Genomic DNA, 72,089 nt, shown 5'->3' on the forward strand with positions numbered 1-72,089 from the left:
TGACTAGAAATTATTTTTAGTTAAAAGAAATAATAAAAGCAGATAATACTTTTTCTAAAAAGCACTTATTAATTTTTTAATCACTTTGGTTTCATAGAAGTATCAATACTTGAAGGAATGATTGGAAGCATTAATTTTCATTAGCATGTGAATGCAGTATTTACCTTGAGTGCATATGTGCTCATGTATTCTCATGTTTGCTTTTCCAAGCATGAGAACAATTCATGTGAGACTATGGAAACACACCTAGTAGATCTGAAATGAAAACTTAAAGAAATAAAAAGAAAAGTCCTGAAGGGTGATTTGAAACCTACTTTTTCTCCTTTTATCTTTTTCTCTCTTTCCCTTTCTCTCATCATCAATTCTTTTATTTCCCTACTCATTTCCTTCACTTGCTAGAACACAACCTTTAGCTATAGTTGCCTCAATTCTCTCTTATTCCAAATAAATAAACCCAAAATTATCAAGGCAGATATCTACAAAAATATCAGATTCAAGAAAATGTTCCTGAATATGTAAAAATAACATAGCAACTTCTATTCTGAGATAAGAATGTCCCAAGTACTATGGTAAAGTGTTTTACACATCTGTTGATTCATTCCTACAACAGGTTCAACTTCTAGCTTTACTTTTTATTTATTTTTATTGAAATATAATTGCTTTACAATGTTGTGTTAGCCTCTGCTGTACAATGAAATGAATCAGCCATATGTATACATACATCACTTCCCTCTAGGGCCTCCCTCCCTGCCCTCCCCCACATCCCACCCATCTAGGTCACCACAAAGCACCCAGTTGAGTTCCCTGCACTCTACAGCAAGTTTTCACTAGTTATCTATTTCACATGTATCCAGTGTATTTTAACATATTTACTGTAAATATGTTCTTGCCAGGAAAATCCCATGGACAGAGGAGCCTGGCAGGCTACAGTCCATGGGGTCATAAAGAGTCAGAAAAAATCACACACATACACAGCAACACGCCAACCAAGTGTATATATGTCAACCACAACTAGCTTCATTTTAGAGAGAAGGAAACTGAGACACAGAAACAAATTACTTGTATGACATCACACTGCTGGCAATTAGCCAACACGAAACTTCCAGCTCAGGTCTGACTCCCAACTACCCTACTTTCCCACAAAAAATCCACAGAGGTGTTTACTTCTCCAAAAAGGCTGGCTGCATCTGGCCCACACCGAGTAGCAGTGATGACCTGGGGAGGGAATTTCTATGGATTGTACATTTGATAGAAAGTCATTTTGAGGACAGACTGTCTGACCCAGGATATTAGCTCCCAGAAGGTATTTACTCAATTATTTTTTTAATTAAAAAGATATAAGGTGATGAATTAATTCATTTTACCTGTCAGGAAATCAACCCATTGCCATTTATGCAACTACTAGTCCAAGCCAAGCATGCAGCTAGATGCTATGAGAAAATTAAGAGACAAGTCAAAGAAAATGGCCTTCTGTGAAGAAACATATAAGCTTATGCAGAAAGAAGACTAAACACATACAATTCAGTGAATCAACAGAGTAATGTAGTCCCCTCATGTGGGGAACAGGCTATTTCTTACAGGAGTCAAAAGAAAAGCCCTCCTGAGAGTCAAGCCTCCGTAAAGTCAAGTGGTCATGATGCCTCTATGGCCAATCTCTGGCCCTTACTCTCACTGCTACCTCTCTCTGGAGGGCACTTCCTCCACTCCTCTGCCCACTGGAATTCTTTTCATCATTCAAAGCCTGGAGCAAACAGTACACTTCTGTCTTGCTTTCCCAACTCCCCAAAGTCAATATTAACACCTCTTTCATCATGCTCTTGTTGCAAAGCACACATGAAACATATCTCTGTGTTAGCACTTGACACAGATTGTGGTATTTATTTTCAAATCTTACTTTCCCACTGAATGATAGCTAAAGAAGGCATTATGCCTTATTGATTCTTTTGTACCCCTGAATACCTTGCCTAGGGCTTAGCAGCATAGAAGCCCCTCATTGAGTGTTTGAAGGGTAATTAATCAGAAGATGAATCATAAAATCTGGCTTGAGAAGACCCTATAGGGCATTAGATGCCACCCTCCACATTACCTACAAATTTCCTACTTACAAAATCTCCCCCAAAAACCATCATACAGACTGTCTGAACAAAATAAATAACAGAGCTTGAAATGTTGGAAAGTGCTTATATTGACCTAAAATTTGCCTCCCTATAACATCTTCGAATCCATAATTGGCCATAATTCTTATCCGTCCATGATGATTCTTCAAATGTTTAAAGGCAGATGTTTAAAGTACTGTGTCAGGCCCTTGGAATAAGAGTCAGTACAGATACTCTCTTTTATAAAGTGAGCTCAAGGCAATTCCATCAGCAGCTAGAGCATGACTTCCCCCAAAGGGAACCCACTAACTTTCCCCAGTAAATCAAATCCAGTTGGAGCAAATTGGCTCTATAACACTTGCACATGATACCTAAACAAATGAGCCTTTTCATTTCACTCAAGAAATATTTGTGGGGACTTCCTTGGCAGTCCAGTGGTGAAGAATGCACGTCCACTGCAGGCGGGCAAGGATTCAATCCCTGGTTGGAGAACTAAGATCCCACATGCACAAGGAGTAGCCAAAAAAATAAAAATTTTAAAAACACATATATATTTTAAAAAAGAAATATTTGGGGGAGCTAAGCATCAATTACATTATGTTCCAAGTGCAGCCCTAGACCCTGGGGTCACAGCAGAGTACCAACCAGATGAAGTCTCTGTACTTGAACTACTACTCTGGGTCTCAATCCTGAAAAACAAAAGATGTATATTCAGTTTTGTGGAACAAGCTCATCTGTGAGACAAGGAAATGCAAATGTCCAGGAAGATAGTATCTTTGAGGTAATTTTGCATCTACTCTTTGATCCATCTGGTTTAAAATTTTACTAACTTAGGGAGAGGAAAATGTCACAAAAAAATTTGGGGGCACAACACCTAAAATCACATGATAAAGAGTTAAGCTTGTGCGTATTGACCAAAATGCTATAAGAATTTAAAGAACAGAGGCTCAGTGATGGGAAAGGCAAACCGGAAGCTGATTTAGGGAAATGTTTTTATACTTACAATAGCTTCTATTTATTGAGCACTTTCTATTGTGTGTTTTTATTGAGTGTCCCAGGAGCACTTCTAAGCCAACTGCCATGTGTTGTTGACTCACTTGATTCTAACAAAACCCTGCAAGGAAAACACTACTACTTTCTTCCCTTTTTATGATACACAGAGGAGTAGAATAATTTGCCAAGGTCACAGACAATGTGGTCCAGAGTCTGGTTGCTTAACCCAGGGGTTCCCAGCCCCCTGTGGCCTGTTAAGAACCCGGCCACACAGCAGGAGGTGAGTGGAGGGTGAGTGGGCAAGCAAGGATGGTGACTTTTCATCTGGCCCTGGCCATTGCTCCCCATTGCTTGCATTACCGCCTGAACCATCCATACCTCCACCCGAATCCCTGGAAAAACTGTCTTCCATGAAATCATTCCCTGGTGCCATAAAAGTTGGAGGCCACTGGCTTAACCAGTACATTATATTGCCTCTCATCATTCGTACAAGTTCATGTTAACTCATGGCCAAAGTCAGATACCCTTCCATCAGTGCCAATAGTGACACGATGGTTTCCTAGAGGTGAATCAGGACTCTGTGGAGACAAGAGGAGAATTCTCCATGCCTACCTTTCCAGCCCACGCCTTCTCTCTCCCACTGGTGACCATCCACTGGCAGCAGGGAGGAGAAGGACGACAGCGCAGCTGGGATGCTGGCAGTTTGCCAGAGTCAGGGAGCTGCCCAGGGCAGTGTTGTAACAGCACCCGTGGTGGCCACAGTGTCTTGGCTCTGCATCTCAACCCCACTCCACCAGCTTCTAGGTGACCTTGTCTCACATCTCACCAATCTGAGATTCGATTTCATGTGTTCATAAAAAACTGAGTTTGCCAAGGTGATCCTTCCCCGGTCTCCTGCTCTATTATTTCACTCGAGGGTTTGTGGAGGAAGGCTGGGGGCAGCAGCACAGTGCAGAACGCAAAACTCCATGTACTAAAGAATCCAATTTCAGCCGTTCTGCCAAAAGCCGCAGGCTTGACAACTGTACTGTTATTTAGAACCAGTTCTGCGTGAGGGGGTGGGAACATACGAAGCACAGGGTTAAACATTTCCCTCCTCGCATTCACAACACCAGAAACCAGCTACCGAGGATTCAAAAGGATCAAATCCCTTAATCTTTCCAATTCTTTTTCCTGGTTCGCCAGAGCAGCCAAGGATGGGGTGGGGTTTTCACTTGCGAATAAATGGTTCTGCTTCATTGCCCCACACAGGACAACATGGCCAAACGAGTTGCGATTGTGGGCGCTGGGGTCTCTGACCTCGCTTCCATCAAGTGCTGTCTGGAGGAAGGGCTAAAGCCCACCTGCTTCGAGAGGAGTGAAGACCTTGGGGGGCTGTGGAGATTCACCGTAAGTAGGGTTTCAGTGACTTTGTTGTGTGTCTGTTGGAAAAGGGTTGACTGGTGCAAAAAGAGATTGAATTTCTTCCACAAGGGCTGGCGCCCATGAGAAGGAGCTAGAAACATCTGCTGAACAGGGGGACAGAAAAGGCCACTGAAAATGATTTTTTATAAAAAGAAGCAGGGCACAGCCTGAATTTGGGTGGGAAGTGTATCAGCTGCCTTATAAACTACACCCAAAACCAAGATAAAGAAAGTTGCCCACGAAGGGTAGAAGAGGATGAAGTGGCTGACACAAGCCAGGAAAGCTCAGCCCAAGGGAGGATAAGAGCAGAACTCTGGGGGTCTGAAGCAAGAAACTGCAGTGTGGGGGCAACGGTATGAATACAGTGCAGGGATTTCTGCCTCTGCCTGCAAGACTGAGCTGCTTATACCAACTTCTTTTTCCAGCCCTGCTCTATCTGAAGTAAAGCAGCGTAAGACTCAGTGTAGGGGGAGTTCTGTGCTCAAGGTCTTGTGGTCTGGGCAGTTCCAATCCATGCCAAGAACAATCACAAGTAAAGGAAGTGAGTTTGGAGAATTTTTTATTGCTGGAGGAAAATAAAAGTAATATTCTCAGGACTACAGTATGGATTGGAGAAGGGAGGAGGGAGATGGAGGAACGGGAACTATAAAGCCCACCCTTGACTGGCCTGGGACCCAGGAGAATCACAGGGGCCCTGCTGGAGGTCACTGAAACCCTGTGAACTCCACGGCTCAGCCAGAGAGTTTTTTGCATCAGATTTCCCCAAACCTCCTATTTTTCCTTTTTCTCAGGAGAACAAGAACATTTCCCATGAGCTTTAAATGTGCTAAGAAGAACGATGTCAGGAAGAATGAAAAGGAGCAAGGTGTCAGATATTCTGGGCTCAGAGCCCCTAAGAGACTAAGAGAAAGACCTAGCATTCTCTTATTATAGAAGGGTAGAACTCAGAACAGGAATAAAGCACTCATTTTCTAATTCAGTGAGCAAAGCTCCAGAGAGGCCAAGGGTGCTAGTTTAGTCCCAGCATAAACCAGCTTGGCTCACATAAAGGAAAACTGCATATCTTGAAATGTGTCCAACCACCAAATGTGACCATCGATGCACAGAGACCTCCCTAAGGGGCCTAGGGAAAAGAGAACTTCTGTTCCTAGGATTCAAACCACATACATTCCAATAGACAAGCAGAACCTGACATGTATGCCATAATTCTAGCCTCTCATGGCCATTGAAGACATTGCTAATCAAACACTATTAGGACTCAGGGACTCATACTCAGATGTTTGCGACTCTTTAGACTGTAGCCTGCCAAGCTCCTCTGTTCATGGGATTTTCCAGGCAAAAATATTGGAGTGGGTTGCTATTTCCTCCTCTAGGGGATCTTCCCAACTCAGGGATCAGGTCCATGTCTCCCATGTCTCCTGCATTGCAGGAGATTCTTTACCTCTGAGACATCAGGGAAACCCAATCAAACACTATGCCCTCCCCCTAATGAACCTCAGAATCCTTCTTAACACAATACCCCAGATTAGCACTAATTAATCTGATGGATTAGCATTAATCCATCAGAGTTGAGAGCTGGCTTGCAGAATAAAACTGCCAGAATAGAGGGACAATTAGTAGAGTTGTTTGGTTAAAGTAATCTCAGTCATAGCAAAATGTAAGCCCAGAGACCTTGGGATACCAGAGAAAAATGCCCCTTATGTCAATCATATATATCCAATTATTAACACACTAAAAAACCATTGATGAAGAATCAAGAGAAATGTGTCTTAGATCCATCTCTGCCCAACTGGCTATGTGATTGGGCAGGTCAAATACCTATGCACAAAGCACTGTGATGGACACAAAAATAAGAAACAGTCATCCTGCCCTGAGGAGCTACTACGAGACTGATAGAATAAGGGCAGGATCTTACAAGTTGGGAGCAGTACTCTGGGCATTTAAATGAGGTCAGGATTACATCCACTTGCGGGAAGCCAAGGAAGGACATGGAGGAGATAGTGTGTGATGGACTCTGGAAGATTTCAACAGGCAAATGAGATTGAGTGGGAAATACCAGGGAGGAGATTGTAAAGAAAAAGTACTGTGCTTGTTGGAAAATAAAAATAGCTTATTGGTATGTGGGCTATGTGTAAGAGAAAACATGGAAGAAGAGGACAGTGGTGGAATGTTTGAGGAACCACACTCCATTTAGAAGGAGCTTCCCTGGTGGCTCAGCTGGTAAAGAATCCACCTGCAATGCAGGAGATGAAGGAGATGCCGGTTCGATCCCTGGGTGGGGAAGATCCCCTGGTGGAGGGCATGGCAACCCACTCCAGTATTCTTACCTAGAGAATCCCATGGAGAGAGGAGCCTGGTGGGCTACAGTCCTTAGAGTCACAAAGAGTCAGACACAACTGAAGCAACGAAGCACACACACATGGACTCCATTTAGAAAGCAATGGATAATAAGCAGAATTAATATGTCTTTCTTTGTGGCTGTTGTGTTTGTTTTGTTTGCATGATAGGAAGACCCATATGTGTTTACAGGTACTTGGATGACAGGAAATGATTGAATACATTAGTTCAAATTGAGACAAAATCCTAGCAGAAAAAGGAAGAAGTAGAATTGCAGACCCAAGTGGAAGGATTTGCCTTGGGAAAGTGCAGAGGCATACTTTCCTCGGAGACAGGAAAGGAAGGAAAAATGGACATGGACAAGAGATGCTAAGGTGGGGGAAAGAAGACACAGGAGCAAACACAATGGAGGCCTCAATTCTTTCAGGAAAACACGGCATCTGTGGAGGCTGAAGAAGTCAGGGTGGAGAATGAAGGAAAAAAGAGGTCACTGTGAGGCAAGTGATAGCACATCAAAAGGATGATAAAGAGGGCAACCCAGCAGTAGCCTAAGTAAAACAGTATCCTACTAACAACTCTTTTCAGTCCCCATTACCTCATCTGTAAAATGAGAACATGGAGTCAGTTTAAAACATAGATAAAAGCTAAATTACTAGGATCTTGGGAGGCAGGAAAAATCACCTCCATCTTCATTCAGCAGCCCTCTCTTGATACAGAAGCCTCTTTAAGGCACCTCTGTACTACCTGGAGATTCCTCTAAAGCCTCTAAACTAAGTGACCTTAAAGGGAACTTTCAGCATGCTATAAGTCTCCTGAGTCTTTCTAGAGACATCCCTTCCAGCTCCTACCCCAGCAGATACACACACACACACACACACACACACAAGATGGTTAGAAGTGTCTTTGCAATCAAAGCAAGTGGCACATTCAAAACCTGTAGAATTAGAGAGTCTGCCCAGGTAAGGGCTGTCCTTGCCACAAAATGTACAAGGGTTATCTTTAGGACCTGTTCTGGATGGAAGGGGCCACAAAGCAAAAATAAACAGGCAAACTGCAGAAACCTAAGAAAACAAATATGGAGACGGTTTCCATTTACAAATGGAGAAATGCCCTCAACATTACAGAGATTATGAACTACTGCAGTTTAACTCAATATTCATGTGGGCATAACTCTGGCCTCTTCTAGACCACAGTCTTAAAGAGGAAGCAGACAAAGGTTGCAACGGAGAAGAAAGCCCATCATTCATTGGGGCGGGGGAGGGGTTGGCAATGTTTCAAAAGAAAAGAACCTACTTGTGAGCACCAACTCCAGTGGCAGCAAGAGGTAAGTGTGGAACATCTGTTCTACAACCAACTCTCTCAGACTCTTGAGAGGGAAAGGAGGCTCAGAACAGTAATGCTAAAGGCTGATTATTCAACTGCAGAGGAATAATTGAAGAAAAACATGCCAGGAATTATCCTGTCGCTCATAACACTCTTAGAGTGTTTTAGGTTAGGAAGGAGCCTTGAGAAATAGCCTTCCTGTAGAACCACACTGACATCATCTAGAGGTAATTATACTATGCTGACAGAAAGAGATGGGAATACCAGACCACCTGACCTGCCTCTTGAGAAACTTGTATGCAGCTCAAGAAGCAATAGTTAGAACAGGACATGGAACAACAGACTGGTTCCAAATAGGAAAAGGAGTACATCAACGCTGTATGTTGTCACCCTGCTTGTTTAACTTATACGCAGAGTACATCATGAGAAACGCTGGGCTGGAAGAAGCACAAGCTGGAATCAAGATTGCCGGGTGAAATATCAATAACCTCAGATATGCAGATGACACCACCCTTATGGCAGAAAGTGAAGAGGAGCTAAAAAGCCTCTTAATGAAAGTGAAAGAGGAGAGTGAAAAAGTTGGCTTAAAGCTCAACATTCAGAAAACTAAGATCATGGCATCTGGTCCCATCACTTCATGGCAAATAGATGGGGAGACAGTGGAAAGAGTGTCAGACTTTATATTTTGGGGCTCCAAAATCACTGCAGATGGTGACGGCAGCCATGAAATTTAAAGACGCTTACTCCTTGGAAGGAAAGTTATGACCAACCTAGATAGCATATTAAAAAACAGAGACATTACTTTGCCAACAAAGGTCCGTCTGGTCAAGCCTATGGTTTTTCCAGTGGTCATGTATGGATGTGAGAGTTGGACTGTGAGGAAAGCTGAGCATGGAAAAATAGATGCTTTTGAACTGCTGTGTTGCAGAAGACTCTTGAGAGTCCCTTGAACTGCAAGAAGATCCAACCAGTCCACCCTAAAGGAGATCAGTCCTGGGTGTTCATTGGAAGGACTGATGCTGAAGCTGAAACTCCAATACTTTGGCCACCTCACGCAAAGAGCTGACTCATTGGAAAAGACCCTGATGCTGGGAGGGATTGGGGGCAGGAGGAGAAGGGGACGACAGAGGATGAGATGGCTGGATGGCGTCGCCGACTTGATGGGCATCAGTTTGAGTAAACTCTGGGAGTTTGTGATGGACAGGGAGGCCTGGCGTGCTGCGATTCATGGGGTCGCAAAGAGTTGGACATGACTGAACGACTGAACTGACTGACTGACTGACAGAAACACATTCTGCTTCACCCTTCACATCTCTGTAACAATAATCCTCCCCTGGAAAGACATTCTTCCTTCTGTGCATCAAGGTCTTTCCCTCCACACATGTATCCTTTTGCTTATTCCAGTTATTGAGCACCCACTATGTGCCTTGTGCTGTGCTGTATTTAGTCACTCAGTTGTATCAGACCCTTTGCAACCCATGGACTGTAGTCCACCAGGCTCCTCTGTTCATGGGGATTCTCCAAGCAAGAACACTGGAGTGAGTTGCCATGCCTTCCTCCAGGGGATTTTCCCAACCCAGGGATCAAATCCAGGTCTCCTGCATTGCAGGCAGATTCTTTACCAGCTGAGCCAGCAGCAAAGCCCACGAATACTGGAGTGGGTAGCCCATCCCTTCTCCAGGAGAACTTCCCGACCCAGGAATTGAACTGAGATCTCCTGCATTGCAGGCGGATTCTTTACCAGCTGAGCAACCCAGCAAACCCATGAGGCACCTTATGTACCACATATTTTTGGATTCAGTGAGGGCAATGATTAAGTATAATACTTCACCCCTTAAATCATTGAAGGTTTCTTTATGTGTATTCAGCCTAACTCTTACAGGGGCTGAAATGATTTGTTAAATGGGTACCTTTTACTTCTTCTTAAAAACTTTAAGTTCAATAATCTTAGTAGATTTCATTTTATTCATATATTAAACAAACATGTATTGAATTCATATCATCTTGGAAGAGATCCACCTGATAGGCCCCTACCCTCTCATGGGATTCCTCAAGCCTTCTCTGAGGTTTCCACAGTCTGCCTGTGCTGTAGATCTGAAGACAGATCTATAGACTGTGGACAGACTATAGGCTGTCTGACTATAGGGAAAAGAAGTGACAAAGTAAAATGGGCTCTGACTGTTCAAAGGAGAGGAAAAGAAGGAAGTAATTGTTCTTGAGAACAAGAGCTGTGAACAACCTAGCTCAGGGTTCCCCACACTCGGCGTTGAGAGAAAGTCTCTATGTGTCTGTATAGTAGTCACTTTAATTATCATTTTATATCCATTTTTTAAGTGAGAAAGGAGAGACCTCTGACCTGACAAAGCTTTCTTCCCATTGCCAACAAGCTTCTCTGGAGGAAACAGAACTTGAGAAAGTAAATCTCCATGGTAATTGTAGAAGAATAATGCAAAACAGTTAATATTTTTTCAGAGCTTACCAGGCACTGTTCTAAATGCATTAGAGCTATCATTTCATTTTATCCTAGGGTTATGTATACTATTGTTATTCCTATTTCGAGAGGAGAAAACTGAGACACAGAGAACTTAAGAAAATTCCCAAGGCCACCCAGCTAAAAATGTTCTGCTTGAAAATTGCAGATGAAGGTAAGCTTCCAAACTCATTCTATGAGGCCACCATCACCCTAATTCCAAAACCAGTCAAAGATGCCACAAAAAAAGAAAACTACAGGCCAATATCACTGATGAACATAGATGCAAAAATCCTTAACAAAATTCTAGCAAACAGAATCCAACAACATATTAAAAAAATCATACACCATGACCAAGTGGGCTTTATCCCAGGAATGCAAGGATTCTTTAATATCCACAAATCAATCAATGTAATACACCACATTAACAAATTGAAAGATAAAAACCATATGATTATCTCAATAGATGCAGAGAAAGCCTTTGACAAAATTCAACACTCATTTATGATTAAAACTCTCCAGAAAGCAGGAATAGAAGGAACATACCTCAACATAATAAAAGCTATATATGACAAACCCACAGCAAGCATCACCCTCAATGGTGAAAAATTGAAGGCATTTCCCCTGAAATCAGGAACAAGACAAGGGTGCCCACTCTCACCACTACTATTCAACATAGTGTTGGAAGTTCTGGCCACAGCAATCAGAGCAGAAAAAGAAGTAAAAGGAATCCAGATAGGAAAAGAAGAAGTGAAACTCTCACTGTTTGCAGATGACATGATCCTCTACATAGAAAACCCTAAAGACTCTACCAGAAAATTACTAGAGCTAATCAGTGAATATAGTAAAGTTGCAGGATATAAAATTAACACACAGAAATCCCTTGCATTCCTATATACTAACAATGAAAAAACAGAAAGAGAAATTAAGGAAACAATACCATTCACCATTGCAACAAAAAGAATAAAATACTTAGGAGTATATCTACCTAAAGAAACAAAGGACCTATACATAGAAAACGATAAAACACTGATGAAAGAAATCAAAGAGGACACAAACAGATGGAGAAACATACCATGTTCATGGATTGGAAGAATCAATATTGTCAAAATGGCTATTCTACCCAAAGCAGTCTATAGATTCAATGCAATCCCTATCAAGCTACCAACGGTATTTTTCACAGAACTAGACCAAAGAATTTCACAATTTGTATGGAAATACAAAAAACCTCGAATAGCCAAAATAATCTTGAGAAAGAAGAATGGAACTGGAGGAATCAACCTGCCTGACTTCAGACTCTACTACAAAGCCACAGTCATCAAGACAGTATGGTACTGGCACAAAGACAGAAATATAGATCAGTGGAACAGAATAGAAAGCCCAGAGATAAATCCACGAACCTATGGACACCTTATCTTTGACAAAGGAGGCAAGGATATACAATGGAAAAAAGACAACCTCTTTAACAAGTGGTGCTGGGAAAACTGGTCAACCACTTGTAAAAGAATGAAACTAGAACACTTTCTAACACCATACACAAAAATAAACTCAAAATGGATTAAAGATCTAAATGTAAGACCAGAAACTATAAAACTCCTAGAGGAGAACATAGGCAAAACACTCTCCGACATAAATCACAGCAAGATCCTCTATGACCCTCCTCCCAGAATATTGGAAATAAAAGCAAAACTAAACAAATGGGACCTAATGAAACTTAAAAGCTTTTGCACTACAAAGGAAACTATAAGTAAGGTGAAAAGACAGCCCTCAGATTGGGAGAAAATAATAGCAAATGAAGAAACAGACAAAGGATTAATCTCAAAAATATACAAGCAACTCCTGAAGCTCAATTCCAGAAAAATAAATGACCCAATCAAAAAATGGGCCAAAGAACTAAACAGACATTTCTCCAAAGAAGACATACAGATGGCTAACAAACACATGAAAAGATGCTCAACATCACTCATTATCAGAGAAATGCAAATCAAAACCACAATGAGGTACCATTACATGCCAGTCAGGATGGCTGCTATCCAAAAGTCTACAAGCAATAAATGCTGGAGAGGGTGTGGAGAAAAGGGAACCCTCTTACACTGTTGGTGGGAATGCAAACTAGTACAGCCGCTATGGAAAACAGTGTGGAGATTTCTTAAAAAACTGGAAATAGAACTGCCATATGACCCAGCAATCCCACTTCTGGGCATACACACTGAGGAAACCAGATCTGAAAGAGACACGTGCACCCCAATGTTCATCGCAGCACTGTTTATAATAGCCAGGACATGGAAGCAACCTAGATGCCCATCAGCAGATGAATGGATAAGGAAGCTGTGGTACATATACACTATGGAATATTACTCAGCCATTAAAAAGAATTCATTTGAACCAGTCCTAATGAGATGGATGAAGCTGGAGCCCATTATACAGAGTGAAGTAAGCCAGAAAGATAAAGAACATTACAGCATACTAACACATATATATGGAATTTAGAAAGATGGTAATGACAACCCTATATGCAAAACAGAAAAAGAGACACAGAAATACAGAAAAGACTTTTGAACTTTGTGGGAGAATGTGAGGGTGGGATATTTCAAAAGAACAGCATGTATACTATCTATGGTGAAACAGATCACCAGCCCAGGTGGAATGCATGAGACAAGTGCTCCGGCCTGGTGCACTGGGAAGACCCAGAGGAATCGGGTGGAGAGGGAGGTGGGAGGGGGGATCGGGATTGGGAATACATGTAAATCCATGGCTGATTCATATCAATGTATGACAAAACCCACTGGAAAAAAATAATAATAATAATAAATAAATAAATAAATAAAAATGTTCTGCTTGAATATGAACCCAGGCTGTCTGACTCCAGGACCTGTGCTGTCAAAAACTATACTCCATTCATTTCTAGAGTCTATGCCATAGCTCAGGAATAAGGGTACGCAAATCCTGGACTGTTCATGAAATCCCATGAAGTGTTCTACTGAATATAATGTCCTTATTATTGTATTGCAGCACCAAGTGAACCAAGAAACCAAAAACCCCTGCATTCTTGCCCTTATTATTTCCCCTTTCCCCTCCTCTCATCCAGGCTTCTCTGGTGGCTCAGACAGTAAATAATACACCCACAATGCGGGAGACCTGAGTTCGATCCCTGGGTTGGGAAGATCCCCTAGAAAAGGGGACGGCTGGCTACCCACTCCAGTATTCTGGCCTAGAGAATTCCATGGACAGAGGAGCCTGGCAGGCTACAGTCCACAGGGTCACATGTCCATGTCCAAAAGTTGGACATGACTGAGCGACTTTCACATACACATACCTCTCATTCAGTTGCCCCTTCAAGACAAAAATGTTTCCCCTAAGTGCCCTGAACAATTCTCAGGAAAAACATGCGTCCACACACAGCATACCATGGCAACTGGCAGACTAACACGGAGAGAATGCCAAGAGTGCTGCAGCCAGGGGTCCCAGGGCCTGGGAATCACTGGGACATATTTCACCGAGGCAAACCCTGCAGGGGAAGGCTCAGATCTTGCAAACCTCATTCCTAAGTGCCATGGACCTGTAATCTCTGTATATACCTTAAACACACCAGACCTTGTGTTTTTACCAAGAGAAACAAGCAGAGGAGGAAAGAGACAGAGCATGTTGGATTCCACCCTAAAGGCTGACATCTGTAATACATTCTTTCACAATAGGCTTCAATGTTTCCTGTAAAGTTCTCTTCTTCCTGCCTTTTCAATTATCTTCTAAAATTTTGCAAAACAAAGTTGGTTTTGGGTTTTTTATTTTCTATTTTTGTTTGTGGGTTCAATTGTTTTACGGTCTCCATGGCTTCATGACTTATCCAATTTCAGTGAGTCTCCACTGCTCTTTGATTTTTAAACATGCCATTACTAAATGCTTTAAAGTTTCTTGAACTATTTTTATGCAAGTCTTTACAACATGATATTATACGCATCTCTACCCTTTAACAGTGTATATTCCAAATTTATCCTTTTATTATTGCTAACTAGAAATCATCAGTATTAACAAAGTATTATTTACAACATGATGCTCTCAGATGCCAGAGAAAAGTGAATGAGCTTTGGTCACACACTAACTGATCCCAAAATGTTTATAACTGATGTTTTTCTCCTTACACTGTAGTTGTTTCCCTTGCTGTTTGCTCTCACTTCTCAATATTACAGCTCTTTAGAGCTATTCGCATTCTCTTCATTCCTATAACCCAGAAGAAACTTGATCATATTTAACAACATCAAACCAACACTAAATTTAGTTCTAATGCCTGGTTTCAAGTTTAAGGATGGTCTAGAGCTGTGCTGTCCAGTAAGATAGCCATCAGCCATATGTAACTGTGGAATGGAGTCGATTTGACTAAGGAACTGAATTTTTTATTTCATTTCATTTTGATTAATTTTAATTTTAAAACCAATACCCAATTCAGTTTTTTACACATTTGTTAACAATTTTGGCATGCAAATCCACTTTTTCCAGTGAAAATGTAGCATTTGGATTCAGATTTGTAAAATATACACTAGACTTAAAACACTTAATATGAGAAAAAAAAGTTCATACTTCACTAATAATTTTGATTGATTACATATTGAAATTATAAAATTTTGGAATCATTGAGTATCCTCTTTACCTTTTTTAAAGTGGCTATTGGAAATTTTTAAAGTGCATGTGTGGGCTACGTCTCACTCCTATCAGGTAGGACTGCTGTAAAGTCTTGTTACTCAAAGCATGGTCCATGACCAGTAGCATCTGCATGTGAACTTGTTAGAAACACAGAATCTCAGGCTCACCCAGACCTACTAAGTCAACATCTACACATTAGTAAGATTCCCCAAGCAATTCTTAATAAGATTTAAAAGCACTAATCTAGAGAGCTGTGATTCTCGAGCTGTGGAAAAGAATCAGGTTTGTTTGTTTTAATTTCCAAGGAAGTATAGACAATGATATTTGTGACATACAATAAAAAGAGCTATAATAAGGTGAAAATGAAACAAAACATAAATTCAAATTTCTTTGAAAGTCTGTACAAAGCAATTACTGTAGAGAATCACTAGTGTAACTTTTGCTGAACAAAACATTATGTGTGAAATACCATTTCTCCATAAAACACTTATAGGCACACTTTCTCTATGCATTGTACATATTAACACTTAAGGCTTATAATGTGGTAATTAAGCTTGCTTCTTGTTTGTCATTTTATCTAATCTAGATTGGATGGGCGACAACACTCCTCCCAAGACATAACATATATCTAAACCGTTTCTAAGTTTTGTTTAACAGCACACATAGAGAAATGAGGCTCACAGAATATAAGAATGGAATGGAAGAAGAAAATTCAAAGCAACCTCAGCAAGCTCAGGATATTCGTTTTTTTTAACTGCTATCCAAAATGAAGCAAGTGGCGCTGTATTTTTAAAACTTATCTTCAGTCCTTTATCAGTAGTAGTCATTTCTGACCATTTATTCTATAAAGTTATAATCAAATATCAATTATATTCCAAATAAAATAGCTTATAGCTTTTATGCACTTTGGGTAACAATTTTCAAACTAACCTTGAAATGTCACACACTGTAATGGAGTCCTACTCACATGACTACTACACAGTTCAAATCCCACACAACTCATCACATGACTTAGACAAAGCCAAGATGGATCCCGTTCATCACTAAAGAGTCCACATGCATGAATACTGAACAAAGTCGAATTATTGCTATAAAAGTTTTAAGACGCTTACCCTCAACTTCTGTACTTACATTGTCATAAACTGGTAGCAAAGAGCTCATACCAGTCTGGCTCTTTGAACAGCACTGCTTTAGATCTTCCTACAGAATAAAAGATCAGGATTTAAATAGTCATCTTTCTCAGAAGCCATTTAGATTCTAGTTTTCTAGATATGTTCTCGATAAATGAGACTATCAGATGTGGAGCCACAAATAAGCAAGATAAGGAGAACTCATCAGTTGATGAGATCTGTATCATTAATTCAAACTACAAAGATATGTTATAATTTTATTTTCTGTTAGATTCACACCTTTTGAGAGAACAAAGTACGTCCTCTCCATATGTGAGGTTTATGTTCACATTTCTACTTGTTCATAAAAATAACTTTTATTCCACAGGAAAAAGGAACTATACATATCCAAGATAACAAATAATATTAAAATGCTAAGAACTTTCCCACTGAAATTAGAACAATCCTTTATAACACATCCAAAAAACAGACAATGTATATACCTGAGTAACTAAAACTGCCCACTATTCAGCCTTGTAGTATTAGTTGTCTGAGATGTTGTTATTTGCTAGTTATTTAAGTTCAAACCTGGATGGGAAATTTTTTAGCATTTTACCATTTGCAGTTGTCCAGTCTGGAAACCCTCGACCTGCTTCTTCTCCCAAACCTTAAATCTAATCAGTTTCACAATCCTATGCGTTCTAGCTTTCTGCTACCTAACAAATCCCACCTCTTTCAGTTTCAGCTGCCATTGCTTGTGCTCAGGTTCTCATTGGCAATTGTGTGGATTTGTGTTTCAAGTTCTCAACTAGCCTCATTCCCTTCCTTTCCGGATCCCTTTATCTTTTGTAAAACCAGAATTATCTTTTCAAAATTTAATACAAATCAATCTCTACAAAATTCAAATTCCTTAATTTTAGGTACAAAATCCTTCATAATCTGAATGCCCTTTCTCCATAACCCTTTTGCCAATACCTCATGAAATCAACATACCTACCAACCGTTCATCATCTAGAAACTACTTTCTGAGTCTGGTGTATTTCCATATTCTCCTTTATTTTGCAGTGATACTGTGTAAATCTAGACAGGTAAGTTTATCCTATGTTTGTTAGCACATAATGATGAAATTGTAATTCTGATCATGATATTCATCATTTTTCAAGTTAAGTGCAGGATACCAAATCCCATTAGGAAGTAGGAGGTCGCATACATAAATTGTCTCGGTCACCTTAATCTTAGTCAATGTTTCAAATGTCTAAAAATTAGTATTCATTTCATGTGTGTGCACGCAATATGCACACATGCATACATACTCATTTTCATGCACTGCTTGTATAGGAACATGTTGAAGAAGGCAGAGCCAGCCTCTACAAGTCTGTGGTTTCCAACAGCTGCAAGGAGATGTCTTGTTATCCGGACTTTCCATTCCCAGAAGATTATCCAAATTACGTGCCAAATTCTCAATTCCTGGATTATCTCAAAATGTATGCAAACCGGTTCAACCTCCTGGAATGCATTCAATTCAAGGTAAGAAAGGCACAAAACATCAGTTAGCAGTCAGGAAATATTTCCTACCTATTTTGTGTCATCTCTCTCTACCTGGGGCTCTATAAATGAGAGAATGAACTGGCAAGACCAATGACACCTCGTTGGATTCTTTTTCCCCTTTTACTTACAATCACCCTAAGTAAATCTGGAGGTAGAAGTGAATATTTGGTCTAAGGATTCATGTGTAGAATTTTTTTTAGTTTGCAATGCTTCCATCCAAGTATCCAAGTGGACCTTAAAAATATCAAACTGCATTTTCAGTTTGGGCCAAATACCTATACACAGGGACATTGAGAACTTCCTACCAGCTCCTAGGTTCTCCCTTTTTACTGTCCGTTTATAGAAATGGATGTGTGCACTGACTCATACACAAGAGAATCTCACTGTGTGAAGGAAAACTTTTCTAGATATCTTTGGAATTAGAAAAATCTTTGACATTGTTCTTCTCATTGACCATACCCACCTCCTTTCCCATTTTAGGGGAAGAGACAGGAGGTAGGTAGAAAGACAGAAGCAAATAAATATATCCTCTTTCTTTCTTCCTTTCTCTGCAAGAAACACATGAAAATTCATGTGATTCTCTTCTCCTATTGCCCTCCCTATAAGAGGTAGGGATGGTTAGGAATTCATGGAGAATTACACAGAAAAATTAACATGAGTGGAAAGATTGACCAAAACAAGTAGCATGTAAGATTCACATTCACAACCTTTAACGTATGCCTGATCAAAATGAAATCACTATCTTGAAGAGATATCTGTATCTCCATATTCATTACAGCATTATTTACAAAGGCCAAACTATAGAAATAACTTGTGTCCATTGATGGATAAGTGGATAAAGAAATGTGATAGATGATTAATAGGCAAATAGACAGACAATGGAATATTGTTCAGCTATGGTAAAAAAAAAAATTCTGTCACTTGCAAACACATGGATGAAACTTAAGGGCATTATACTAAATGAAATAACTCAGAGAAAGACAAATTTGTATGATCTCATTTATATGTAGAATCCAAAAAATAAAAAGGGACCTTCCCTGGCAGTCCAGGAGTTAAGACTCTGAACTCCCAATGCAGGGGGCATGCATTCAATCCTCAGTTGGGAAGTTAAAGATTCTTCATGCCCCTGAAGCATGGCCAAAACAAACAAACAAACAAAAACCCAAACTCACAGAAATAGAGAACGTACTGATGGCTGTCAGAAGTAGGCTAGGGAATAAGGGAAGGTGTTCAAAAGGTATAAACTTCCAGTTATAAGACAAATTCGTTCTGGAGATACATTCTATATTGTGTAAATCAATTCTGGAAATGTATCGGTAATTATAGGGCTTCCCTGGTGGCTCAGAGGTTAAAGTGTCTGCCTGCAATGCGGGAGACCCAGGTTCCATCCCTCGGTCAGGAAGATCCCCTGGAGAAGGAAATGGCAACCCACTCCAGTATTCTTGCCTGGAGAATCCCATGGATGGAGGAGCCTGGTAGGCTATAGTCCATGGGGTCTCAAAAAGTTGGACACGACTGAGTGACTTCACTATTGGTAATCATTCCATACTGTATATTTGAAAGTTGCTAAGAGAATAGATCATGAAAGTTCTTATCAGAAGAAAAAAATTGTAACTATGTGGGGTGATAAATGTTAACTAAACTTATTGTGGTAATCATGTTATAATATGCACACATGTCTAAATCATTAGGTTGTACACTTTAAACTTCTACACTGTTATATGTCAATTATATCTCAATAAAACTGGAGAAAATTAAAAGTACTCAAGTTGTCCAAAGACTATTTCATCCCACTTCCTTATCTTCCATGGGATAGAGTAAAAATAAAACTACCATAATCAATGGATATACTCCACAAAAATATTCTTTAATGTATCAGAATTTCTGATCCTGAAGCATTTCCTTTGCTACATGCTTTCCAAGCCTGTTTTAAAATAACTTAAAAACATATAAAACTGGATGTTCACCAAAGTTTTAAGAAAGTACACGCAAGCAGCTGTCTGTGAGAGGTTTTGTTTTGCCTTCCTCTCTATACATTTCCAAGTTTTCAATGATAAATTCAGCATTTTCAAGATAAAAATAAATTTTATTTTGAATGATCTTTTAATTAGCTGAAAATTTGTGCTTTAAAAAGACGATTGCTAATACAAATGTAGACCCCAACAAGCACTTCAAGTATGATAAACTAGACAGTGAACCATTAAGTGGGACTTGAGAAGCCTGTCCTCTTTGAAACCTGAAGAGGAAAATGAGGCAGCAAAGTCTCTTTTATGCTTTTAAATTTGACTTGTAAATTTCTTTTATATATTTTCTGAATCAGAACCTAGTACCCATGGACATACATGTACTCGAAGAGAACAAAAATAGACTACAGTTGACCCTGGAGCAACATGGGTGATTAGAGGTGCCAACTCTGCACAATGGAAATCTCCCATTTCCTCCATTTTTGTGCTGTCTCTGCATCCACAGTTCCACATCCATGGATCCAAACACTTATGAATCCTGTTTACTGTAATATTTACTGTTTTTTAAAAATCCACATATAAGTGGACCTGCACGGTTCAAACCCATGTTGTTCAACAATCAACTGTATTGAAATTCAGACAACTCCACAGAAATTCACCCATAAAATGAGCACTCTTCCATAGTTCCCTCAGTCTGGGCAAACTTCAGTACCATAGCCTATAAGGCCTTTCATAAGCTAAGATACTTGTGACCAGATTTATATTTTCAATTATATACTATCCATGTCTCTCTTAAAGGAACGGTTGAAAAGAACTGTCTCTTGAGTCCCTTTGCTGTTCACCTGAAACTAACACGCCATTTTTAATTGGCTATACTCCAATACAAAATAAAAAGTTTAAAGTTGAAAAAACAGAGTTGTTTCTGTAAGAACTAGATACGGCAGAAAAAGAACTTTAAAAACACAGAAAGACCTGTGTTATAGTCTTGGTTCTATCACACATTGTGAGACTTGGAGCAAATCACTTAAAATTTTTGGACCTGACCACCTCTCTTCAATACCCCTATACAACTCTAAGTTTAGAATACTTCCATCCAGAAAATTGTGATTAACCTGAGAGCCCAATTCAGTGTCTAGGGTTATGCTTATTATATTTAGTCTGTGCTCAAGAACATTTGAAATAATTGGCATGTCAGCCAGCAAGCCCTTTCTGGAATCTTGAAAACTATTAACCATGTCTATGATTCTCTTTTCAGACAAAAGTCTACAGTGTAAGAAAACGCCCAGATTTTACTGCCACAGGCCAGTGGGAGGTAGTCACTCTGCGCGAAGGGAAGCAAGAGTCAGCCATCTTTGATGCTGTCATGGTCTGCACTGGTTTTCTTACTAATCCGTATTTACCACTGGACTCCTTTCCAGGTATAGCCCTTTCTACAACTGACTTTAATTTGTCTTATGTGAGCCACCCTGATACTGGATTGTTTTGGAAATAAATTCCTATTGATCTCCTCCATTAAATAGTTAAAGTAGTGAGGTAAGAGGGTTTTTTCCCTTGACCAGCGCTATTTGGCCAGATTCTGGCTTTCATCAGTTTCAAACAAGTTTTGAGTACCAAAGAGTAGAATGAATAACTATGAAGCAGTTTCATGCTTCACTGAAGTTCAATGTCCATCTCTAAGTGACTGGCAGCACCAGAAAACCTTCTAAGACACGGGAGACCTAGACCGTTTGCTAGACACAGCAGTAGTGCATTGACAAAGGTGAGAGGAGAGGTCACAAGCATCAATCTGTGAATAAAGGAAAAAATAACTTGATTTTCATTTGTTTGTGTCTATGGGTCACAGCAGTTACCTAGATCAAAGGTTTATGGCACTGGGTAACAGTCACCAGGGGCATGAGTCTTGGGAGACAAATTAAGATATCTTTGGGCCTCAGTTTCTTCATCTGGCTTTTGCAACCATGATTCATTTATGTCAAACTTCAATTGGATTACAACTCAGAGGGAATAGAAAATCCAGTGGCTTGGTTTATTTAATCTGCAGCACAGGATTCAAAAGGTTCAAACTTAAGCAAATTTTAATCCGAATCATCTAAATATGACACAGTGATCACAAGGCTCAGTTCACAATTAATTCATCTACCTCCAATGATACTTGGTCTGCTCCCAGCGGTTACTGAAGTCAGGCCACGTTAAGATAAAACACACCCTGAAAACTGTCATAGACTATAATCATTGAATTGGAACGCAGTTCAGCCTTCTTCCTGATACAGGAAACTCTTCAGCATCCCTGAGAAAGACTCAACAGCCTCTGCTTGAATGCATTCGACTATGAATTCTTTCCACCTTACCCATTTCTTGCCTACAGAGAAAACCCCTGAGTAGGCAAGTTACTCCAACTCCCAATAGGAGTGCCTGGTACTGGATCACTCCAAGAATCCAGAGAATTTCCTGACATAGAGAGTACACTGTGTTTATTGCTAAGAATACAGAAGTGGATAAGACAACACATAGCCTGCGTGAAAGGAATGAAATGAGTTTTATAGGGGTCCAGTGGAGTGATCCCAGTCTACATATGGCCTGTAGTAACAGCAATACTCACTTTACAACAAATTCATGTACTTGAAATGGTCCTGGACCTGCCCTGCAGATGTTACTCAAGTCAGGTCAGATTAGGATAAAGCATAGCTTGAAAGCAATGGAGCCAATGTGTTCAGTTTAAATAAGAAGAGCTTGGGACCCAGGAGGTATAGATTCCCGGTTATACAATTAAGAAGCTATGATCCTTTAGTAGTTCATGGGCATGATGATTGGGTGTTCACGTTGTTGCATGACATGTGCTGCCTCCTAAACCTTGTTAGGACACCAACCCATTACCCATCAGATGTTTAAAAAAGGAAAAAAAGCTATATAATCTTGGGCTTTACACTTAACCTTTCTAAGCCTCTGTTTTCCTTCCTAGAAACTGAGGGGTTTTACCTATCTTACCCAACATTATATATCACAAATCAAGCAAACAGAACTCTACAGTATTTGCCATCCTTCTCAATATCCATATTACCAGCCACTACCAATTGGTTATTTCAAATCCATGGCTGAATTATTGTTAAGGAGCCTTTGAGCACTAAAATTTCATGACTTTAGACTTGAAATGGAGTCCTCCAAACCTCATCATCTCTCTCTCTGCCCCATAGCAGACTTACACACACCCTGGAGTAGGTGTTAATCATCACAAAAATTAAACTCATTTAAGCTATTCAAAAAACCATGTCATGAGTTCTGGAGGCAATTCAAGAAGAAAGTGTTCCAAAAAGTCTTAGTAAATATAATAGGTATTACAGTTGGAATAAATATATAACTTCCCAAAGTAACTTATTTTATTAATTCAGAAACCATATACATTCAGCTGTTTACTAACACAGCCACTTCACCTAACAAAAGTTCTTGCTCTGTTCTCCTGTAATATAAGTGGGGAAAGTATTAGTCTGAGAGAAGACTCAAGCCACAGAGTCTCATATTTGTCCACTTGTGATCCAAAAGAGCCTGATCCAGAGATAATCTAAGATAATCTAACATTCATAGATAATGCTATTATTCTCATTAAACTTGTCCAGCTCTCCATTCCTGGCAGTTCTCGGATCCATATTGGGTCAAATATTGAGCTAAGTCAATATTTGAATTTGATTGCATTATTGCTAAACTTTATGATCTAGATTGTGGTTGGGTTTTAACTGAGATTCATGTTAGATTTCTAAAGATTTAAGGTGAAATAAAGAGTTACTGGGCCTTGGTTAAGGCCCAGTAATGTGCCACTAATGTGCCACAGCATCCATATCCTGAGAATTCACTGAGAATCTAGATGTACTGTGATATTTTCTTTAAAAAAAAAAAAAAATGTTCTTTGTACAGGATTGCTTTTGATCGTTTTATGCAACCTAAGAGTATTTTCCAAAACCCTCCACAAGCATTTGATGTTTCAGTGAGATTTGGCATCAACTGAGATGTCTTATCTAATTCAAATAGCTCTGATCCCAGTATAACTAACATATCTCCTTTTTCTCTGAGCCAACTCTGGCTGGCTCAGCAAACCTAGCCTGAGTTACCATCAGTCACCAAGGCGAACACACAAGGATCTTTCAAATAGGGACCATACTTTTATTTCCTTTTTTAAAAAAATTTTTGTTGCACTGGGTCTTTGCTGTGGCACTCAAGTTTCTCTTGTGTCACACAGGCTTAGTGACCCTGCAGCATGTGGGATCTTAGTTCCCTGACCAGGGATGTGAACCTGCATCCCCTGCATTGGAAGCCAGATTCTTAACCACTGGATCACCAGGAAAGTCCCATATTTTTATTTCTTATTTCCCATATCATCTAGCACAGTGTCTGGCACATAAGAGGGGTCCAAAAAGTTTGCTGAATAGAGTGGAAGCACTGACTCATAGTTCACTTTAACTTCTCTGCTCTTTCTCCTTGCTTATGAAAACTTCTAAATAATCAAATATTAGCAAATAGAGTATTTCTGTCCCATTCATTTCTATCAAATTTTAAAAAGTAAGGACTTCTTATACTTCAGCTTAATAAGTCTTAATGCCATGCTTTTTTTTTCTTTCTTTCCTTCTTTTTTTTTTTTTTGTTTTTGTTTTTTTGTTGTTGTTGTTGTTTTTAGCAGAAAATGGTTTACTGCAGGGCAAAGGAAGGATGGGTGGCTCATGCTCAAAAACTTTGAAATCCCCAGTGGGTTGGGGGGGGGTGGGTTTTTTTATAGTGCCATGATATTTTAACTTAGTAATCATCTAATAAGTAAAACTAGAGGTCCATCTAGTGAGATGGAGTAAGTATCTCTATTAAATAAATAATCACTCACCAATTTCTGTATCTTGCATAATTATGTATCCGTGTTTCAGATTTTCTTAAAATTGAGTATGCTATTAAAACAACCTAAATCACCCATCAAAAGGATGTTATTAGCTGAATAATGTGTGTGTTTCATTCACAGATCTTGTAAATTTTCTATCTGACTTCCTTTTTTTTTTCTATAGGTATAAATACTTTTAAAGGCCAGTATTTCCACAGCCGAGAGTATAAACATCCAGATATATTTAGGGACAAGAGCGTTCTTGTTATTGGAATGGGAAATTCTGGCACAGACATTGCTGTGGAGGCCAGCCACCTGGCAAAGAAGGTATGGTTCTTGGTGTTACCTAATGAGGAGCTTTATCTTAAGATGCATGCCTCAAGCAAACTGTGTCTGACACCATGATAGATAATGAAAGGAAAAAATTCCTAAAACACACACACACAAACAGATTTTTTAGGTACTTTTTTCTTGAATGTTCATAAATGTTACTATAAATTCCAGGTGTCATATTGTATCATTTTTCCTCAAAAATTTGGGTTCTCTGACTTCTTATTTTTGCTATTTTCCCAGCCAAAATGAGTTACAGGAAGAATCTGTTTCTTACTCAGTCCCATTAGTCAGAAAATTCTGGCTAATTTTTTCTTACTAAGATCTCCCATTTGCTCCTTCCTTTCCTTATTGATTGCCACCATCCTCATCAGGTCCATACCACCTCACGTGGAATCTGTTACACTTTCCTTCTCACAATTATGGGAAGAGTTACTATTACTGGGGCTTGCTTACTCTGTACCAAGAACAGCACTAAAGGCTTTACTGCATGACCTCAGCCTATCATCAAAACAAGCCATGAAGTAGGTACAAGACTCCCTAACCACCAGTGAAGCAACTGAAACCTAGAGTTAAACAAGCTGCCTAAAGGCACACCACCAGCAGCTGGTAGAGCCAGTCCTCAAACCCAAGTCTCTTCCATTCAAAGCCCCTGCTCCTAATCCTACCTTAAGTGCCTGGACTCCTGCCCCAGACCAGCCCCATACACACAACAATCCATCCAGACCCCCAACCACCAAGAAACAAATCCTCTGAAAAGCCTGCTCTCCTTATGACACTCACGTTAAAAAACTAACAACTCCTCCCTACCTAAAAAAAGAAAAAAATCATTAATTACAGGGCTCTCCATCACCTGGTCCAGATCTGCCATTTTAACTTTATCCTGCACTGCTTTCCCACATGATCATCAACTGAACGCCGACTGGTCTACTCTGTGACCTTTCCCACCCCCAAGCCTCAATTTTCCCCTTCACTCACACCATAGCCCTCCCTTCTGCAGTGCCCTTTTCTCTTTTATGACAACTTACATTTACATTCCCAGACACCTCTACCCAACACAAAATCATCTCTCCAGTATGAATTGATGTAATAACTGAAATTTACACTCCTTGGATGGCACTTTGAATTCTTGGTATTGCTCATTTTTTGAGATTTCTCAGTTGGCGCTAGAGGTAAAGAACCTGCCTGCCAAATGCAAAAGACTTATGAAACTCAGGTTCAATCCCTGAGTCGGGAAAATCCCCTGGAGGAGGGCATGGCAACCCACTCCAGTATTCTTCCCTGGAGAATCGCCATGGATGGAGGAGTCTGGCGGGCTACAGTCCACAGGGTCACACAGAGTTGGACATGACTAAAGCCACTTAGCGCGGCAGGGCAATTGCCTTTTATATACAGGCAAAATATATAGTATGTATTATTTATAGTGTGTATTTTCTTTCCAACTATGCTATGAACTCATTGAAAGCCATTCAGGTAACAAATCAATATTAGTTGTTGAATTCTGCTATACCAAATGTTGTGCCAGGCATGGAGGATACACGGGAGAACAGAATAATCAAACAGGATTCCTGCTGTCATAGATGGTATAGTCATGGGGAAAACAGATGTCATGTAAATAAGTGTAAAGAATTAGATCAATAATTGCAAGAATGAAAATAGGTATGAGGAAAAAGAATTGGGAGTGTGTTCCTTTCTGGAACTTTAAGGAAGGAACTTGATGATTGATTGACTGATTTGGAGAGACTTAGCAATTTGGTAGAGTTATCCCGAAGGAAGGAAAAGGAGGTTCTGAAGCAAAAATCAGCATAGGCCCATTCACAATGACCAACACATGTGAGTCACATATTACTACTTCTATTTCTCTAACCACTGGAAATTTCTTCAATCTGAAAACATGCTTTGGCACACACCATTTCTATATTGACAAAGAAACTTCCCTTGTTTCAGAATATAATTCATTTCTACCAAAATATCATAACTGATTCTTCATCATGATGAAGAAAGGCAGGTGCAAATATGTCTAATGTCAGAATTACTGATGTGCTTATAGTTCTTGCCACCATAAGGCTCCATCATATTATGAGGCTTCCTTGGTAGCTCAGATGCTAAAGAATCTGCCTGCAATGCAGGAGATCCAGGTTCTATCTCTGGGTGGGGAAGATCCCCTGGAGAAGGGAGTGGCTACCTACTCCAGTATTATAAGGTCAATCAAAATGTATCATAAAGGCAGTAACACTGCAGCTATGGCCACCATGCCCCAGTTTATTGGAAGAGAAAACGGGCATTAAACCAGTTGTTTTGTATTTGCAAAGCAACAGATCGGTTGACTAAATTTTTCAATTTTAAAAAGTTATACAGACAACTCTTTGTTGTATAGGTTCCAAAGTAACTATTAGCTTAATGAACTAGGTCAGCTGGTAAACTCAACTAGTCAAATAATCTGTTTTTTAAAAATCCACCAAAACTAGTTTTATTACTGAATTTTACTATCAGTTCTAACAATGCTTTATGTTGAAACCCTTTGCAGACATCTTTTTTTTTTTTTCTAACTGCACTGCACAGCGTGTGGAATCTTAGTTCCCTGGATAAAACCTGTGCTTCCTGCATGGGTTTGATCCAGGAAGGCAGAGTCTTAACCACTGGACCACCAGGGAAGTCCCTGCAGACAACTTTCAGTTGCATCCTTGCCCTACTCTTGCCTATAGTCACTAGCATACAAAGTTGTTATCACCTATTCACTATCTTCTCACATGAGATTCTAAGTTCCTATGGCCAACCACAATATATAATTCACCATGGTGTCTAGCACTGAGCCTGGCAGATAAAAAGTGCTCAATAATATGTGCTAAGGCATTTTAATACTCTAGATACTCAAACCATTATCTCAAAAGAATAAAGTAGGAGTTAGAGAAGCCAAAACTATCTTGTCAGGGAGGTATTTTGGGGGTGGCTGGCTATTTGGTGCCTTTCAACTCATGAAAATAATCTCTGACAGAACCAGCCCTGTTCACTGTGTCAAAGTGAGTGACCTCTCTGATTGCTTCTAGGTGTTCCTCAGCACCACCGGAGGGGCATGGGCGATCAGCCGTGTCTTTGACTCAGGGTACCCATGGGACATGGTTTTCATGACACGATTTCAGAACACATTCAGAAATTCTCTTCCAACTCCAATTGTGAATTGGTTGATAGCGAAAAGGATGAACAGCTGGTTCAATCATGCAAATTATGGCTTAATACCAGAAGACAGGTAAATGCAGAGGGGCTGCAGAAGGCTGTTAGGGAGAAGGGGCATTGGTCCTTCCAGCAGCCATAATACAGCAACAAGACTGAGTATGAAGGAAAACTTCATATAAATTACTTAGTCATAATGGCTAACTGTTTTCAGTGCTTGGTAAGTAGAATTATGTGATACATAACTGTCAACAACCCTTTAAAGTAAACCATATAACCTCCCTTTCAGAGTGGGTATACTAAGACAGGGAAATTCAGTCACTTGCCCAAGTTAATCTAGTACCAAGCAGACTCTGTGACCTTGGCAAGTTACATAAACCTTAGTTGCAGCAATCAAAAGAGAATTATTTGTCTATGACTCTTCCAACAAAAACAACACATTTGCCTGTTTCACAGTGTGGGAAAAATTTAATCCTTCACCATCTTTCAAAAAACAGTGCCTTCTTCCGATGACCTTGATTTCAGTCTTATCCTTTCAGTTACAACCCATTACTTAGCCCATTAACAAGTACCAGTGGTTTTATTTTACTTCCTCATTCATTGACTCTGTACAATGATATTCCATTGCCGGGGTAGCACCACAGCCTGGAGATCCTGTCTGATCTTCCCCCAGATTCCACTCTGGACCAGGATTGATCAGGTGGCACCCAAGCCACCAGGGTTGGGAGACAGCCCCCTTCCTACTACATGTACTTCATTCCTCTGGGTCTCTTCATCCTTCTCTCATACACCTTCCTCTCTCCCTGCTCTTCTAGTCCTGCAATTGTCTCCATTATTTTCCTTTCTTACCTACCCTCTTCTGTTGCCTAACTTCAGGTCCCCTAGGAGTTTTAAACTTTTCACCAGAGCCTTTCCTACCATAAGCTTGATTTAGCCTGAATGGCCACTCAAAAGACTTTATTTAATCCCACAAAGCCTAGAAAATGTAAAAGAAGCCTGAGGAATTGTAATATCTTCCCTGTTAGATTTAGCCAATCCTTTTTCATTTCCAAAGTTCTTAGAAATATACTATTTCATATGTTCTTCACCCTACCCAATCAACTAACAAGGATGGCAAGTATTAGTATCCCTATTTTACAGGTGAATAAAAGAAAGCCTACAAAGATGAAATGGTTTTCCCAAGCTCTGTTAAGTATAAACATTTGGACACAAAGCCACCCTTACTACCTCCTGCTCCAGAGCTCCCTCCATTTGATCACATTGTCTGTTTCTGTGCATTCACCATAAGCCCAAAATGACTCAGCTTACTTAAAATCATCCAGCAAAGCATTTGCTTTGTGATTCCAAAGACACAGCCAGAAAAGGGTGATTCCAAAGGCATAGCCAGAAAAAGCTAATTCTGCCCTTGTTCCTTTTAAACACATGCATACTTTCCTTGTACAATTGCTTCTGAGGAGGAAAGAGTTTCTAGCATTTCTCAGCACATAGAGAAGTCCCTGGTTTCCCTTGTGGTCCTTCAGCATTCAGCTATCTCTAAAATGACAGGGATAACTGAATGCTAGAATTCAGCAGGAGAAGTAGAGCTAGAGAAAATTCTGACCTCCTTCTCCCCAGGCTTCTAAATTCTTGTAAATGGTAAGCATGGTTCCATCATCCTTCTTGGTCGTTCATGAAGCCACTCCCACAAAGGTAACTTCCCACAGTACTGTCACCTCCTGCCTAGCTGAGGGGCAAGTCGCAAAATGAAGAGGAGAAGGGGAGGAGGAGGGCGGGCTGACTGCATCAGTTCCTGGCAGATCTCTTCCTTATCCATGTTAATGTCTAGGGTACAACTAAGAGAGCCTGTGCTAAATGACGAGCTCCCAGGCCGTATCATCACTGGGAAAGTACTCATCAAGCCAAGTGTTAAGGAAGTGAAGGAAAACTCTGTCGCATTTAACAACACCCCAAAGGAAGAGCCCATCGATATCATTGTTTTTGCCACTGGATACACTTTTGATTTCCCCTTCCTTGACGAGACTGTAGTGAAAGTCGAAGATGGCCAGGCATCGCTATACAAGTACATCTTTCCTGCACATCTACCAAAGCCAACCCTGGCTGTCATTGGTCTCATCAAACCCTTGGGCTCCATACTACCCACAGGGGATACACAAGCTCGATGGGCTGTTCGGGTCCTGAAAGGTAAGTGTATAAGAAATAGGAGAACATGGGAATTCCCTGGCAGTCCAGGGGTTACGACTCCTCATTTCACAGTGGAGGGCTCAGGTTCAATCCCTGGTTGGGGAACTAACATCTCACAAGCCACGTGGTGTGGCCAAATTAAAATAAATTAATTTTAAAAAAAGAAATAACAGGATATATGTGTTCAGTTTACCATGTCAATTTAGATACTGGAAATTTTGAGACTTTTCCCACCTCCCATCTAAAATAATAGAATTTTTTAAAGCAAATTCATCTATTGTTCACTGAATTACAATATCATAATGAATTTGTGCCAGTACAAGCACAAAAGATAAATCATGGATCAAAAAATATCAGCTGCTAGTCTGACTGAATCAACTGGTTCAATGAACATTTGAACATTTTAAAAGCTCAATCAATTGAATGACAAATTCAGTCAAGCCAGTTGTGAGGTTCTGCAATATCAAATAAGTAGTGAGGGGATTTGATTCTTATCTCTTCAACTGGTGGCATAATCACCAGGAGTTAACATTACTCTGCTAACATTTCTGCCAAAAGAACAGATAATTTGCTCAGTAGTAGAAATAAAAGATGTGCAGTAGTAAAGCATCTTTGCCTGCTAAGTAAGCACTGAAGTTACATTGCATTTTTGTTTATTTGTTTGCTTTATAGGTGTGATTAAGTTACCACCATCAAGCATAATGATCGAGGAAGTTAATGAAAGAAAAAAAAACAAGCCCAGTGGGTAAGTTAAGTGCTATGCATTCTTTTTGAATCACAACTAAAACTGGTAAAGCAAGAGCAAAGAATGGTGTGAGTTACACTGGAGAAAAAAGAAGCAGCTAAGACTCAAAAGGAGGGGAAAAAAAGACTAAGCTAACCTGTTTAAGGAAAGAAAGGAAAAGGAAACTGAGGTTTTAACATCCTAAACCCTCACTTTAGACCATGATCATCTAGCATGACATGGAGACGTGGAGTTTATATCCTAAACCAAATGTAATTAATCCTTATCTACCAGATATTACTCTATACTTCTATCCATAATCAGAAGGCAAACTGTTGTGTTTATCCACTCTGACACCAAAGGGTCTGCTCATTCATTCATTTCAGCAAATCCACGTTCAGCTCTCCTGTTTTTATTCAGACGGCCACTCTAGAACAGGAGTCAAAACAGGGCCAATGGACCAAATCTGCCAACCACCTATTTTCCTATTTTAAATCACTAGAAAGAAGAAGATTTTATGATATGTGCAAATTTTGTAAAATTCACATCACTGTGGCCATAAGTAAAGCTTTATTAGCACACAGCCCCACTCAAGTTTGGGCTTCCCTGGTGGCTCACTGGTAAAGAATCTGCCTGCAGATACAGAAGACACAGGTTTGATCCCTGGGTGGCGAAGACCCCCTGGAGAAGGAAATGGCCACCCACTCCAGAATTCTTGTCTGGGAAATCCCATGGACAGAGGAGCCTGGCGGCTACAGTCCATGTGGTTGCAAAGAGTCAGACACAACTGAGCGACTGAGCAGACTCAATTTAAGTATTGGTTAAGACTGCTTTTGCATTAGGACAGTAAAGTTGACTAGCTGAGGTAGAGACTGTAACATGGCCCTCATAGACCTTAAATATTTAGCATCTAGCCTTTTGCAGAACAAGTTTGTCGGCCCTTCTCCAGAGAGAGGTCTCCACTTGCGCTCTGCTTTTTGGCTACCACAAAGGGCCAGGGACAGTGGAAGGCAGATGGCCAGCTGGGAAGGACTCTTGCTCTCCCCAGCTCCTAATCCTAAAGCACCTCTGATTTTCTCTGTTTTACTGTTTATGTTTCAGACTTTGACATATAGTTTTCACTTGGGAAAAAGAAGGGGTTTGTGACCGAGAAAAAAGACTTAAAATCACTGCCTTTAAGAAACACCACTTTTCTCCTTCATATATATTTCCAAACTTCAAATGTTTTACTATCCTTGTCAAAGTCCTAAATCCCAAAATTATAAAAGCACTTCCAGTGTCTCTTCTTCATTCTCAACCTGGGATATGATTTGATCTCCATTATGCAATTCTAGCATAACATAAATCACTAATTAGAACTACATGAAGCAACAGCTTTTGTCACTTTGGTCAGTCGAGGGATTAATTAATTAAAGATTAATACCAGCATTACACAGAATTTCACCCTACTGAGTTTTGTGATTTTTCACATTATACAAATCAAGCAATAATTGAGTTTTAGGAAGATATAAGAATAGTAAAATTATATAAAACCTTTTTTGCTAGAAATTGCTAATCATTTAACAATAGAACTAAAGTAATACTAGATTCATTATCAGCATTTGACAAACGATGTGTACAGAGTGTTTTTTCACAGGATCTATCTTGTATTTAAACAATACCATGAGACCATTTGACAACTATGGGCGTGGAGGGAAGAATACAGAAACCAGTTCAAATTTTGTGGCCTCATTGTTTACTTCTGGCACTTTTACTTGTTTTAAGGTTACCATTATTTAATCTTTTTGTTTTCTTCTTTATCCCAATCTTCCTTTTATAAAGGTTTGGCTTGTGTTACTGCAAAGCTTTGCAAACCGATTATATCACATATGTAGATGAACTCCTGACCGCTATCAATGCAAAGCCCAACCTGTTCTCTCTGCTCCTGACGGATCCACGCCTGGCTTTGGCCATCTTCTTTGGCCCATGCACACCATACCAATTCCGTTTGACTGGTCCAGGGAAATGGGAAGGAGCCCGAAATGCTATCATGACCCAGTGGGACCGAACATTCAAGGCCACCAAAACTCGAATTGTACAAGAATCCCCATCTCTCTTCGCAAGCTTACTTAAACTCTTCAGCTTTCTAGCTTTGCTTGTGGCCATTTTCCTGATTTTCCTATAAATAAAAAATTACCTAAATAAACTATCAAATGCACAGAGTAGATGGACAGCAATCTGGTTCCCCCACTGCAACAACTTTGCCTTCATGACTATAATCTATATCTGAGCAATGAAAGCCACCCCTTCCCCTTCCCTGGCTGGCTTGAGAGCCCACTAGTATTCCTGAGTGTCTCCCAGCTCCACCTGCTTCTAATGCTAGAGAAAGATAACCAAGATTTCTGTGCATTTGAAGGCTGCTGGAAGGTTCCAGGTTCATTTTAGAAGAGAGAGTTGTCTCAGACACCACTTTGAGAAATTAGACCTCTTTCCTATTTTCATATATCTCAAATAAAATTCAATATTTCATGAAAGATTTGGTTGTATTAAAATGGCACTCTTATGGTATCAGTTGATTAAAAATAAAAAGAAAGCAAAAGCCTAGGATTACTTTGAGTGGTCTTTAATTCTCTTTTTAAGAGTTGGGGAAAAGCGAGACGGGGATGAGAAGTCTATTAATAAAGACCATAAAAGGATGGGAGGTGTCAACGACTTGGTTGGAGTGTTTCTAAAGGAATGTACCTGCATAGAAGTGCCCATCCCCCTATAATACACTCTTCAACCAAACAGGGTCTTCAGCTGACATAAGAACAAACCCAATCAGATCTATTCCACAGAAAACAACCACCTCCACCCACTCTTGGAACCAGCCTCCAGCACCCAAAGGAAAAACATCTTCCACTCACATACACCTTTACAACTCTGCTTAAAGAGGCAAATGGCTGCCTCTTCTAAGAGTCAACCAAATCCAATTGGAAAAGACAGAGCTGAGAAGTCTTTCACAGAGAGATAATAGGAGAAAGAAAAGACAGGAAAAGAAGAGCAAAGGCAAACACCGTGTCTAAAGCAGTTTTTGACCAAGCTATACCAACCCTGGATCCTCTCTCACAGTTACACATTTGAGAATGTGACTCAGCCAGAAAAGGTGTTGCCTTCACATTATCTCACTGAGGGGCTTAGATGGCACACTTCACCTCACAGAGAGGCCCATGGTTTGCACACTGGAGGAAATTCAAAACCTACGGACTCAGGATTGAGTCGTGTAGGTAAGAAGAGATGCAGTTTGTGTCTCTTCCACTCTGGTCTGCTCTTCCAGCTCCTCTTTTTTGTTCCATTTTCTAACACTTCTAACCTATTTCACTTCTTAACATATGTGATATTGTGATATGTAATAACAACTGTATATTTGGTCTTCCTCCTCATTTCCAGCACAGAACTCCTAAGACTCTTGAAATCTCCTAAGTGATGAGAACATAAAGATATCTTTTGTTAATGAGGTGACTCTCGGAAAACACCTAAAGATGGGGGCCAATCACCAGAAGAACCATCCATGTGATTAGAGGATTGGAACTTTCCTTCCACCCCTTGGATCTGTGGGGAGGGGAGAGGCAGGCTGGAGGTTGAATCGATAACCAATGGTTAGTGACTTAATCAATCATGTCTGTGTAATGAAACCTCTGTAAAAACCAAAAAGGATGAGGTTCAGAGAGTTTCCAAGTTGGTGAACACATAGAGATTCAGGGAGAATGGTGCCCTTGAGAGGACATAGAAATTCCATTCCCTTCCCACCTACCTTGCCCTGTGTATCTCTTCTATCTGGCTATTCCTAAATTATATCATCCTTTTATAATAAACTAGTAATCTATAAATAGAATGCTTCTCTGAGTTCTGGGAGCCAAACTAGTTCACAAAAGCACTAATTATTTTAGCAAATTGTTGAACCCAATTAGGGGCTCATTGAAGCTTCCTACCTACAGCTGGTTCTCAGAAGCACAGGTGACAACCTGGGCTCATGATGGACATCTGAAGAGAAAGCAATCTTGTAGGACCAAGCCCTTAACCTGTAGAACCTGATACTATCTCTAGGTAGATAGTGTCAGAATCAAGTTCAACTATAGGAAACCGAGCTGGTCTCCAAAAACTGCTCAATGGTGTGGGAAGAAAACCCCCACACATACATTGGAATTGGAAGCAGAGCACTTAATATAGGAACACATAGTGGAAAAACTGCTCTGCTGAATATAATAGAAATGACTTTGGGAAATGCTTTTCTCTCCCGTGAAGCAGAGCTGACACTTGAGCATTCCTCATGAAGTTGACTGGGAAAGTTGGGTACCCAGGGTGAAGCAGGGCAAAGTGAACTATCCAGGCAACCATGTGGCAAACTATGGGAACAAGCTGGAGCCTGAATCTAATCTCATCTGCTGAACACATTGTACCAAGAGACTGAATACACAGACAGATTATTGCCAAGTCATCTACAGTAGAACTCTGACCCATAGCCTCTGCAACAATCAGATTAGAACACTCAGGACCAAGACTTGGTCAATAAGTGCCAGCTTCTCTAAATCTTGCCCTGGTTCCAACTCAGAAACAACAAGGAAAATCAAATATAAGCCCCAAACCAGGCACATGTGATGCCTTGCTTCTCATTAGCCCGCCTCCACCTTTCCCACGCCAACAATCTCCAATAAGAGTATGTCTGAATCCCTCCCATTTTCTAATTTTTTAAAAAAATTCCCCTTCCTGCCTTTGAATCTCTGCCAAATGTAATGATGGTAGCTGAGTTTCTTGCCATGGCAAGCTCTGTCTTCATGGGGAAGTCAGTGCTACACAATTTAACAAGAAACAGACAAGGAAATATCAGCTGATTACTCCAAGGTTGTTGCTGTTTGTGGTTTAGTTGCTAAGCCGTGTCCGACTCTTCTGTGACCCCCTGGACTGTAGCCTGCAAGGCTCCTCTGTCCGTGAGATTTCCCAGGCAAGAATACCCGAGTGGGTTGCCATTTCCTTCTCCAGGAGATCTTCCCGACCCGGGGATTGAGCCCGCACCTCCTGCATTGGCAGGTGGATTTTTTACCACTGAGTCACCTGGGAAGCCCCTAGTCCAAGGTAACAGAACTAATAAGTGGCTGAGTGAAGACATGGATCTGCAAAACATATATCCAGGGATCTTCTTAACGCCAGCATTTAAGCCTGTGGTTTCCAAAGTACAAATAACTTCAGAAGTCTTAATAGTGATATCATGAAAGTCATATTACAAGGATATTGCTCCATGAAAGCATCCATATGTCTCCCTTTCTCACTCTGCCTGAGTGTGTGTATAGACCTGCCTCTCTATCCAAGCACATCTGCCGTGCTGTGTCTGGGATTTTGCAGCTAATTTCCTCCATGTAGACCACTATGCTTCTGAATCTCCACATACATCTTTTTCACTGTTCATCCCTCCCTCTTCTTCTCTGACCATGACTATTCTAGACCTGCTCTGTGGCCATAATGTAGAACAAGGTCAATAGGAAGAGGGGGTCTCATTCCTCACCTTGGAATTAGGCCATAAATCATACTGGGAAACGGTATGTCAATTATAGTTTTACAGAGTCTCCAAACATCTCTCAGAACCAAAATTAGATCACCTTGAAAGGAGTGCTCTTGACAATGCTTATTCATTTATTTAACTGTGGAAGAAGAAAACAAATATTTATTGACTACTATTTATTTTTAAACTGTGCAATTCTTCATCAGTTCAGTTTAGTCACTCAGTCGTGTCCAACTCTTTGTGACCCCATGGACTGCAGGACACCAGGCTTTCCTGTCCATCACCAACTCCTGGAGCTTACTCAAACTCATGTCCATCAAGTCAGTGATCCAATCATCTCATCTTCTGTTGTCCCCTTCTCCTCCTGCCTTCAGTCTTTCCCAGCATCAGGGTCTTTTCCAATGAGTCAACTCTTCGCACTGGGCGGCCAAAGTATTGGAGTTTCAGCTTCAGCATCAGTCCTTCCAATGAATATTCAGGACTGATCTCCTTCAGGATGGACTGGTTGGATCTCCTTGCAGTCCAAGGGACTCTCAAGAGTCTCCTCCAACACCACAGTTCAAAAGCATCAATTCTTCCATGCTCAGCTTTCTTTATAGTCCAACTGTCACATTTATACATAACCACTGGAAAAACCATAGCTTTGACTGGATGGACCTTTGTTGGCAAAGTAATGTCTCTGCTTTTTAACATGCTGTCTAGGTTGACCATTTCTTGCAAGGAGCAAGAGTCTTTTAATTTCATGGCTTTTAATTTCTGCAGTGATTTTGGAGCCCAAAAGAATTCTACATAATTGCCAATTGAATTCTACATAATTACCTATTGAAATACATTTTTTCAATTACTGATTGAAACACATCCCATGCATAAGAACACATGAATTTAGTTACTGTTGCCCTAATGGTCCAGGAGCGAGCAAGGAGAATGAAGACAGAACACGAAATCTGGTGCAATGGGTCAGGGGACCTGGAGCCTCTGTTGGACTGACATGCAGAGTCCATTCTGAGTCCAGCTTTTGTTCCTAATTGCTGACTACAGGACTTTCTCAGATCTTATCTTTCTCAAGACACATGCTGTGTTGATCACCTACTCCTAAATGTCCTATTCTGACATAGTCCAGATCTCCTTGTGTTTACCCCAGGCCGATCCCTTCTGGGCTAGTCTTAGGAACAATTAGCAAGCATGCAGTATTCACGCCTGGTGCCAACCCGGTGTTCCAAGGTCCATGCCGTCATGATCCCAGTCATACTCTCTTCTGGATCTGGCCTTGGGGTTTGTAACAAGGCAATTATTCTTAAGAAAAACATGAAAGATAATCACTAACATAATTTCTTAATATATGCTGTTTTACCAGGTGCTATTTCTGTGAAATTTCTCATGGCTGTGAAAGTACATTATTAGGAATTCCCACTACAAGTTAGGTCCCAGAAACCTAGCAAAAGCGAAAACATATTAAACACTTTGGCCTCCAGCACATCCTTTAAATCAGAAAGACTGGTAAGGCATTTCAACTCAAGGGTAATTTTACACTGTCAGAAATTCTTTTTAGTGTATACAAATAGCACCCCCTACTGGACCTATCTTTTTTTACAGTCCAACACTCCAGATCTTTCAATACACCCCGCTGTAGGAGCTGCTTAAAGAACTGAAATGAGTGCAGAAGTTCTGCCATTTACTAGCTGTGTAAACCTGAGCAAGTAATGCACTTTTCTGAAGCTACAGTTTTCTTTCCTACTGCGTGAAAGTTATAACATCCTACCTCGTAGAGTCTCGTAAGGATTAAATAGTGTAATCCACCACTCCAGAAAGAATGAAGAGATGGAATCAAAGCAAAAACAACACCCAGTTGTGGATGTGACTGGTGATAGAAGCAAAGTCTGATGCTGTAAAGAGCAATATTGCATAGGAACCTGGAATGTCAGGTCCATGAATTAAGGCAAACGGTAAGTGGTCAAACAGGAGATGGCAAGAGTGAACGTCAACATTTTAGGAATCAGCGAACTAAAATGGACTGGAATAGGTGAATTTAACTCAGATGACCATTATATCTACTACCATGGGCAAGAATTCCTTAAAAGAAATGGAGTAGCCATCGCAGTCAACAAAAGAGTCCGAAATGCAGTATTTGAATATAATCTCAAAAACAACAGAATGATCTCTGTTCGTTTCCAAGGCAAACCTGGAGTAACAGGCAAATTTGGCCTTGGAGTACAGAATGAAGCAGAGCAAAGGCTAATAGAGTTTTACCAAGAAAACGCACTGATCACAGCAAACACCCTCTTCCAACAACACAAGACAAGACTCTATACATGGGTATCACCAGATGGTCAACACTGAAATCAGATTGATTATATTCTTTGCAGCCAAAGATGGAAAAGCTCTATACAGTCAGCAAAAAACAAGACCAGGAGCTGACTATGGCTCAGATCATGAACTCCTTACTGCCAAATTCAGATTTAAATTGAGGAAAGTAGGGAAGACCACTAGACCATTCAGGTATGACCTAAATCAAATCCCTTAGGATTATACAGTGGAAATGACAAATAGATTCAAGGGATTAGATCTGATAGACAGTGCCTGATGAACTATGGATGGAGGTTCATGACACTGTATGGGAGGCAGGATCAAGACCATCCCCAAGAAAAAGAAATGCAAAAAGGCAAAATGGTTGTCTGAGCAGGCCTTACAAACCGCTGTGAAAAGAAGAGAAGCAAAAGGCAAAAGAGAAAAGGAAAGATATACCCATTTGAATGCAGAGTTCCAAAGAATAGCAAGGAGAGATAAGAAAGCCTTCCTCAGTGATCCATGCAAAGAAATACTGTACCTAATGTACAGTAAATACTCACATAAGATATATCATTATTTTAAAACTCTCTAAATTCAGAGCATTTTGATTTTTTTTTAAAAGTCTACATTTAGTCCTTTCTCTTTAAAAAAAAAACTTGATAGATAATTAAAAATAGACATCAAAATTTTAGGTCAAAATGGAAAATATAATGAGACAATTAGCTTGTATTAATAGGGTAAGACTATTGGTCACATTTTCCTACAGAGTAAAAGTTATACTATTTAACTATTTTTATAGTCATATTTTTATTTCTGACATCTGTTTTCATGGTAGTGCCAGCAGACTTATAAAGCGTGTAACTATGATTAGTCATGGCTAGATTAGTAAACAGGGAAGGAGCAAGAGCAATATGTGAATGGGAAAACAAACTAAGCCTCGCAAATGCTAACGAGTATGAAAGAGGAAATTAATAGTAACACAATAATAGTGGGAGACTTTAATACCCCACTCACAACTATGGATAGATCAACTAAACAGAAAATTAACAAGGAAACTCAAACTTTAAATGACACAATGGACCAGCTAGACCTAATTGATATCTATAGGACATTTCACCCCAAAACAATCAACTTCACCTTTTTCTCAAGTGCACACGGAACCTTCTCCAGAATAGATCACATCCTGGGCCATAAATCTAGTCTTGTAAAATTCAAAAAAATTGAAATCATTCCAGTCATCTTTTCTGACCACAGTGCAGTAAGATTAGATCTCAATTACAGGGAAAAAATTGTTAAAAATTCAAACATATGGAGGCTAAATAACACGCTTCCGAGTGACCAACAAATCATAGAAGAAATCAAAAAAGAAATCAAAATATGCATAGAAATGAATGAAAATGAAAACACAACAACCCAAAACCTATGGGACACTGTAAAAGCAGTGATAAGGGGAAGGTTCATAGCATTACAGGCTCACATGAAGAAACAAGAAAAAAGCCAAATAAATAACCTAACTCTACACCTAAAGCAATTAGAGAAGGAAGAAATGAAGAACCCCAGGGTTAGCAGAAGGAAAGAAATCTTAAAAATTAGGGCAGAAATAAATGCAAAAGAAACTAAAGAGACCATAGCAAAAATCAACAAAGCTAAAAGCTGGTTTCTTGAAAAAATAAACAAAATTGACAAACCATTAGCAAGACTCATTAAGGAACAAAGAGAGAAGAACCAAATTAACAAAATTAGAAATGAAAATGGAGAGATCACAACAGACAACACTGAAATACAAAGGATCATAAGAGACTACTACCAGCAGCTCTATGCCAATAAAATGGACAACTTGGAAGAAATGGACAAATTCTTAGAAAAGCATAACTTTCCAAAACTGAACCAGGAAGAAATAGAAGATCCTAACAGACCCATCACAAGCAAGGAAATCGAAACTGTAATCAGAAATCTTCCAGCAAACAAAAGCCCAGGACCAGATGGCTTCACAGCTGAATTCTACCAAAAATTTAGAGAAGAGCTAACACCTATCTTACTCAAACTCTTCCAGAAAATTGAAGAAGGTAAACTTCCAAACTCATTCTATGAGGCCACCATCACCCTAATTCCAAAACCAGTCAAAGATGTCACAAAAAAAGAAAACTACAGGCCAATATCACTGATGAACATAGATGCAAAAATCCTTAACAAAATTCTAGCAAACAGAATGCAATAACATATTAAAAAAATCATACACCATGACCAAGTGGGCTTTATCCCAGGAATGCAAGGATTCTTTAATATCCACAAATCAATCAATGTAATACACCACATTAACAAATTGAAAGATAAAAACCATATGATTATCTCAATAGATGCAGAGAAAGCCTTTGACAAAATTCAACACTCATTTATGATTAAAACTCTCCAGAAAGCAGGAATAGAAGGAACATACCTCAACATAATAAAAGCTATATATGACAAACCCACAGCAAGCATTACCCTCAATGGTGAAAAATTGAAAGCATTTCCCCTGAAATCAAGAACAAGACAAGGGTGCCCACTCTCACCACTACTATTCAACATAGTGTTGGAAGTGTTGGCCACAGCAATCAGAGCAGAAAAAGAAGTAAAAGGAATCCAGATAGGAAAAGAAGAAGTGAAACTCTCCCTGTTTGCAGATGACATGATCCTCTACATAGAAAACCCTAAAGACTCTACCAGAAAATTACTAGAACTAATCAATGAATATAGTAAAGTTGCAGGATATAAAATTAACACACAGAAATCCCTTGCATTCCTATATACTAACAATGAAAAAACAGAAAGAGAAATTAAGGAAACAATACCATTCACCATTGCAACAAAAAGAATAAAATACTTAGGAGTATATCTACCTAAAGAAACAAAAGACCTATACATAGAAAACTATAAAACACTGATGAAAGAAATCAAAGAGGACACAAACAGATGGAGAAACATACCGTGTTCATGGATTGGAAGAATCAATATTGTCAAAATGGCTATTCTACCCAAAGCAATCTATAGATTCAATGCAATCCCTATCAAGCTACCAACGGTATTTTTCACAGAACTAGACCAAAGAATTTCACAATTTGTATGGAAATACAAAAAACCTCGAATAGCCAAAGTAATCTTGAGAAAGAAGAATGGAACTGGAGGAATCAACCTGCCTGACTTCAGACTCTACTACAAAGCCACAGTCATCAAGACAGTATGGTACTGGCACAAAGACAGAAATATAGATCAATGGAACAGAATAGAAAGCCCAGAGATAAATCCACGAACCTATGGACACCTTATCTTTGACAAAGGAGGCAAGGATATACAATGGAAAAAAGACAACCTCTTTAACAAGTGGTGCTGGGAAAACTGGTCAACCACTTGTAAAAGAATGAAACTAGAACACTTTCTAACACCATACACAAAAATAAACTCAAAATGGATTAAAGATCTAAATGTAAGACCAGAAACTATAAAACTCCTAGAGGAGAACATAGGCAAAACACTCTCTGACATAAATCACAGCAAGATCCTCTATGACCCACCTCCCAGAATATTGGAAATAAAAGCAAAACTAAACAAATGGGACCTAATGAAACTTAAAAGCTTTTGCACTACAAAGGAAACTATAAGTAAGGTGAAAAGACAGCCGTCAGATTGGGAGAAAATAATAGCAAATGAAGAAACAGACAAAGGATTAATCTCAAAAATATACAAGCAACTCCTGAAGCTCAATTCCAGAAAAATAAATGACCCAATCAAAAAATGGGCCAAAGAACTAAACAGACATTTCTCCAAAGAAGACATACAGATGGCTAACAAACACATGAAAAGGTGCTCAACATCACTCATTATTAGAGAAATGCAAATCAAAACCACAATGAGGTACCATTACACGCCAGTCAGGATGGCTGCTATCCAAAAGACTACAAGCAATAAATGCTGGAGAGGGTGTGGAGAAAAGGGAACCCTCTTACACTGTTGGTGGGAATGCAAACTAGTACAGCCACTATGGAAAACAGTGTGGAGATTCCTTAAAAAACTGGAAATAGAACTGCCATATGACCCAGCAATCCCACTTTTGGGCATACACACTGAGGAAACCAGATCTGAAAGAGACACGTGCACCCCAATGTTCATTGCAGCACTGTTTATAATAGCCAGGACATGGAAGCAACCTAGATGCCCATCAGCAGATGAATGGATAAGGAAGCTGTGGTACATATACACCATGGAATATTACTCAGCTGTCAAAAAGAATTCATTTGAATCAGTCCTAATGAGATGGATGAAACTGGAGCCCATTATACAGAGTGAAGTAAGCCAGAAAGATAAAGAACATTACAGCATACTAACACATATATATGGAATTTAGAAAGATGGTAATGACAACCCTATATGCAAAACAGAAAAAGAGACACAGAAATACAGAACAGACTTTTGAACTCTGTGGGAGAATGTGAGGGTGGGATGTTTCAAAAGAACAGCATGTATACTATCTATGGTGAAACAGATCACCAGCCCAGGTGGGATGCATGAGACAAGTGCTCGGGCCTGGTGCACTGGGAAGACCCAGAGGAGTCGGGTGAAGAGGGAGGTGGGAGGGGGGATCGGGATGGGGAATAAGTGTAAATCTATGGCTGATTCATATCAATGTATCACAAAACCCACTGAAATGTTGTGAAGTAATTAGCCTCCAACTAATAAAAAAATTAAAAAAAAATAAAAAAAAAAAAAAGGAACACCACTTTTCTCCTTCATATATATTTCCAAACTTCAAATGTTTTACTATCCTTGTCAAAGTCCTAAATCCCAAAATTATAAAAGCACTTCCAGTGTCTCTTCTTCATTCTCAACCTGGGATATGATTTGATCTCCATTATGCAATTCTAGCATAACATAAATCACTAATTAGAACTACATGAAGCAACAGCTTTTGTCACTTTGGTCAGTCGAGGGATTAATTAATTAAAGATTAATACCAGCATTACACAGAATTTCACCCTACTGAGTTTTGTGATTTTTCACATTATACAAATCAAGCAATAATTGAGTTTTAGGAAGATATAAGAATAGTAAAATTATATAAAACCTTTTTTGCTAGAAATTGCTAATCATTTAACAATAGAACTAAAGTAATACTAGATTCATTATCAGCATTTGACAAACGATGTGTACAGAGTGTTTTTTCACAGGATCTATCTTGTATTTAAACAATACCATGAGACCATTTGACAACTATGGGCGTGGAGGGAAGAATACAGAAACCAGTTCAAATTTTGTGGCCTCATTGTTTACTTCTGGCACTTTTACTTGTTTTAAGGTTACCATTATTTAATCTTTTTGTTTTCTTCTTTATCCCAATCTTCCTTTTATAAAGGTTTGGCTTGTGTTACTGCAAAGCTTTGCAAACCGATTATATCACATATGTAGATGAACTCCTGACCGCTATCAATGCAAAGCCCAACCTGTTCTCTCTGCTCCTGACGGATCCACGCCTGGCTTTGGCCATCTTCTTTGGCCCATGCACACCATACCAATTCCGTTTGACTGGTCCAGGGAAATGGGAAGGAGCCCGAAATGCTATCATGACCCAGTGGGACCGAACATTCAAGGCCACCAAAACTCGAATTGTACAAGAATCCCCGTCTCTCTTCGCAAGCTTACTTAAACTCTTCAGCTTTCTAGCTTTGCTTGTGGCCATTTTCCTGATTTTCCTATAAATAAAAAATTACCTAAATAAACTATCAAATGCACAGAGTAGATGGACAGCAATCTGGTTCCCCCACTGCAACAACTTTGCCTTCATGACTATAATCTATATCTGAGCAATGAAAGCCACCCCTTCCCCTTCCCTGGCTGGCTTGAGAGCCCACTAGTATTCCTGAGTGTCTCCCAGCTCCACCTGCTTCTAATGCCAGAGAAAGATAACCAAGATTTCTGTGCATTTGAAGGCTGCAGGAAGGTTCCAGGTTCATTTTAGAAGAGAGAGTTGTCTCAGACACCACTTTGAGAAATTAGACCTCTTTCCTATTTTCATATATCTCAAATAAAATTCAATATTTCATGAAAGATTTGGTTGTATTAAAATGGCACTCTTATGGTATCAGTTGATTAAAAATAAAAAGAAAGCAAAAGCCTAGGATTACTTTGAGTGGTCTTTAATTCTCTTTTTAAGAGTTGGGGAAAAGCGAGAAGGAGATGAGAAGTCTATTAATAAAGACCATAAAAGGATGGGAGGTGTCAACGACTTGGTTGGAGTGTTTCTAAAGGAATGTACCTGCATAGAAGTGCCCATCCCCCTATAATACACTCTTCAACCAAACAGGGTCTTCAGCTGACATAAGAACAAACCCAATCAGATCTACTCCACAGAAAACAACCACCTCCACCCACTCTTGGAACCAGCCTCCAGCACCCAAAGGAAAAACATCTTCCACTCACATACACCTTTACAACTCTGCTTAAAGAGGCAAATGGCTGCCTCTTCTAAGAGTCAACCAAATCCAATTGGAAAAGACAGAGCTGAGAAGTCTTTCACAGAGAGATAATAGGAGAAAGAAAAGACAGGAAAAGAAGAGCAAAGGCAAACACCGTGTCTAAAGCAGTTTTTGACCAAGCTATACCAACCCTGGATCCTCTCTCACAGTTACACATTTGAGAATGTGACTCAGCCAGAAAAGGTGTTGCCTTCACATTATCTCACTGAGGGGCTTAGATGGCACACTTCACCTCACAGAGAGGCCCATGGTTTGCACACTGGAGGAAATTCAAAACCTACGGACTCAGGATTGAGTCGTGTAGGTAAGAAGAGATGCAGTTTGTGTCTCTTCCACTCTGGTCTGCTCTTCCAGCTCCTCTTTTTTGTTCCATTTTCTAACACTTCTAACCTATTTCACTTCTTAACATATGTGATATTGTGATATGTAATAACAACTGTATATTTGGTCTTCCTCCTCATTTCCAGCACAGAACTCCTAAGACTCTTGAAATCTCCTAAGTGATGAGAACATAAAGATATCTTTTGTTAATGAGGTGACTCTCGGAAAACACCTAAAGATGGGGGCCAATCACCAGAAGAACCATCCATGTGATTAGAGGATTGGAACTTTCCTTCCACCCCTTGGATCTGTGGGGAGGGGAGAGGCAGGCTGGAGGTTGAATCGATAACCAATGGTTAGTGACTTAATCAATCATGTCTGTGTAATGAAACCTCTGTAAAAACCAAAAAGGATGAGGTTCAGAGAGTTTCCAAGTTGGTGAACACATAGAGATTCAGGGAGAATGGTGCCCTTGAGAGGACATAGAAATTCCATTCCCTTCCCACCTACCTTGCCCTGTGTATCTCTTCTATCTGGCTATTCCTAAATTATATCATCCTTTTATAATAAACTAGTAATCTATAAATAGAATGCTTCTCTGAGTTCTGGGAGCCAAACTAGTTCACAAAAGCACTAATTATTTTAGCAAATTGTTGAACCCAGTTAGGGGCTCATTGAAGCTTCCTACCTACAGCTGGTTCTCAGAAGCACAGGTGACAACCTGGGCTCATGATGGACATCTGAAGAGAAAGCAATCTTGTAGGACCAAGCCCTTAACCTGTAGAACCTGATACTATCTCTAGGTAGATAGTGTCAGAATCAAGTTCAACTATAGGAAACCGAGCTGGTCTCCAAAAACTGCTCAATGGTGTGGGAAGAAAACCCCCACACATACATTGGAATTGGAAGCAGAGCACTTAATATAGGAACTCATAGTGGAAAAACTGCTCTGCTGAATATAATAGAAATGACTTTGGGAAATGCTTTTCTCTCCCGTGAAGCAGAGCTGACACTTGAGCATTCCTCATGAAGTTGACTGGGAAAGTTGGGTACCCAGGGTGAAGCAGGGCAAGGTGAACTATCCAGGCAACCATGTGGCAAACTATGGGAACAAGCTGGAGCCTGAATCTAATCTCATCTGCTGAACACATTGTACCAAGAGACTGAATACACAGACAGATTATTGCCAAGTCATCTACAGTAGAACTCTGACCCATAGCCTCTGCAACAATCAGATTAGAACACTCAGGACCAAGACTTGGTCAATAAGTGCCAGCTTCTCTAACTCTTGCCCTGGTTCCAACTCAGAAACAACAAGGAAAATCAAATATAAGCCCCAAACCAGGCACATGTGATGCCTTGCTTCTCATTAGCCCACCTCCACCTTTCCCACACCAACAATCTCCAATAAGAGTATGTCTGAATCCCTCCCGTTTTCTAATTTTTTAAAAAAATTCCCCTTCCTGCCTTTGAATCTCTGCCAAATGTAATGATGGTAGCTGAGTTTCTTACCATGGCAAGCTCTGTCTTCATGGGGAAGTCAGTGCTACACAATTTAACAAGAAACAGACAAGGAAATATCAGCTGATTACTCCAAGGTTGTTGCTGTTTGTGGTTTAGTTGCTAAGCCGTGTCCGACTCTTCTGTGACCCCCTGGACTGTAGCCTGCAAGGCTCCTCTGTCCGTGAGATTTCCCAGGCAAGAATACCCGAGTGGGTTGCCATTTCCTTCTCCAGGAGATCTTCCCGACCCGGGGATTGAGCCCGCACCTCCTGCATTGGCAGGTGGATTTTTTACCACTGAGTCACCTGGGAAGCCCCTAGTCCAAGGTAACAGAACTAATAAGTGGCTGAGTGAAGACATGGATCTGCAAAACATATATCCAGGGATCTTCTTAACGCCAGCATTTAAGCCTGTGGTTTCCAAAGTACAAATAACTTCAGAAGTCTTAATAGTGATATCATGAAAGTCATATTACAAGGATATTGCCCCATGAAAGCATCCATATGTCTCCCTTTCTCACTCTGCCTGAGTGTGTGTATAGACCTGCCTCTCTATCCAAGCACATCTGCCGTGCTGTGTCTGGGATTTTGCAGCTAATTTCCTCCATGTAGACCACTATGCTTCTGAATCTCCACATACATCTTTTTCACTGTTCATCCCTCCCTCTTCTTCTCTGACCATGACTATTCTAGACCTGCTCTGTGGCCATAATATAGAACAAGGTCAATAGGAAGAGGGGGTCTCATTCCTCACCTTGGAATTAGGCCATAAATCATACTGGGAAACAGTATGTCAATTATAGTTTTACAGAGTCTCCAAACATCTCTCAGAACCAAAATTAGATCACCTTGAAAGGAGTGCTCTTGACAATGCTTATTCATTTATTTAACTGTGGAAGAAGAAAACAAATATTTATTGACTACTATTTATTTTTAAACTGTGCAATTCTTCATCAGTTCAGTTTAGTCACTCAGTCGTGTCCAACTCTTTGTGACCCCATGGACTGCAGGACACCAGGCTTTCCTGTCCATCACCAACTCCTGGAGCTTACTCAAACTCATGTCCATCAAGTCAGTGATCCAATCATCTCATCTTCTGTTGTCCCCTTCTCCTCCTGCCTTCAGTCTTTCCCAGCATCAGGGTCTTTTCCAATGAGTCAACTCTTCGCACCGGGTGGCCAAAGTATTGGGGTTTCAGCTTCAGCATCAGTCCTTCCAATGAATATTCAGGACTGATCTCCTTCAGGATAGACTGGTTGAATCTCATTGCAGTCCAAAGGACTCTCAAGAGTCTTCTCCAACACAGTTCAATAGCATCAATTCTTCGACACTCAGTTTTCTTTATATTCCAACTCTCACATCCATACAAGACCACCGGAAAAACCATAGTCTTGACCAGACAGACCTTTGTTGGCAAAGTAATGTCTCTGCTTTTTAACATGCTGTCTAGGTTGATCATTCCTTGCAAGGAGCAAGAGTCTTTTAATTTCATGGCTTTTAATTTCTGCAGTGATTTTGGAGCCCAAAAGAATTCTACATAATTGCCAATTGAATTCTACATAATTACCTATTGAAATACATTTTTTCAATTACTGATTGAAACACATCCCATGCATAAGAACACATGAATTTAGTTACTGTTGTCCTAATGGTCCAGGAGCGAGCAAGGAGAATGAAGACAGAACACGAAATCTGGTGCAATGGGTCAGGGGACCTGGAGCCTCTGTTGGACTGACATGCAGAGTCCATTCTGAGTCCAGCTTTTGTTCCTAATTGCTGACTACAGGACTTTCTCAGATCTTATCTTTCTCAAGACACATGCTGTGTTGATCACCTACTCCTAAATGTCCTATTCTGACATAGTCCAGATCTCCTTGTGTTTACCCCAGGCCGATCCCTTCTGGGCTAGTCTTAGGAACAATTAGCAAGTATGCAGTATTCACGCCTGGTGCCAACCCGGTGTTCCAAGGTCCATGCCGTCATGATCCCAGTCATACTCTCTTCTGGATCTGGCCTTGGGGTTTGTAACAAGGCAATTATTCTTAAGAAAAACATGAAAGATAATCACTAACATAATTTCTTAATATATGCTGTTTTACCAGGTGCTATTTCTGTGAAATTTCTCATGGCTGTGAAAGTACATTATTAGGAATTCCCACTACAAGTTAGGTCCCAGAAACCTAGCAAAAGCGAAAACATATTAAACACTTTGGCCTCCAGCACATCCTTTAAATCAGAAAGACTGGTAAGGCATTTCAACTCAAGGGTAATTTTACACTGTCAGAAATTCTTTTTAGTGTATACAAATAGCACCCCCTACTGGACCTATCTTTTTTTACAGTCCAACACTCCAGATCTTTCAATACACCCCGCTGTAGGAGCTGCTTAAAGAACTGAAATGAGTGCAGAAGTTCTGCCATTTACTAGCTGTGTAAACCTGAGCAAGTAATGCACTTTTCTGAAGCTACAGTTTTCTTTCCTACTGCGTGAAAGTTATAACATCCTACCTCGTAGAGTCTCGTAAGGATTAAATAGTGTAATCCACCACTCCAGAAAGAATGAAGAGATGGAATCAAAGCAAAAACAACACCCAGTTGTGGATGTGACTGGTGATAGAAGCAAAGTCTGATGCTGTAAAGAGCAATATTGCATAGGAACCTGGAATGTCAGGTCCATGAATTAAGGCAAACGGTAAGTGGTCAAACAGGAGATGGCAAGAGTGAACGTCAACATTTTAGGAATCAGCGAACTAAAATGGACTGGAATAGGTGAATTTAACTCAGATGACCATTATATCTACTACCATGGGCAAGAATTCCTTAAAAGAAATGGAGTAGCCATCACAGTCAACAAAAGAGTCCGAAATGCAGTATTTGAATGCAATCTCAAAAACAACAGAATGATCTCTGTTCGTTTCCAAGGCAAACCTGGAGTAACAGGCAAATTTGGCCTTGGAGTACAGAATGAAGCAGGGCAAAGGCTAACAGAGTTTTACCAAGAAAACGCACTGATCACAGCAAACACCCTCTTCCAACAACACAAGACAAGACTCTATACATGGGTATCACCAGATGGTCAACACTGAAATCAGATTGATTATATTCTTTGCAGCCAAAGATGGAAAAGCTCTATACAGTCAGCAAAAACAAGACCAGGAGCTGACTATGGCTCAGATCATGAACTCCTTATTGCCAAATTCAGACTTAAATTGAGGAAAGTAGGGAAGACCACTAGACCATTCAGGTATGACCTAAATCAAATCCTGCAGGATTATACAGTGGAAATGACAAATAGATTCAAGGGATTAGATCTGATAGACAGTGCCTGATGAACTATGGATGGAGGTTCATGACACTGTATGGGAGGCAGGATCAAGACCATCCCCAAGAAAAAGAAATGCAAAAAGGCAAAATGGTTGTCTGAGCAGGCCTTACAAACCGCTGTGAAAAGAAGAGAAGCAAAAGGCAAAAGAGAAAAGGAAAGATATACCCATTTGAATGCAGAGTTCCAAAGAATAGCAAGGAGAGATAAGAAAGCCTTCCTCAGTGATCCATGCAAAGAAATACTGTACCTAATGTACAGTAAATACTCACATAAGATATATCATTATTTTAAAACTCTCTAAATTCAGAGCATTTTGATTTTTTTTAAAAAGTCTACATTTAGTCCTTTCTCTTTAAAAAAAAAACTTGATAGATAATTAAAAATAGACATCAAAATTTTAGGTCAAAATGGAAAATATAATGAGACAATTAGCTTGTATTAATAGGGTAAGACTATTGGTCACATTTTCCTACAGAGTAAAAGTTATACTATTTAACTATTTTTATAGTCATATTTTTATTTCTGACATCTGTTTTCATGGTAGTGCCAGCAGACTTATAAAGCGTGTAACTATGATTAGTCATGGCTAGATTAGTAAACAGGGAAGGAGCAAGAGCAATATGTGAATGGGAAAACAAACTAAGCCTCGCAAATGCTAACGAGTATGAAAGAGGAAATTAATAGTAACACAATAATAGTGGGAGACTTTAATACCCCACTCACAACTATGGATAGATCAACTAAACAGAAAATTAACAAGGAAACTCAAACTTTAAATGACACAATGGACCAGCTAGACCTAATTGATATCTATAGGACATTTCACCCCAAAACAATCAACTTCACCTTTTTCTCAAGTGCACACGGAACCTTCTCCAGAATAGATCACATCCTGGGCCATAAATCTAGTCTTGTAAAATTCAAAAAAATTGAAATCATTCCAGTCATCTTTTCTGACCACAGTGCAGTAAGATTAGATCTCAATTACAGGGAAAAAATTGTTAAAAATTCAAACATATGGAGGCTAAATAACACGCTTCCGAGTGACCAACAAATCATAGAAGAAATCAAAAAAGAAATCAAAATATGCATAGAAATGAATGAAAATGAAAACACAACAACCCAAAACCTATGGGACACTGTAAAAGCAGTGATAAGGGGAAGGTTCATAGCATTACAGGCTCACATGAAGAAACAAGAAAAAAGCCAAATAAATAACCTAACTCTACACCTAAAGCAATTAGAGAAGGAAGAAATGAAGAACCCCAGGGTTAGCAGAAGGAAAGAAATCTTAAAAATTAGGGCAGAAATAAATGCAAAAGAAACTAAAGAGACCATAGCAAAAATCAACAAAGCTAAAAGCTGGTTTCTTGAAAAAATAAACAAAATTGACAAACCATTAGCAAGACTCATTAAGGAACAAAGAGAGAAGAACCAAATTAACAAAATTAGAAATGAAAATGGAGAGATCACAACAGACAACACTGAAATACAAAGGATCATAAGAGACTACTACCAGCAGCTCTATGCCAATAAAATGGACAACTTGGAAGAAATGGACAAATTCTTAGAAAAGCATAACTTTCCAAAACTGAACCAGGAAGAAATAGAAGATCCTAACAGACCCATCACAAGCAAGGAAATCGAAACTGTAATCAGAAATCTTCCAGCAAACAAAAGCCCAGGACCAGATGGCTTCACAGCTGAATTCTACCAAAAATTTAGAGAAGAGCTAACACCTATCTTACTCAAACTCTTCCAGAAAATTGAAGAAGGTAAACTTCCAAACTCATTCTATGAGGCCACCATCACCCTAATTCCAAAACCAGTCAAAGATGTCACAAAAAAAGAAAACTACAGGCCAATATCACTGATGAACATAGATGCAAAAATCCTTAACAAAATTCTAGCAAACAGAATGCAATAACATATTAAAAAAATCATACACCATGACCAAGTGGGCTTTATCCCAGGAATGCAAGGATTCTTTAATATCCACAAATCAATCAATGTAATACACCACATTAACAAATTGAAAGATAAAAACCATATGATTATCTCAATAGATGCAGAGAAAGCCTTTGACAAAATTCAACACTCATTTATGATTAAAACTCTCCAGAAAGCAGGAATAGAAGGAACATACCTCAACATAATAAAAGCTATATATGACAAACCCACAGCAAGCATTACCCTCAATGGTGAAAAATTGAAAGCATTTCCCCTGAAATCAAGAACAAGACAAGGGTGCCCACTCTCACCACTACTATTCAACATAGTGTTGGAAGTGTTGGCCACAGCAATCAGAGCAGAAAAAGAAGTAAAAGGAATCCAGATAGGAAAAGAAGAAGTGAAACTCTCCCTGTTTGCAGATGACATGATCCTCTACATAGAAAACCCTAAAGACTCTACCAGAAAATTACTAGAACTAATCAATGAATATAGTAAAGTTGCAGGATATAAAATTAACACACAGAAATCCCTTGCATTCCTATATACTAACAATGAAAAAACAGAAAGAGAAATTAAGGAAACAATACCATTCACCATTGCAACAAAAAGAATAAAATACTTAGGAGTATATCTACCTAAAGAAACAAAAGACCTATACATAGAAAACTATAAAACACTGATGAAAGAAATCAAAGAGGACACAAACAGATGGAGAAACATACCGTGTTCATGGATTGGAAGAATCAATATTGTCAAAATGGCTATTCTACCCAAAGCAATCTATAGATTCAATGCAATCCCTATCAAGCTACCAACGGTATTTTTCACAGAACTAGACCAAAGAATTTCACAATTTGTATGGAAATACAAAAAACCTCGAATAGCCAAAGTAATCTTGAGAAAGAAGAATGGAACTGGAGGAATCAACCTGCCTGACTTCAGACTCTACTACAAAGCCACAGTCATCAAGACAGTATGGTACTGGCACAAAGACAGAAATATAGATCAATGGAACAGAATAGAAAGCCCAGAGATAAATCCACGAACCTATGGACACCTTATCTTTGACAAAGGAGGCAAGGATATACAATGGAAAAAAGACAACCTCTTTAACAAGTGGTGCTGGGAAAACTGGTCAACCACTTGTAAAAGAATGAAACTAGAACACTTTCTAACACCATACACAAAAATAAACTCAAAATGGATTAAAGATCTAAATGTAAGACCAGAAACTATAAAACTCCTAGAGGAGAACATAGGCAAAACACTCTCTGACATAAATCACAGCAAGATCCTCTATGACCCACCTCCCAGAATATTGGAAATAAAAGCAAAACTAAACAAATGGGACCTAATGAAACTTAAAAGCTTTTGCACTACAAAGGAAACTATAAGTAAGGTGAAAAGACAGCCGTCAGATTGGGAGAAAATAATAGCAAATGAAGAAACAGACAAAGGATTAATCTCAAAAATATACAAGCAACTCCTGAAGCTCAATTCCAGAAAAATAAATGACCCAATCAAAAAATGGGCCAAAGAACTAAACAGACATTTCTCCAAAGAAGACATACAGATGGCTAACAAACACATGAAAAGGTGCTCAACATCACTCATTATTAGAGAAATGCAAATCAAAACCACAATGAGGTACCATTACACGCCAGTCAGGATGGCTGCTATCCAAAAGACTACAAGCAATAAATGCTGGAGAGGGTGTGGAGAAAAGGGAACCCTCTTACACTGTTGGTGGGAATGCAAACTAGTACAGCCACTATGGAAAACAGTGTGGAGATTCCTTAAAAAACTGGAAATAGAACTGCCATATGACCCAGCAATCCCACTTTTGGGCATACACACTGAGGAAACCAGATCTGAAAGAGACACGTGCACCCCAATGTTCATTGCAGCACTGTTTATAATAGCCAGGACATGGAAGCAACCTAGATGCCCATCAGCAGATGAATGGATAAGGAAGCTGTGGTACATATACACCATGGAATATTACTCAGCTGTCAAAAAGAATTCATTTGAATCAGTCCTAATGAGATGGATGAAACTGGAGCCCATTATACAGAGTGAAGTAAGCCAGAAAGATAAAGAACATTACAGCATACTAACACATATATATGGAATTTAGAAAGATGGTAATGACAACCCTATATGCAAAACAGAAAAAGAGACACAGAAATACAGAACAGACTTTTGAACTCTGTGGGAGAATGTGAGGGTGGGATGTTTCAAAAGAACAGCATGTGTATTATCTATAGTGAAACAGATCACCAGCCCAGGTGGGATGCATGAGACAAGTGCTCGGGCCTGGTGCACTGGGAAGACCCAGAGGAGTCGGGTGAAGAGGGAGGTGGGAGGGGGGATCGGGATGGGGAATAAGTGTAAATCTATGGCTGATTCATATCAATGTATGACAAAACCCACTGAAATGTTGTGAAGTAATTAGCCTCCAACTAATAAAAAAATTAAAAAAAATTAAAAAAAAAAAAAGAAACACCAATTTTCTCCTTCATATATATTTCCAAACTTCAAATGTTTTACTATCCTTGTCAAAGTCCTAAATCCCAAAATTATAAAAGCACTTCCAGTGTCTCTTCTTCATTCTCAACCTGGGATATGATTTGATCTCCATTATGCAATTCTAGCATAACATAAATCACTAATTAGAACTACATGAAGCAATAGCTTTTGTCACTTTGGTCAGTCGAGGGATTAATTAATTAAAGATTAATACCAGCATTACACAGAATTTCACCCTACTGAGTTTTGTGATTTTTCACATTATACAAATCAAGCAATAATTGAGTTTTAGGAAGATATAAGAATAGTAAAATTATATAAAACCTTTTTTGCTAGAAATTGCTAATCATTTAACAATAGAACTAAAGTAATACTAGATTCATTATCAGCATTTGACAAACGATGTGTACAGAGTGTTTTTTCACAGGATCTATCTTGTATTTAAACAATACCATGAGACCATTTGACAACTATGGGCGTGGAGGGAAGAATACAGAAACCAGTTCAAATTTTGTGGCCTCATTGTTTACTTCTGGCACTTTTACTTGTTCTAAGGTTACCATTATTTAATCTTTTTGTTTTCTTCTTTATCCCAATCTTCCTTTTATAAAGGTTTGGCTTGTGTTACTGCAAAGCTTTGCAAACTGATTATATCACATATGTAGATGAACTCCTGACCGCTATCAATGCAAAGCCCAACCTGTTCTCTCTGCTCCTGACGGATCCACGCCTGGCTTTGGCCATCTTCTTTGGCCCATGCACACCATACCAATTCCGTTTGACTGGTCCAGGGAAATGGGAAGGAGCCCGAAATGCTATCATGACCCAGTGGGACCGAACATTCAAGGCCACCAAAACTCGAATTGTACAAGAATCCCCATCTCTCTTCGCAAGCTTACTTAAACTCTTCAGCTTTCTAGCTTTGCTTGTGGCCATTTTCCTGATTTTCCTATAAATAAAAAATTACCTAAATAAACTATCAAATGCACAGAGTAGATGGACAGCAATCTGGTTCCCCCACTGCAACAACTTTGCCTTCATGACTATAATCTATATCTGAGCAATGAAAGCCACCCCTTCCCCTTCCCTGGCTGGCTTGAGAGCCCACTAGTATTCCTGAGTGTCTCCCAGCTCCACCTGCTTCTAATGCTAGAGAAAGATAACCAAGATTTCTGTGCATTTGAAGGCTGCTGGAAGGTTCCAGGTTCATTTTAGAAGAGAGAGTTGTCTCAGACACCACTTTGAGAAATTAGACCTCTTTCCTATTTTCATATATCTCAAATAAAATTCAATATTTCATGAAAGATTTGGTTGTATTAAAATGGCACTCTTATGGTATCAGTTGATTAAAAATAAAAAGAAAGCAAAAGCCTAGGATTACTTTGAGTGGTCTTTAATTCTCTTTTTAAGAGTTGGGGAAAAGCGAGAAGGAGATGAGAAGTCTATTAATAAAGACCATAAAAGGATGGGAGGTGTCAACGACTTGGTTGGAGTGTTTCTAAAGGAATGTACCTGCATAGAAGTGCCCATCCCCCTATAATACACTCTTCAACCAAACAGGGTCTTCAGCTGACATAAGAACAAACCCAATCAGATCTATTCCACAGAAAACAACCACCTCCACCTACTCTTGGAACCAGCCTCCAGCACCCAAAGGAAAAACATCTTCCACTCACATACACCTTTACAACTCTGCTTAAAGAGGCAAATGGCTGCCTCTTCTAAGAGTCAACCAAATCCAATTGGAAAAGACAGAGCTGAGAAGTCTTTCACAGAGAGATAATAGGAGAAAGAAAAGACAGGAAAAGAAGAGCAAAGGCAAACACCGTGTCTAAAGCAGTTTTTGACCAAGCTATACCAACCCTGGATCCTCTCTCACAGTTACACATTTGAGAATGTGACTCAGCCAGAAAAGGTGTTGCCTTCACATTATCTCACTGAGGGGCTTAGATGGCACACTTCACCTCACAGAGAGGCCCATGGTTTGCACACTGGAGGAAATTCAAAACCTACGGACTCAGGATTGAGTCGTGTAGGTAAGAAGAGATGCAGTTTGTGTCTCTTCCACTCTGGTCTGCTCTTCCAGCTCCTCTTTTTTGTTCCATTTTCTAACACTTCTAACCTATTTCACTTCTTAACATATGTGATATTGTGATATGTAATAACAACTGTATATTTGGTCTTCCTCCTCATTTCCAGCACAGAACTCCTAAGACTCTTGAAATCTCCTAAGTGATGAGAACATAAAGATATCTTTTGTTAATGAGGTGACTCTCGGAAAACACCTAAAGATGGGGGCCAATCACCAGAAGAACCATCCATGTGATTAGAGGATTGGAACTTTCCTTCCACCCCTTGGATCTGTGGGGAGGGGAGAGGCAGGCTGGAGGTTGAATCGATAACCAATGGTTAGTGACTTAATCAATCATGTCTGTGTAATGAAACCTCTGTAAAAACCAAAAAGGATGAGGTTCAGAGAGTTTCCAAGTTGGTGAACACATAGAGATTCAGGGAGAATGGTGCCCTTGAGAGGACATAGAAATTCCATTCCCTTCCCACCTACCTTGCCCTGTGTATCTCTTCTATCTGGCTATTCCTAAATTATATCATCCTTTTATAATAAACTAGTAATCTATAAATAGAATGCTTCTCTGAGTTCTGGGAGCCAAACTAGTTCACAAAAGCACTAATTATTTTAGCAAATTGTTGAACCCAATTAGGGGCTCATTGAAGCTTCCTACCTACAGCTGGTTCTCAGAAGCACAGGTGACAACCTGGGCTCATGATGGACATCTGAAGAGAAAGCAATCTTGTAGGACCAAGCCCTTAACCTGTAGAACCTGATACTATCTCTAGGTAGATAGTGTCAGAATCAAGTTCAACTATAGGAAACCGAGCTGGTCTCCAAAAACTGCTCAATGGTGTGGGAAGAAAACCCCCACACATACATTGGAATTGGAAGCAGAGCACTTAATATAGGAACACATAGTGGAAAAACTGCTCTGCTGAATATAATAGAAATGACTTTGGGAAATGCTTTTCTCTCCCGTGAAGCAGAGCTGACACTTGAGCATTCCTCATGAAGTTGACTGGGAAAGTTGGGTACCCAGGGTGAAGCAGGGCAAGGTGAACTATCCAGGCAACCATGTGGCAAACTATGGGAACAAGCTGGAGCCTGAATCTAATCTCATCTGCTGAACACATTGTACCAAGAGACTGAATACACAGACAGATTATTGCCAAGTCATCTACAGTAGAACTCTGACCCATAGCCTCTGCAACAATCAGATTAGAACACTCAGGACCAAGACTTGGTCAATAAGTGCCAGCTTCTCTAACTCTTGCCCTGGTTCCAACTCAGAAACAACAAGGAAAATCAAATATAATCCCCAAACCAGGCACATGTGATGCCTTGCTTCTCATTAGCCCGCCTCCACCTTTCCCACGCCAACAATCTCCAATAAGAGTATGTCTGAATCCCTCCCGTTTTCTAATTTTTTAAAAAAATTCCCCTTCCTGCCTTTGAATCTCTGCCAAATGTAATGATGGTAGCTGAGTTTCTTACCATGGCAAGCTCTGTCTTCATGGGGAAGTCAGTGCTACACAATTTAACAAGAAACAGACAAGGAAATATCAGCTGATTACTCCAAGGTTGTTGCTGTTTGTGGTTTAGTTGCTAAGCCGTGTCTGACTCTTCTGTGACCCCCTGGACTGTAGCCTGCAAGGCTCCTCTGTCCGTGAGATTTCCCAGGCAAGAATACCCGAGTGGGTTGCCATTTCCTTCTCCAGGAGATCTTCCCGACCCGGGGATTGAGCCCGCACCTCCTGCATTGGCAGGTGGATTTTTTACCACTGAGTCACCTGGGAAGCCCCTAGTCCAAGGTAACAGAACTAATAAGTGGCTGAGTGAAAACATGGATCTGCAAAACATATATCCAGGGATCTTCTTAACGCCAGCATTTAAGCCTGTGGTTTCCAAAGTACAAATAACTTCAGAAGTTTTAATAGTGATATCATGAAAGTCATATTACAAGGATATTGCTCCATGAAAGCATCCATATGTCTCCCTTTCTCACTCTGCCTGAGTGTGTGTATAGACCTGCCTCTGTATCCAAGCACATCTGCCGTGCTGTGTCTGGGATTTTGCAGCTAATTTCCTCCATGTAGACCACTATGCTTCTGAATCTCCACATACATCTTTTTCACTGTTCATCCCTCCCTCTTCTTCTCTGACCATGACTATTCTAGACCTGCTCTGTGGCCATAATGTAGAACAAGGTCAATAGGAAGAGGGGGTCTCATTCCTCACCTTGGAATTAGGCCATAAATCATACTGGGAAACAGTCAAAGATGTCACAAAAAAAGAAAACTACAGGCCAATATCACTGATGAACATAGATGCAAAAATCCTTAACAAAATTCTAGCAAACAGAATGCAATAACATATTAAAAAAATCATACACCATGACCAAGTGGGCTTTATCCCAGGAATGCAAGGATTCTTTAATATCCACAAATCAATCAATGTAATACACCACATTAACAAATTGAAAGATAAAAACCATATGATTATCTCAATAGATGCAGAGAAAGCCTTTGACAAAATTCAACACTCATTTATGATTAAAACTCTCCAGAAAGCAGGAATAGAAGGAACATACCTCAACATAATAAAAGCTATATATGACAAACCCACAGTAAGCATTACCCTCAATGGTGAAAAATTGAAGGCATTTCCCCTGAAATCAGGAACAAGACAAGGGTGCCCACTCTCACCACTACTATTCAACATAGTGTTGGAAGTGTTGGCCACAGCAATCAGAGCAGAAAAAGAAGTAAAAGGAATCCAGATCGGAAAAGAAGAAGTGAAACTCTCGCTGTTTGCAGATGACATGATCCTCTACATAGAAAACCCTAAAGACTCTACCAGAAAATTACTAGAGCTAATCAATGAATATAGTAAAGTTGCAGGATATAAAATTAACACACAGAAATCCCTTGCATTCCTATACACTAACAATAGAGAATACACTAATGAAAGGGAAATTAAGGAAACAATACCATTCACCATTGCAACAAAAAGAATAAAATACTTAGGAGTATATCTACCTAAAGAAACAAAAGACCTCTACATAGAAAACTATAAAACACTGATGAAAGAAATCAAAGAGGACACAAACAGATGGAGAAACATACCATGTTCGTGGATTGGAAGAATCAATATTGTCAAAATGGCTATACTACCCAAAGCAATCTATAGATTCAATGCAATCCCTATCAAGCTACCAACGGTATTTTTCACAGAACTAGAACAAATAATTTCACAATTTGTATGGAAATACAAAAAACCTCGAATAGCCAAAGTAATCTTGAGAAAGAAGAATGGAACTGGAGGAATCAACCTGCCTGACTTCAGACTCTACTACAAAGCCACAGTCATCAAGACAGTATGGTACTGGCACAAAGACAGAAATATAGATCAATGGAACAGAATAGAAAGCCCAGAGATAAACCCACAAACCTATGGACACCTTATCTTTGACAAAGGAGGCAAGGGTATACAATGGAAAAAAGACAACCTCTTTCACAAGTGGTGCTGGGAAAACTGGTCAACCACTTGTAAAACAATGAAACTAGAACACTTTCTAACACCACACACAAAAATAAACTCAAAATGGATTAAAGATCTAAATGTAAGACCAGAAACTATAAAACTCTTAGAGGAGAACATAGGCAAAACACTCTCCGACATAAATCACAGCAGGATCCTCTATGACCCACCTCCCAGAATATTGGAAATAAAAGCAAAACTAAACAAATGGGACCTAATGAAACTTAAAAGCTTTTGCACAACAAAGGAAACTATAAGCAAGGTGAAAAAGACAGCCCTCAGATTGGGAGAAAATAACAGCAAATGAAGCAACAGACAAAGGATTAATCTCAAAAATATACAAGCAACTCCTGAAGCTCAATTCCAGAAAAATAAATGACCCAATCAAAACGTGGGCCAAAGAACTAAACAGACATTTCTCCAAAGAAGACATACAGATGGCTAACAAACACATGAAAAGATGCTCAACATCACTCATTATCAGAGAAATGCAAATCAAAACCACAATGAGGTACCATTACACGCCAGTCAGGATGGCTGCTATCCAAAAGTCTACAAGCAATAAATGCTGGAGAGGGTGTGGAGAAAAGGGAACCCTCTTACACTGTTGGTGGGAATGCAAACTAGTACAGCCACTATGGAGAACAGTGTGGAGATTTCTTAAAAAACTGGAAATAGAACTGCCATATGACCCAGCAATCCCACTTCTGGGCATACACACTGAGGAAACCAGATCTGAAAGAGACACGGGCACCCCAATGTTCATCACAGCACTGTTTATAATAGCCAGGACATGGAAGCAACCTAGAAGCCCATCAGCAGATGAATGGATAAGGAAGCTGTGGTACATATACACTATGGAATATTACTCAGCCATTAAAAAGAATTCATTTGAACCAGTCCTAATGAGATGGATGAAACTGGAGCCCATTATACAGAGTGAAGTAAGCCAGAAAGATAAAGAACATTACAGCATACTAACACATATATATGGAATTTAGAAAGATGGTAATGATAACCCTATATGCAAAACAGAAAAAGAGACACAGATGTACAGAACAGACTTTTGGACTCTGTGGGAGAAGGCGAGGGTGGGATGTTTTGAGAGAACAGCATGTGTATTATCTATAGTGAAACAGATCACCAGCCCAGGTGGGATGCATGAGACAAGTGCTCCGGCCTGGTGCACTGGGAAGACCCAGAGGAATCGGGTGGAGAGGGAGGTGAGAGGGGGGATCGGGATGGGGAATACATGTAACTCCATGGCTGATTCATGTCAATGTATGACAAAACCCACTACAATATTGTAAAATAATTAGCCTCCAACTAATAAAAAAATAAAAAATAATAAAATTTAAAAAAAAAGAAGCTAAGCCTCAGATTTCCCTGGTGGTGCAGTGGATAAGAATCTGCCTGCCAGTGCAGGGATCACGGGTTCAATCCCTGCTCCAGTAAGATTCCCTGTGCCCCAGAGAAACTAAATCCACAAGCCACAACTACTGAGCCCGCACACCTAGAGCCTGAGCTCCGCAACAAGAGAAGCCACTGCAATGAGAAGTCCATGCACCTTTGCTGTGGCCAACACAGCAGCTAGGGATCAAAAGTGGTTGGCGCAGTTTGGGAAAAAGAAACTGGAGACAGAATTAAAGTTTTAAAGATGGGACCGGGCAACTCAAGACCTCTTGGGTCAAGAGCCCTGTTCCTCGGAGCCACATCACTTTTATTTAGTGTCTTGGCAAGCAGAAAGTATCTGTTGTGTTACAGTGAAGTCAGCCTCCTGTGTCCCTGCTCACGACTCCCATTTTATTGATTACTTTAAACTATCTTTGTTATTTTCTCGTACAAGGGTTATCACTTAGCTGGAAGTCATAGACCTGCATAGGCCTTGGGAAAACATCTTAGTGTGTGCACAAGCAGTGTTCTGAACTTGTGCTGACCTGGCGTTCCAAGGTCCACACTATGTTTTTCCTTAGCTTAGCAGGGCATGACAACTCCAGCTCATCAACCCGATATACTTTTATTTGGGTTATGCTCTATTGCTATATTTTGCTTTTATTCTTTTCCCATGATGATTTTCTCATGGCTTAGCCAGAGCAACAGGGAGCTGACTATTAACCCCTGCATATCCCCCTTTTTGTTTTTGTAGCAGAAGATATGTTGATTCGCAACTTCTTTCTTCATTAGTTCTTGGAGGGTTTTTCGAATGTGTCTAAGGACTAAACAGAAGATTATAGTGAAACAGCAAAACATAGCTAGTGTTTCAGTGAGAGCACCTCCAATGTCTTTGATCCACTCGAGAGGGCTCAATGACTTAAAGCCCTCTGCTACCCCTTGAAGTGTGTCTGTATGTGGTACTAGTCTAAGAGACGCATGCTACTTGCCAATGATACTTATTTGTAGCTTTTTAATATCGAGAGTAAGGTTGTCAGCCATATGGCCCTGCAAGTGCTAACTTTTTCCCAGGAGTTGGTTATATTGGTTATAACCAGATTGGTTATATTCCTGGGGGGGAGGGGCACACAAAAAGTAGTAATGTTCCAGTCACACTATAAATATATTAGTAATTTAAGATTTTGTACTTCTTTTAGGAGTAGCACTGCATTTTCTAAATCCACCAACCTGTCATTAACCTCCTAATCTATATGAGTTTGGGCTCCCCAGTATACTCTGAGATTTTTGTGTATGTCTGGAGACAGTCTTTTTCGTACCTTGATGAGGCTGTTCAGAACCCAAATGTCTCCAATTTCTGGGGGGAGGAGACAGAGAAAATTTTACCCACAGGTGTAAATCACTAAATTGTTTTAAACCATCAGTGACTTGAGCAGAAGAGTTTTTTTATATCTGAAATCAAAGATTGCTGCTGCTGCTGCTAAGTTTCTTCAGTTGTGTCCGACTCTGTGAGACCCCATAGACAGCAGCCCACCAGGCTCCTCCGTCCATGGGATTTTCCAGGCAAGAGTACTAGAGTGGGGTGCCATTGCCTTCCCCGAAAACAAAGATTAGAAGCCAGTAAAATTTCAGACAAAAAGTCATGAAAATTGTAGCAATATTCAGCAGTCTGCTCAATCTCATGTAACCAATCCTTTTGTTTCATGGTTCTTGTCTGATGACAAAGGACGTCAGTGAAAGTGATAGTCTCCAAGAAGCTCATGAAATTTTTGCCAGTATCTGTATGACCTGTCCAGCAAAGTAGGCACCCTGATCACTGGAGATTGCAGAAAATGTATTTTAACCATTTTTTTTTCCATTATGAGATATTAACTCTACAGCCAGGAAAAGCTTTATCCTATCAAATAAAAGTGAGGTTTGTCAGGGAGCAGGGAAAAGCCAAGAGGCCATCTTGGATTTCCTATAGCCCCAACTGTGTGGTTTATAGTCATTTTTCCATTTTAAATTTCCTGATGAGGGATTAATTTTGTAGAAGCAGAATGAGCTTTGTCTATGTGTGTCATAGTCTCCATAGATCATTGTTAAGTAACACTCATTCATTTTATCAAAGTAACAAAAGATTTTCAAAGCAAGTAGGAATCACTTATAGACAAAGAAATTTACATGGTCTGTTATCAAAAGCCATATTCCAAGAAGACTTTGGGTTTTTTTTAATTTTTTTTTTTTTAATTTTTTTTCCTTTATTTTTATTAGTTGGAGGCTAATTACTTCACAACATTGCAGTGTGTTTTGTCATACATTGACATGAATCAGCCAAGGATTTACATGTATTCCCCATCCCGATCCCCCCTCTCACCTCCCTCTCCACCCGATTCCTCTGGGTCTTCCCAGTGCACCAGGCCCGAGCACTTGTCTCATGCATCCCACCTGGGCTGGTGATCTGTTTCACTATAGATAATACACATGCTGTTCTCTCAAAACATCCCACCCTCGCCTTCTCCCACAGAGTCCAAAAGTCTGTTCTGTACATCTGTGTCTCTTTTTCTGTTTTGCATATAGGGTTATCATTACCATCTTTCTAAATTCCATATATATGTGTTAGTATGCTGTAATGTTCTTTATCTTTCTGGCTTACTTCACTCTGTATAATGGGCTCCAGTTTCATCCATCTCATTAGGACTGGTTCAAATGAATTCTTTTTAATGGCTGAGTAATATTCCATAGTGTATATGTACCACAGCTTCCTTATCCATTCATCTGCTGATGGGCTTCTAGGTTGCTTCCATGTCCTGGCTATTATAAACAGTGCTGTGATGAACATTGGGGTGCACGTGTCTCTTTCAGATCTGGTTTCCTCAGTGTGTATGCCCAGAAGTGGGATTGCTGGGTCATATGGCAGTTCTATTTCCAGTTTTTTAAGAAATCTCCACACTGTTCTCCATAGTGGCTGTACTAGTTTGCATTCCCACCAACAGTGTAAGAGGGTTCCCTTTTCTCCACACCCTCTCCAGCATTTATTGCTTGTAGACTTTTGGATAGCAGCCATCCTGACTGGCGTGTAATGGTACCTCATTGTGGTTTTGATTTGCATTTCTCTGATAATGAGTGATGTTGAGCATCTTTTCATGTGTTTGTTAGCCATCTGTATGTCTTCTTTGGAGAAATGTCTGTTTAGTTCTTTGGCCCACGTTTTGATTGGGTCATTTATTTTTCTGGAATTGAGCTTCAGGAGTTGCTTGTATATTTTTGAGATTAATCCTTTGTCTGTTGCTTCATTTGCTGTTATTTTCTCCCAATCTGAGGGCTGTCTTTTTCACCTTGCTTATAGTTTCCTTTGTTGTGCAAAAGCTTTTAAGTTTCATTAGGTCCCATTTGTTTAGTTTTGCTTTTATTTCCAATATTCTGGGAGGTGGGTCACAGAACTAGAACAAATAATTTCACAATTTGTATGGAAATACAAAAAACCTCGAATAGCCAAAGTAATCTTGACAAAGAAGAATGGAACTAGAGGAATCAACCTGCCTGACTTCAGGCTATACTACAAAGCCACAGTCATCAAGACAGTATGGTACTGGCACAAAGACAGAAATACAGATCAATGGAACAGAATAGAAAGCCCAGAGATAAACCCACGAACCTATGGACACCTTATCTTTGACAAAGGAGGCAAGGATATACAATGGAAAAAAAACAACCTCTTTCACAAGTGGTGCTGGGAAAACTGGTCAACCACTTGTAAAAGAATGAAACTAGAACACTTTCTAACACCATACACAAAAATAGACTTTGTTTTTTTTAACAGGGAGAGAAAATCAAATTTCAGATTGGTACCAGCTTATAGTCATTGTCAGAGAAGGCAATGGCACCCCACTCCAGTACTCTTGCCTGGAAAATCCCATGGACGGAGGAGCCTGGTAGGCTTCAGTCCATGGGGTCACTAAGAGTGGGGCACAACTGAGCAAATTCACTTTCACCTTTCACTTTCTTGCACTGAAGAAGGAAATGGCAGCCCACTCCAGTATTCTTGCCTGGAGAATCCCAGGGACAGAGGAGCCTAGTGGGCTGCCGTCTATGGGGTCACACAGAGTCCGACATGACTAAAGTGACTTAGCAGTAGCAGCAGCAGTATATTCATTGTGAAACAATAGTTATTCACCTAGTCAAAGTAACAATAAAAGATTTCAAGGGCAGTTTAATGTCTTAAGAAACTTGTATCATGCACAAAACTCTCTTCCACTTGCCACAAACCTTTTTTACACTTCTGTATTCATCACTCTATTTGTCCATTCAGAGAACAGCCACCTGTAAGTTCAAATGTACTTCCTTTTTCCTTAATAGAATGTAATTCCATTCCTTATATATTTTGATTGAAAAAACACATCTTACTTTCCTTTAGCAACCATGAACTGTACTTTGTATCATCATTCTGTAGACTGGTAAATGTAAATCACCCAAAGCTATGTCATTTGCAAAAGTATCTTCACAAAGTCAATAAATAAACATTAATACCAGGTATCAATTCAATAGTGAATATTTCCCAGTTCACACAACCCTGAAATTCATTTTAGTTTAATTATTTTTGAATTTAGAATGGTTTGATTCATAAGCACTTACTTCTCTTTAGGCCAATTAAATAGAGTTCATTGACCAATCAGCCTTTAGCAATTTTGTCCAAGGATGAAGACACACACTGAGACACACATAAATTTAGACAGACATATAGACAGAGATTTCATAGTTTTCTGCTTGATATTTAAAATGTCTCTCTTTTTTTGTTTGATACTTAAAATGTCTTTTTGCCCCTTCTTTTTATCTTGGTTTGAGTTCTACCAATTTGTTCATGGCTGGAGTTCCAGGTAGAATGGGCTGTGTATCCCAAGGACAAGATAAGAGTTAACTTTAGGTTTTTTCCCAGGCCTGTTTTTATTTCTCAGGCAGAACTGGAGCTCCAAAAAAGTATTTTAACAAGCCAGCTTTTTCTTAATTGCACATGCAAGAAGAACCAGTTTTGCAATTTCAGAAAGACTTCGTTTTAACCAGTTTTCTCCAGAGTCTAAAGAATATCATGGCCATTCAGTATCAAAAATGTCATCTCTCCTTTTCATAGTCATAGTTTCATAGCTAAAATTTAAACCAGAGAGTATTCAAATTGGCTCTGATGACAGGGGTAGCCTGTCTGATAAGGTGTTGTCCCAGCAGGGATAGTCTCTCCAGGGAGGTGAGGTCTTCTCTTAAAGAAAGCCTGTCCTTTAACCTCTATTTTCTCCCAGGCTCTCATGCAGTATCGCCTCACCTGTTCTATAGCCTGATCTTCCATAAGCACTTGATCTTGAGTTCTCCCCCAATTTCCACTCCCTATCAATTGACCTAAAGAAATGGGGATCTGTCTGGCTTGGTCATGAACCACCATAATCAAATGGGAACCCTCAGCTAGTCCCTGCACAATTTCCAAGGTAAAAGGAGAATTTACTCTATAATTTTGAATAGCTTGCTTAAGTTCCTTTGGTATTGTGAATGGAATCTGTTTGTGTACAGCCTCATACACTCCGTTAGGATTATTAGGATCTTTCCCAGGAGCTATTCATTCACGTATTGTCATTGGAAATGTCATAGTCACAGCCTCCAAGTCACCCTCCTGTCAAGTCTGACAAATATCTTTCTGGAGGGGTGACAGAACTGCTGTCTGTTGTAAGGAAGGAAAAGCTTAAGCCACTCCAGCGGTTAAGACAGGAGGGGTAGGAAGAGGAGGTAAAGGAAATTCTTCCTCCCCAAAGGTGCAGAAGGAACTGTAGCTTTGAGAGTCTCCTGTGTTTTTTGTTCTATCCCCTCAGGCTTTCCATATTCAGGTTCTGCCTTTGATGGGGTTTCACCTTCATCCTTGGAGAAGGCAATGGCAACACACTCCAGTACTCTTGCCTGGAAAATCCCATGGACGGAGGAGCCTGGTGGGCTGCAGTCCATGGGGTCACTTAGAGTCAGACACGACTGAGAGACTTCACTTTCACTTTTCACTTTCTTGCATTGGAGAAAGAAATGGCAACCCACTCCAGTGTTCTTGCCTTGAGAATCCCAGGGATGGGGGAGCCTGGTGGGCTGCTGTCTGTGGGGTCGCAGAGTCGGACACGACTGAAGTGACTTAGCAGCAGCAGCAGCACCTTCATCCTTACTCCCTTCTGAGCTTTCTGGTGTCTGAAGAGGTTCTAAACTAGATTTTATCAATGTCCAAATTGACCAGATAGATACAGGCAAGGGCACTCCTTTGCAAAGAAGTTTCTCTAATTTACTACCTACCTTCTTCCATGTTCCTAAATCTAAAGTACCCAGAGAAGGGAACCATAGCAATGATTCTCAATGGTTTGTAAAAGCTCCAATAGCCGGCCCTACTTATTTTTGTTCCCCCTGCTTTCAAAAGCTGCCTTAAGAGGCATATATACGGCCGGTATTGTTCCGAGCTTTCTGAATTTCCCATATTTAACCCCGGTTTCAACGAGAGAGTGCTATTTACCGCAAAGGGGGATTTTCAGAGGCCTCACTCCACTCTTCTCCAGGATCGTGCGCCGAAATTTCAGCTTCAGTTTCGCTCTCCTTCACTTCAGGTTCTCCTTCACTTCACGTTCGAGATCCTTCACTTTCGAGCCCCACGTTGGGCACCACTTGCTGCGGCCAGCACAGCAGCTAGGGATCAAAAGTGGTTGACGCGCAGTTTGGGAAAAAGAAACTGGAGACAGAATTAAAGTTTTAAAGATGGGACCGGGCATCTCAAGACCTCTTGGGTCAAGAGCCCTGTTCCTCAGAGCCACATCACTTTTATTTACTGTCTTGGCAAGCAGAAAGTATCTGTTGTGTTACGATGAAGTCAGCCTCCTGTGTCCCTGCTCACGACTCCCATTTTATTGATTACTTTAAACTATCTTTGTTATTTTCTCATACAAGGGCTATCACCTAGCTGGAAGTCATAGATCCACATATGCCTCGGGAAAACATCTTAGTGTGTGCACAAGCAGTGTTCTGGACTTGTGCTGACCTGGCATTCCAAGGTCCACACTATGTTTTTCCTTAGCTTAGCAGGGCATGACAATCCCAACACATCAACCTGATGTGCTTTTATTTGAATTATGCTCTATTTCTAAATATTGCTTTTATTCTTTTCCCATAGTGGTTATCTCATGGCTTAGCCAGAGCAACAGGCAGCTATTAACCCCTGTGTACCACAATAAAGAGTAGCCCCTGCTCATCACAACCAGAGAAAGCCACACAAAAAAAGCTACAAAGACCCACACAGCCAGAAATAAAAGAATACAATTTTTAAAAAATTTTTTTAAAGAATCTAAGCCTCAACATCAGCAGAGGAGAACACATCACCAAAATTCTCTTCTGTAAAAGCTATCCTACAAAATCTAGTCAAAAGGAGACATCTCAGAACATTAGAGAAGGGTGGTGATTGTGAAATGTAAATGTCATTAAACATAGGTTGGGGCAACTTGGTAGTGTTCACCAAAATGTTAAATGCACATATTCTTTGTCACAGCAATGACACATCTTAGACTCTATCCTATAGAAATGGTCATGTGTACAAAGATGTTTATTGCATTGCTTGTAACAATGACAAGGAGAAATAGTGTCAGCAGTGGAATGGTTAAATAAACTGGGGTGCATCCTAACTGCAAGAAACAGAAACTCAACTCCAGCCGGCATAACAAGAAAACAGTGGCTCATCTACCTGGAGTCCAGAGGTAACGTGGGCTTCGGGATTGCCCAATCCAGAGGCTCCAGTGCTATTTCTCCAGTTTCCTTGGCTCTGCCCTTCTGCCTTGACTCAGCTCATCCTCAGCACACTAAGAGAACAGCTGCTGCAATTCCAGACTACAACCTGTACAATAAGAGAGAATTGCCTTCAGATTTCCTTCAGAAGCAGAATGAGGCAGACAGCAACTTGTACTTTAAAAGTCTGTTTACCCCTTCTTCCTGGCCACATGGCTGCCTAACTAGGGGCAATCTTTCCCTGTCTTTCTTGCAGCCAGTGTGGCTATGTGATCATTTTCTTGTGAATGGAAATTATGTGTGTGGTTTCTCCTTCAATTACTTAAAAGGGAATTGCTTACTGTGCACTTCCTCACTTTCTCCTTTCTGAGAGCTGTATCATGGTCGTGGCAGCAATCCAGTTTCAACCATACAAAGTCCTCAGAGAGGACAGAATAACAAGATAGAAGGCAAAAGTTTCTCCAAGTGACTCAGGCAAGAAAGCCGCCTTACCAGCCTAGAGTGGGCAAATGGTTGCATGGCAGAGAAATAAAATTTTCTCTTATTCGTTCCACTGTATTTAAGAGTCTCTGCTACATCAGCTTCCCTTTGCACTGTAGAAACAAATGAAAATCTCCAGTGCATCCCTCCTCATGTTTCAAGTCCTCACACATAAACTGCATCAAAGCCTCCTTCTCATCATGTGCTAGGGGGATGGGATTCTCCTTTGATTAAAAGACCCACACACAGAGCTGGGGGTGAGGTCAGCTGTCTCCAAGAGACTCAGAGCAGCATGGAGAAGCTGTGAATCAACCTCTGACTCAATTTCTCTCTCTTTCCCATGACTCCTGTCATAATTCTCAGTGATTTCAAAATCAGATATACCGTCCTTCCACACCATGTCCAATCAGCTCCTTAACCTAGCTCCCTCTAACGATCTTATCCTCCACCTGTCTCAGTCACCTACTACTATACCTGCGTGCATGCTAAGTCACTTCAGTCTTTGCGACCCCATGGACTGTAGTGCTCTAGGCTACTCTGTCCGTGGGATTCTCCAGGCAAGAATACTGGAGTGGGTTGCCATTTCCTTCTCCAGGGGATCTTCGCGACCCAGGGATCAGACCTGCTGGTTCAGCTGCAGCTCTTGCACTGCAGGCAGATTCTTTGCCGCTCAGCCACCAGGGAAGCCCGCCTGGTACTACGTTCATATGCAAAACCAGTGCTGTCCACTTGACTTTTCTGCCGTTATGGAAAAATTCAATCTTCACTCTCTAGTGCAGTAGCCACTAGCCACGTGTGCCTGTTAAGCACTTGAAATGTGGCTAGTGCCAAAGAAAAATGAAATTTTAACTTAATGTTGATTTATATGTAAATTTAGAAAGCTATAGGCTTCCTTGGTGGCTCAAACAGTAAAGAATCTGCCTGCAATGCAGGAGACCTGGGTTCGATCCCTGGGTCAGGAAGATCCCCTGGAAAAGGGAATGGCAGCCCACGCCAGTATTCTTGCCTGGAGAATTCCATGGACAGTGGAGCCAAGTGGACTATCGTCCATGGAGTCGCAAAGAGTTGGACACAACTACGTGATTAACACTTGCAGAAATTAAGAACACATTAGAAAGTTATATGTGGCTAGTGGCTATTGTATTAAACAGTGAAGGTCTTGGCTATACTACTCTCAACAAGTGTAATTCTCCACTATCTGAATTACAAACATCCCACTCTCCACCTACATCATCGTATTCTTCCAGTTAACTCTTCTAATGTGATATTCCCTTCAAACTCCTGGGACTTCCAATCCAAACATTCCACCATCTTTCACCATCCAGGCACCCTTTGTTTTCTCATCTCCTTCATTACCCAGTTTAGAGCTCATGATTCGGTAACATCACATTTGCACACTCTCAGCTCCACTGTCCTCTCTCTCATTCATTCACACTTGCATGGTAGGACTCAAACTCTGGCCAAAATCTAACTCTTCTCTGACTTCAAACCCCACCTGAGCACTTCATCTTAGATAGAGGAGAAACGTTCAGCTTCCTAACTGATCACTCTTCAACTCATGCCTATCCTGCTGCTGCTGCTGCTGCTAAGTCGCTTCAGTCGTGTCCGACTCCTTGCGACCCCATAGACGGCAGCCGACCAGGCTCTGCCATCCCTGGGATTCTCCAGGCAAGAACACTGGAGTGGGTTGCCATTTTCTTCTCCAATGCATGGAAGTGAAAAGTGAAAGTGAAGTTGCTTAGCCGTGTCCGACTCTTCATGATCCCACAGAC

General features: G+C 40.1%; 1 protein-coding gene and 1 non-coding gene across 3 annotated transcripts; both read left to right on the forward strand.

The window, feature by feature from the left end:
• Window positions 1-4,340: 4,340 nt before the first annotated feature.
• On the forward strand, window positions 4,341-33,723 carry LOC122708157 (dimethylaniline monooxygenase [N-oxide-forming] 1-like). 2 transcript variants are annotated; one of them, XR_006345029.1, is made up of 9 exons: window positions 4,341-4,478; window positions 17,709-17,897; window positions 21,138-21,300; window positions 24,919-25,061; window positions 28,112-28,311; window positions 30,061-30,416; window positions 31,089-31,161; window positions 32,242-32,345; window positions 33,114-33,150. XR_006345029.1 is itself a non-coding variant. In XM_043924313.1 (8 exons), exons 1-8 carry the CDS (start codon window positions 4,347-4,349, stop codon window positions 33,302-33,304), a joined length of 1,599 nt encoding a protein of 532 aa, XP_043780248.1. In that variant the 5' UTR covers window positions 4,341-4,346; the 3' UTR covers window positions 33,305-33,723. The 2 variants fall into 2 exon arrangements, 1 of the variants encoding a protein (XP_043780248.1); XM_043924313.1 differs by lacking the exon at window positions 32,242-32,345 and having other exon boundaries at window positions 32,962-33,723.
• On the forward strand, window positions 22,662-22,766 carry LOC122708401. Its single transcript, XR_006345181.1, has one exon. It is a non-coding gene; the product is annotated as a small nucleolar RNA U13 (small nucleolar RNA).
• Window positions 33,724-72,089: the final 38,366 nt, after the last annotated feature.

The sequence above is a fragment of the Cervus elaphus genome, chromosome 14 (genome assembly GCF_910594005.1).
Source record: "Cervus elaphus chromosome 14, mCerEla1.1, whole genome shotgun sequence".
In the NCBI taxonomy this organism is placed as follows: domain Eukaryota; kingdom Metazoa; phylum Chordata; class Mammalia; order Artiodactyla; family Cervidae; genus Cervus; species Cervus elaphus.

Excerpts from the sequence above, each read along its gene's own strand:
- LOC122708157 (XM_043924313.1), top strand. The coding sequence starts at position 4,347 with ATGGCCAAACGAGTTGCGATTGTGGGCGCTGGGGTCTCTGACCTCGCT. Across the intron at positions 28,312-30,060 it reads GGCTTAATACCAGAAGACAG|GGTACAACTAAGAGAGCCTG; the intron begins GTAAATGCAGAG and ends GTTAATGTCTAG. Across the intron at positions 30,417-31,088 it reads GGCTGTTCGGGTCCTGAAAG|GTGTGATTAAGTTACCACCA; the intron begins GTAAGTGTATAA and ends TTTGCTTTATAG.